Source organism: Chenopodium album, chromosome 1, assembly GCF_948465745.1.
Source record: "Chenopodium album chromosome 1, dcCheAlbu1.1, whole genome shotgun sequence".
NCBI lineage: Eukaryota > Viridiplantae > Streptophyta > Magnoliopsida > Caryophyllales > Amaranthaceae > Chenopodium > Chenopodium album.
The window spans coordinates 70202975-70275063 of NC_137834.1; the positions used below are offsets into that span (position 1 = coordinate 70202975).

Below are 72089 nucleotides of genomic sequence, written 5' to 3' on the forward strand. Positions count from 1 at the left end.
GTTGCAACAACCTAACCCACTTCCACCTCCACCACAATCACATCCGATAGTTGATCCCATCGACCCTGTGAATAGCGATGTGGTCAAACAACTGCAAAAGACTAAGGTGGAGATGAATGTATGGAAGCTTTTGGGCACTTCCCACGAGCATCGAAACGCTGTGATGAATGCTCTGGTGAAAATAGGAGTCGATGATGACATGACTCCTCAAGGATTGGTCAACTTTCTCACTACTGAGTTGCCGAGTACTAGCAATCTGATTTCCTTTTCTGATAAGGATCTACCCCCGGAAGGGGACCAACATAATAAGGCCTTACACCTCACTGTAGTGTGTAGGCAGATGAATGTTCCCATGAGCCTGGTTGATAATGGCTCTGCAATCAATGTGTGCCCACTCCGTACTGCAAAGAAGTTGGGTATAAAGAATGAAGAATTGACTCCCTCCACTCAAGGGATTCGAGCTTACAATAATACTCGCCGTCAAGCCGTGGGTACTATAATATTGAATATAACTACCGGGGCCATTGAACGTCGCACCAAATTTCAGGTGGTGGACATTAAGGCCTCTTTCAATCTGTTGTTAGGACGCCCTTGGCTTCATGAGCTAAAGGCAATTCCGTCATCGCTCCACCAGAAAGTGAAAGCCATAGTTGGAGGGGTTCCGATTACTATCGATGCTTCTCCTATGCGCATTCAAGTTATTGATACTCCTATCATCCATGTGGAACATGACGAAGAAGATGAAGATCTTTGGGGGTTTTCACTAGATGATGTTCTTGTGATCGAAGAAGAGGAAAAGTGCCATCTCGACTTCGATCCCTACTCAAATACCAGTATCAACGCCATTCTGAAGAAGCAAGGTCACTTCCCTGGAATGACCCTTGGGCTCAAGAAGAAAATGGCTAAATCTTGGGGCCATCCTAGTGCTCTCAAGAAGGATACTTTCGGCTTAGGATTCGAGCCAACAAAGGAAGATTTGAAACAAGCTGCATTGAAAATGAAGGCTCGCAACAACGCTCGAATCACGAAGACGGAAATGGCCATGGATCCATATCCGTTCACCCTCAACGACCAATACATCAAAGAAGGGGAAGACTTCCCATGCTATGAATTCCCTGAACCATTTGTCCATAATGGGATCCGTGAACCGGGATTCGAGGTGTTCCTCGATTGTGACTGCATCGATGAAGAGCTCTCCACAGCCGAGAAGTCAGCTAGCCTGAACTCTGATGATCTGGGAATCAACCTTCTTTTTGGAATGGAGAAGAATGAATCCAAGCCGGTCTGCAATGATAACTCCAAGCTCGTTCAAGCCGTCATAGCGAACAAGGATTTCGACCCCTCCGAGTTAATCGTCCAAGCTGACAACATTTCAAGGGGATGGCGCAAGACATTGAGGATCACTACGCCGAGTGCAGAGAAATTGGAAATAACCGCTGGCGAGGGTCCTATGTCTGATTAGTCTGAATCGTCTGGGTCCGAGTCCGAGTCTGAGTCTATGTCTATAGACGAGTCCTTAGAGTCTGAGGCCGACCCTCTTTCTGCTATAGAGTTCAACCCTGAGTCTCTTGTTGAGTCCTCTCTTCCTAGTCCTAATAATTCTGGTGAGGTCACATCCGACCTTGCCTCTCTTGATGTATTAGCCAATGAATTTAATGAAATGAGTACCTTTGCTTATGATGTGTGCCATTCCCCTAGCCCTGATCAATATTGCTTTGCAAATGATAAAAATGACAAAGAAATAATAAAAGCAATGAAAGAACACGAAAATAAAACAGCAGTTATTGAAGATACAGAAACAGTTAACATTTCCAATGATACAGCTGTTAAAGACGTAAAAATTGGATTAACACTAAGTCAAGATGAACGCAAAGAGCTAATTAATTTGCTTAGTGAATTTGTTGATGTATTTGCTTGGTCATACCAAGATATGCCAGGAATTGACAGGGATATAGCTCAGCATACGATACCACTCATTCCAAGTATGAAGCCTGTCAAACAAAAGCTGCGCCGAATGAAACTAGATGTGGCTCTCAAAATCAAGGAAGAAATCAGGAAGCAATTGGCCGCAGGTTTCATCAGAGTATCAAAGTATCCGGAATGGATAGCTAATGTGGTTCCAGTTCCAAAGAAGGATTGAAGGGTCAGAATGTGTGTTGATTACAAGGATCTCAATAAAGCAAGCCCAAAAGATGGGTTCCCTCTACCTCACATTGACATTCTTGTCGATAATACAGCAAACCATGCACTCCTGTCATTCATGGATGGTTACGCCATATATAATCAGGTATTGATGGCCGAAGAAGACATGGAGAAAACCACATTCATCACACAATGGGGTACATACTGCTATACGGTAATGCCATTGGGATTGAAAAACGCGGGTGCCACCTACCAAAGAGCAGCTACAGCATTATTACATGACATGATGCACAAAGAGGTGGAGGTCTATGTCGATGATATGATTGTTAGGTCTAAAGATCGCCCAGGCCATATTGTTGCACTTCGCAAGTTTAAGTGCAACATGAGATTAAATCCAGCAAAATGTGCATTCGGAGTCACGTCAGGCAAATTACTTGGATATGTGATCAGTTCTCGAGGAATTGAAATAGATCCTTCAAAAGTAAAAGCGATCATGGCCATGCCACCACCCAAAAATGAGAAGGAGATTCGAGGCTTCATTGGAAGGTTGCAGTATATAAGTAGGTTCATATCAAAACTCACAGCAATATGTGAACCTATATTCAAGAAGCTTAAGAAGAATGTCCCAGTCACATGGGATGATGATTGCCAAAAGGCTTTCGACAAAATCAAAGAGTATTTGGCAAACCCACCCGTGCTAGCGCCAGCAATACCTGACTTTCCTCTTCGACTCTACCTTACGGTCACAAGAGAAATGATGGGGGCAATGCTAGCACAAGAGATCGAAAGCAAGGAGAATGTAATCTATTACCTGAGCAAGAAACTCCAAGGATATGAGACGCAATACACGCCACTCGAGAAGTTGTGTCTCGCACTTGTATGGGCCGCACAGAAACTAAGACATTACATGCTCACTCATACAATGCATGTCGTGTCTAGGATGGATCCTCTCAAATACTTGTTCGAGAAAGCAACACTCAACGGCAGATTATCAAGGTGGATAGTCAATCTAGCTCAATTTGACTTGAGATTCGTGCCACAAAAAGCCATCAAAGGTTCTGCAGTTTCTGACTTCTTAGCAGACTTTCCGCTAGAAGAAGCCGAAAAAGAAGAAGATGAGTACGATTTCCCTGACGAAGATTTACTCATGACCGAAGACGATAGTTGGACGCTCTATTTTGATGGAGATTCAAACCAAAAAGGACGTGGTGTAGGAGTCTTACTCGTATCACCCAATGAAGAGCACATCCCAATTTCCATGAAGCTCGACTTTGATGTCACCAATAATGCCGCAGAATATGAAGCATGTATTTTGGGGTTAGAAACAGCTGTCGCCTTAGGAATTAAGAAACTCATAATCTATGGTGATTCTTCACTAATTATTAACCAAATCTCCAAGAGATGGAAAGTGAGAATTGAAAGTCTCGCTACGTATCAAGCTCATTTAGAAACTCTCACGGAGCAACTAGATGAAGTGGAATATACATATTTGCCAAGAGAAGAAAACCAGTTCGCCGACGCACTAGCTAAATTAGCATCAATGGTGCGAATTCCAGCCGACACAATCAGAATGCCACTGACCATAGAGAGAAGATATGAACCAGCTTATGTTCATGCACTTGACGATGAACAAGAACCACAGCAAGAAGACGAAGAGCCATGGTATACGGACATCCTTAATTATGTGACAAGAGGAGAATACCCTCCTAATACTGACAAAAGGGCACGCCGTGCTTTGAGGCTCCTGGCCTCACAATATGTGCTCATCAGGGGAGAACTCCACAAGAGAACTGCAATGGGAAGAAATCTCTTATGCATAGCCCAGAAAGAAGCACATAAAACCATGGAAAACCTTCATGCCGGTATATGTGGAACGCACATGAATGCAAAGATGTTAGTCCAAAAGATTCAACGACAAGGTTACTATTGGACTACTATGGAGACAGATTGTCACGAATACGTCAAGAAATGTATGAAGTGTCAAGTCTACGCAAACTTACAGCATGTTCCACCTTCGCTTCTCTACACGTATACCTCTCCATGGCCTTTCTCCACTTGGGGCATTGACATCATTGGAAAAATAACGCCACCAGGACAAGGGGGGCATGAATTCATTCTCGTAGCAATCGACTACTTCACCAAATGGGTCGAGGCTGCCTCATATGCCAAGCTGACGGCAAAACACGTAGCTCAATTCGTTGAGAAAAATATCATATGCCGCTACGGGGTACCACATGAGATGATTAGTGATAATGGAACACATTTCCAAGCCGAGTGCGCGGAATTATTACAGAAATATAACATCAAACATCACCGATCATCACCTTACAGACCACAAACGAACGGAGCAGTCGAATCGGCCAACAAAAATGTGAAAACTATCATCGAAAAGATGACAGAAAATTACAAGGATTAGCCAAGTAAGCTACATTTCGCCCTTTGGGGTTATCGAACCTCTGTTCGTACATCGACAGGGGCTACCCCTTTCTCTTTGGTCTATGGAGTTGAAGGTGTACAACCCATTGAGCTCGAAATACCTTCTCTTTGAATCGCATTGGAAAGCCAATTAGATGAAGTCGACTGGATTAGAGCAAGATACGACGAACTGGTCTTGCTTGATGAAAAACGCTTGGCAGCTTTGCATCATGTCCAAACCTACCAGCAGCGTATGGCACGGCATTTTAATAAAAAAGTCAAGACCAGAAATATCAAAGAGGGTGACCTAGTGCTTAAGGCACTTCGTAAAAATGTGTTAGATCCAAGAGGCAAATTCAGACCGAACTGGTCAGGCCCGTACATTGTTAAAGCCATCCTGTCTGGCGGATCAACTCAAGAAATTCTACGCCTAGTCGCATGGGTTCATGACCCAATAGAGCTACGTCTGGCCTGATTCCTTTTTAGGATACGTAGGCAACCCCTCAAGGGGGCCCGGCCACTTTAAAATAAAAAAAAATCCTCCTTCCGCGCCTCGATTCAGCATTGCGTCACGGTAAAAAAAAAAAAAAAAAAAAAAAAAAAAAAAGAATTGCCGCGACACGGGATACCCTACCGTGTCACGGTACTGTTCACCGTGACACAGTGGGCCTGAACGAAGAAAAAAGGAAAGAGGGACTCCCGTGACACGGGAATTTATCCCGTCTGACGGGAGAAATGTCCCGTGCCACGTCACGTCCTGTAAAAAAAAAAAATTGAATTTGCCGTGACGCGAGAATTTGTACCGTGTCACGGGACACTTTCACCGTGACACGGTGGAATTTCAGTTTTTCCGTTTTATTTTTGGAATATTGGCGCATTCGTTGTGAATTAATTGTTCGAGTTCTTATTTTCGTTCTTCCATTGCGTCCGACTCCTTGACTCGGATAAATAAATAATAAATAAAAGTCATTGTAATTTTATTTTAAGGCTGAAATAAATGTGCTATTATTAAAAATGCGACTACAAGTATTGGCATCATATGCCTTATTTTAAATAAAAATTATAAATAAGCAAAGCACTATTGATCTAATCTCTCTTCTGTTTAGGAACATCCTTCTCTTGCTCAATTAGGTCAGCCTTTACCATTAATGTGTCTTTTGTAGCCCGAACCATCACACCCCTAGCCGAACTTTAACCCCTTTCACCTTTCTTGAACTTTTTCGGTTGTTTCTCCCTATACACCATCTTTTCTTTACCCTTTCCTTTCACATAGGTCTTCTTTCTTGGCATCTTAGGAGTCTTAAACTCAATTCCTTGTGTTCTCGGACCTAGACGATCTTTAAGAGGAGCTTTCTTATCTCCAAGACGACTCTTTACATCATACTTGCGTGATCCGAATCGTTCCCTCCTACTTCTAGGGTTCAACCATGCCTTGTATGCACTAGATAAAGGAGGAGGAGCTTGGTCACTTGCAGAAACGGTCCACAAAGGTCTTCCAATCCAATAAGCCTCGTACTTGTGAACGTTACTTTCATGCAACGATACTTCTCGAGGACTATCGTTATAGCGTGGAATTACTTGTTCAAGTCCATACTGCCGCATCAGTCGAGAGGGACAGTAAAAGGTCAGTTTGGAGATACTAGGAACACGGCAATATGGAGTTTCATTCGTGCCAACCATCCTAGTAAGACTCCACCAAGGCACCACCCAACGAATGGAAAGTTCCCTCTTTGCAAAGAAATTTTTCCAATCTTCATACGACATGTTCGCAGAGTAATTCTTTTTCCTACGGACTAAGTCGTTAGGGCCATATTTTTCAATATCGTCGGGGGCTTCAAATAATTCCAAACGCTCCATCAACCAAATCTGCAAAAAAGAAAAAAAAATAAAAAAAATAAAAAAATATGCAGATTCCCGTGACACGGCAGTTTTAACCGTGTCACGGCAGACACCCACCGTGACACGGTGCCTGTTTTGTGTCACGGGGGCTATTCGGAGCGTGTTTTTACCTGCAGTAGTACCAGCGAGCCCTTCCTGATGGCTTTCCGGTCAGCTTTTGCCTCGTCAAGACCACGAAATGTTTCTCCAAGGCACGTCGGCATAGGAGATCTTCCGGATTCAACATGCTCAAGCACAGACGCTAGACAAGCATGTCCTACCCTACCGTTTGCAAATAGTAGCTTGCTAAACATGAAAAAAATATATGCCCTTCTACGATATACATGATAAGACTCAGAGATAGAGCGATTAAAATATAAGTTAGCAAGTTTTTCTAAGTCTACTTCATTACCACAAACAATTCTATTTAAATCTGGATCTGTTAGATTCAGATGGCATTAAAAATCTTGGTAATAATATTCACGTAGGGTAGGCATGGCAATAAGATTTCTAGCAGGAAATCCAAAGATTGCACCAAATTCCTCCGGCAGAGGACAGATTTCCTCATAATCAAATTTGAAACAGTGTGTTTCTGGACTCCAATAATCTAATGCTGCCCTAAGAAAATCATGTTCAATAGCTACATGTCGCAGGGCTAGTAAACCCGTGACATGAAATAATTCTAACTCTCTTTTTTCAGCATTGGTCAAAGAATAAGACCAGTCGCGCAATGTATTACCAAAATTCTGAGACATGATTATTGAAATATGAAGTTCTAAATTATTTTGTGTTTCGTAATTATGCATATCGTGAATAATCTGGTCTTATTTTATAGCAAAAGCGCTCGAAACTGCCCAGAATTTATCTTGTTATACGCGTAAAACAAACCGCTGACTAATACGCTTCCCGTGACACGGGAAATTCCACCGTGTCACGGGAACCTTTGCCGTGACACGACATGTTTTGCCGTGACACGGTGTACAGTGCCGTGTCACGGCACTTTACGCGTTTTCTTTTTTCATATTTTCCCGTATCTATTCGGATTTTTTTGAATATTTTATCTTCACCGTTTATTTTTCAGTCTTTTCTGAGAGTTTTATTTCTAATAAAATTCTCACCTTTTTTATTTTTTTTGTTTATCACATTATTTATTTTTTGTTTTGTTATTTTATTTTATTTTATTTTATTTTATTTTATTTTGGGGGAGGTAATTTCATTTATTTTATTTCTTTATCATTTTATTTTTGGGGAAGGTAATTTTTATTTATTTTATTTTTCATTTCTTTTCTTTTCTTTTGGGGAAAGTAATTGTATTGTGCTTGTCTTTTTATTTCTTTTTCTTTTGGGGAAGGTCGGTACCCTCCGTTACTCCACTTATGTTTTTTCGTCGCTTCGTTAATAAATACACAATCACACACAAGGAGTCTCAAACACACACTAACACACACAATAATAAATATATAAACCGTAAATAATGTACAAAGAGTCATAATACATAAATATGTCAAGTGTCATTATAGTATGTACAAACAAAAACCCTCGGTCAAAAGTCCCTAGAGCCAGAATCAGTCTCATCTCCACCCTGTGCATGTGGTCCACCCTGTGCATATGGGAACGGCGAACCGAAGAGTCCCTCGACCATCCGAGTACGGGGAGTAGCGTCCCTACTAGTCCCCGTAGGCCCAGCAGTAGCCAAGCTCAAGGCAGGACCCGTCCAGCCAGAAAACGGAGTAGACTGGCCCAAAGATACTGGAATCGTCGGTGAAGGCATCGTCCCATACATCGGAACTGAGAACAAGCCCGACAGCGGTGGAGGAATCCCGGATAATGGAGCTGAAAATGAACCAGGATCCAAAGGAGACCCAAACTCGGGAACTGGAGGCTGTGAAAATGACTGACGCTGCCCCTGACTCTGGCCCGGAAAACGCTGAGAAGACTGACCCTGCTGCCACTGAGCCTCCTGAAATGGCTGAGTAGTCTGAGGCTCTCGCTGATAACGCCGGTGAGCCTCAGGAGATCGTCTACCACGACCAAGCTCCTCCTCGTCCGAGCCTCTAGGCCTCGAGCGCAAGCGGGACCTCCGTCGCTCCTGAAAGATACAAAATCAAAAGGTGTCAACAATGCAAAATAAAACAAATGGCAGAAATAAAAAAAAAAAATAAGTGATACCTCAAGAACGTCGCTAGAGCCCCGACAACTCGCACCACGCCGAAGCTTGATGATGCAATACTTCAGCGCGTCCACCAGCTTCATGATTCCCATCATCTCCGGGCGGTTAGGCTGAGGATAAAACAAAGAAAAATCAGTAATAAGCAGCATTAAAAGGGTGGACAATGCGTCGAAGAAAAGTCACCGGCTCAAAGACCTCGGGCAGAGACTCCTGCGCCTGTCTATAACCCTCCGGTGCGTCAGCAATATGGTCCTCCGTGATACCGATCGGCCCGGGGTAGCGGACAGACTGAGGAGGAATCTGAATCCTCCCCACAGGGTGGATGGTCGTTTGAAAATATGATCGAAAAATCAAGTTATTCGACTATTTAAAACAGAGATTAGCAAAGAATATTCTCAAAAGAAATCATACCTCGGGAAGACGGGGTGGAGGAGCCAGAGAGGGAAGAAAATCCCGCGCATAGTCGCTCTCCATGTGAACAAGCTCCTGCCATGGAAGAGTGTAGCGCTCTCCCCTGTTGATCAACTCTGTGATCAAGCGAGAGTCCAGCATCGACTCTGGCGGGGATGAAGGCACCACAAAGTGATCGCCGCTATGCTGACGGACGACTCGCTCCCCCAAATACAAGACGAAGCGCCCGGTACCAACCAAAATGGTACGGTACACTGAAAGACGTAGGGCCTCGGGTAGATCAGTCATCCCGGCCCAAGGACGGTACTGGACATCGATGGGAACCTGGAAACCATAAAAAGTTAGGGAGTTAGGCGTGAAACAACGGAAATAACATCAGAAGGAAAGAACGCAACAAAACTAATCCTTACACCAACGGAAGAGGTGCCTCGGCGTAGTAGCCCACGAAGTGCCGGAACAGACTCCACCCGCGACTCTCCTCGGTCACGCCAGCTGGCCCCGACGGAGAAGTCATGGACCGCTCCCCGACGCCGGCGAGGAGCCAAGCCTGGGAAGTACTCGTAGAACCATAGATGCAACAAAAATAATATTTAGCACATGAGTCGAACAAGCTAAAATGAAACAAAAAGGGAAAAGTTCATCACCTCTATGACTCTCCACAAGCCATAAACGGTGATAGGGGACTCGTCATCCAGCTGCCGGCATCCATGACGTAGAGACAAAAGAAGATTCGCGTACCCAAGACTGGCCCAGCTATAGGATCCTATCTCGGGGATCCTGGCCAAAGAGGGGAGGTAGCAAAGGAGCACGCGTGAACTCCTGTCGGGAGAGAGGGTCATAGAAATCAGGATCAAGATGAAGATCCACACCCGCTGCTCAGCCGTCGTATCCTCCATCTCGAAGCCGCGAGCTAGAACTGAAGCCAGCTTCGATCGTCTACTCCTAGGACCACCTCGAGATACTGGTCGGGTCCTGATGTGCTGAACAATCGGACCCAACAAATCAGCTACCTCAGCCGATCCCCAAGATAGATCGGACATCTGACCTACAGCCCGGTCGGTGAAGCGCAGCCCGCTGATCATGCTGAAGTCTAGAGGGGTCACCGTCATTTCCCCCCAAGCAAAATGAAAGGTGTTGGTAGTATCCCAAAAATACTCAAACAATGCGCGAACGACTGTCGCGCCGCAACCCCGGGGGCTGCGAAACCCTACAACCGCCGCGTAGAAATCGACCAAGCCAGCAGATTCCCATAAGACGCTCGTATCAGGATCCCTCGTAATGACCTGGTGAAGTCGAGGGATCAAATCGCCGGCTCCGGAACCATGTTGGCGAAGCGTGCCATCAACTATGCCGGAGAGTACGCGATGAGAGACATGGTTTTCACGGCAGAAAACCAACTGGTCTGGAGTCCACGGAGGTAGAACCCACCTACCCCTACTCGTAGAAGTCCGAGGCTCGTACTCTAAGACGTCGTCGTCCATGCCCTCAGGGACAGTGGGAGTGTCCTCCCGAAAAGCCCGACGCCGGCCGCGGGTAGAAAGATCGCAATTTCGTCGTCTAGGCATGTTATTATCAAAATCTAAATGTTAAGCATCATTTCCTAAACATTTAATTCAAGTTGCAAAAATAAAAATACTTAGCATCATTCCCTAAGTTATTTAATTATATGCTAAATTTTTACCTCCAGGCTAAAAATTGGCAAAATTATGGTATTTAGTTTTTCCACGACAAACTAATACTGCAATTCTCCTAGCCGCATGATACTATGTTCTCCATGACAATATAGCACATACGCAAAATATGAATCAACACATCATTTCACAAGATTCACCACCATTTCTAGAACAAAACATGAACATTATTTCACAAAGTAGCACCCAAAAATGGTGATTTGCTCAATTCTCCATCGAATCATGCAATTTTTGCCTCAAATCTCTCACAAACACACATGTATACATATACAAGCAAAATCATGGCAAGAATTTCAATGTAAAACTTCAAAATCAAAAACCCCCAAATTGATTTTTTAGGGTTTGTCATGAAATTATTTATGTGAAGCAAATTCAAATCAAAAATCAAAGGAAACTTACATGGATGCTTGTAGAGGGTCGAAAATGGGGGAAAATAGCAAGAAATTACAGCAAATTGGTGAAAATTCGAACTCCAAAAGCACGAAAAAACTTCCGGCCACCAGCAGGACCGCCGCGATACGGTCAACAAAATCCGTGACACGGCGAGGCTGTCCCGTGTCACGGCGAGCTTCACAAGCGACGGAGCTCTGGCGGTTCAGACGGCAACTCCGGTGACTCTGCAGCGACTTCGAACAACAGCAACAACAGTAGGAAGCTCGAAGCAATAGTAGCCGCAGCCCACAGAAAAATAAAAATAAAAAGAAAGAGAAGAGGAAAACCGCCGTGACACGGTGGTGAGCTCCGGCCGACGGGAAACAAAACCGGTCACCGGTGAATACTCGACGAGGCACGGAAACCCAAGAATTTTTTGAGGTTTTTGGAGTAAAAATCAGATGAGCAATGAAATGAAAATGGTGAAGCAAAATGTGAATTTAAAGAAAAAAATAACCGTTGCAACGGACCCCGTTAACCGTGCCACGGTTACCGTTATTGTGTAACGACACAATTTGACGTGGCGCGTTGACCAATTCAAACAACATAAAAAAAAGGGGGGGGAAAGTTCCCGTGACACGGGATTCTGTCCCGTCTGACGGGAGTTATTCCCATGTCACGTCGACCCTGTGACGTGGCGCAGCAATCTTGCACACTGTCAGTGAATATTCCTTGCGTTTTTGACTAGTTTGACTGATTTTCCGAGCTTATTGGGCGATTATTTTTCGCTAGAATTACGCAGAAAATTCTAACTTATGTTTAAGAGGGACTAAAATTACCATTTTACCCCTGGCAAGCGTCAAAGTCTATTTTTCGGCATTTTAAGCATTTAATATGGTCGGATAATCGGCTTAAAATTGTGAATCGTCTGCGGCCCATGTTCGGGATAACCGAACCATCATACACTTACCAATTTCAGCAATCGTAGGTTTTCCTCAAGCATGGAAAGCGTTATCGGTGGGTTTTTCTTCAAGTATAGAAAACCGCCAAGTCGGCTTTCCTCAGGCATGGAAAGCGTTGTCGGTGGATTTTTCTTCAAGTATAGAAAACCGCCAAGTCGGCTTTCCTCAAGCATGGAAGGCATTATCGGTGGATTTTTCTTCAAGTATAGAAAACCACAAAATTCCTTTGTCGGCTTTCCTCAAGCATGGAAGGCATTATCGGTGGAATTTATCAAGCATAGAATGACACCAAATTCATACGTCGACTTTCCTCAGGCATGGAAGGTATTATCCGGTAGCTTTCTTCAGGCTTAGAAAACTACCAAACTCTTCAGTCGGCTTTCCTCAAGCATGGAAAGCGTTTCAACAAATGTCACTCGGTAGATTCCTTCAAGCTTAGGAAGCTGCCAAATTCGTTTGTCACCGACACACTGGTGCCAGATACGTATTCTATCCCATTACTCTTTTATCTGTGGAATTAGAATTTTTCTGCAGGTATCGGCGTATACAGAATGATTTAGGATCGCAGAACGTCTTAAATCATTCTCCGTCCCTATCGGCTACTTTGACTATCGTTTTTGAAACTGACGTTTCTACAAACTCAGTCAAAGTGGGGGCTTCTGTAAACACCTAAAAATGTCTCCCCAAAACCAAACCCGATGATAAATAACCTTTCACCACCACTATTGGTCGGGTTTAGTATTTAATCCCGAGAGTGCTTAAAAAATCGTATTTTATTAAATTCATACTTTTGAACGGTCCATGGATTAGTCTTGTTGTTTGGTAAAAGCATAGTTTTAATTTCAGCCCAACTTATTTTAAGTCCAAACCTTTTTATTTTATTGTTTTATTATTTATTTTTGGCCCAAACATTTTATTTATTTTATTTAATTATTTTCTTATTTTAGCCCGAATAATAAAAGTCAGAAAAAAGCCTGAAATTATCAATCGGCACTTAAAAAAGCCGAAAGAAATTAGGGTTAAAAATGAATTTAGACGGAAAAATGGACTGGAAGTTCCCGCGCCACGGCAGACAGCCACTGGACGTGAGGTCTGCCGTGACACTGGACGTTCCGTGTCCTTTCCGCGTAAACCCTTAACGCGTTTTTTATTCCGTTTTCTGAAAATTTCCTGCGTCACTCCAAAGCTGTACCGTGTCACGAGGAAGTGTACCGTCTGACAGTACAGTCTGAACGTGTCACGGGATACTTTTTTAGTGTTTTTATCATTTTAGGGTTCCGTGTGCTCCCTCAGCACATTTTCCCTATAAATACCCCCTCATTTCTGATGTACGGGGCAACCAGAATTTTATTATTTTTATTTTCTCTCTTCTATGCTATTAACCTAAACACTAGCCTACCCTTTTCACTTCAAAATTCCTTCTTCAAGCACTCAAAGGAGTCCATATTTTACTCGAGGTTCTGTCCTTAAGCCAAGGCGTGAAAGGTAGAATCGTTTGAGGGTTTGGCCCCAAAATCAACCTGATTTTATTTAATTTAATTTAGTTATTGTTTTATTATTTCCTTGAAGTTACTAACTCGTTTATTATTTTGTAGTTGCAAACGAACAGATTCAAAGTAAGGATCATGCTTTTTTTATTATTATTATTTTTCTAACGATTTTTATGTTGTTGGAATTGTGATTAAATTGGTTTTAATATTAATGTTTATTTTTTTGATCACCATATTGCATGTTAAAGGGAATATGTAATTGAAAATCACGACTAATAAGATAATTTGGATAACCAGTTTAGGATCCTTTTTAATCTTATTATTAATTGAAGTGATCACCAAGTTTTTAGAATTATGTGTGCATTAATATTGAACCAATTTAGTTAAATAATAGTTTGGAGCAAATTGAATTATTGTTTGTATGCCTTTGAGATCACAAGAATGCTTTTCAATATAAGAATCGAGTAGAGGCCAATACGGGCGAATGTGACTCCATGACTCACTTCGTACCATCATCCCCGATCCTCCTTTCGTGGTTCCGAACCATATGAAGTAAGTAATCTCATGGATTATGAATGGGGTGTAACCTTCACGGGTCAATCGTTGTTGCCTTCGTTGTCCCTTTATCGTGGTTGCCTTTATGATCCGTGAACGGTTTACAAGTTCCTTAAAAACTTGTTGGCGGCTCCATACTTTATTTGTCCCTAATCGTTGTCCCTAATCGTAATGTCAATTCCCACTTCCTATGAGTGCCAAGCATATTCACAACATGCTTTTAACGTAGGCGCACTTCGAGCGGCGCCTACAGCTAGCCTTCTGCAACACATTTTTGGGCTCCTTGGTACGCCAGTTAGCCCCTCTAAGCAATCTGACATGATTTAGTAATCCGCTTGATTACATAAAGTGATCGACCTGATAAGAGATCGTCTCACTTAGCTTAAAGCGCCTAAGCATTGGCTCATTAGCAAAAAGCACCGACATATAGGTTCAAGAGCAAAAGAGCACCGACGTACAGGTTCAAAGCAACGGAAGCGCCGACGTACAGGCATAGCGGGAGCAAAGTTCAGGCGAACTTTTAAAGATCGACAGGCGTGGATCTTCGGTAATTTCCTTTGGAAAATTATCGCATCAAATGAAGGTGACTTCAAGAGAAGATATCTTCGACGGCATTCCCTAGCTTACGGAAAGTTGTCACGAACAACTAGAGGTAATTTTGGGCGAAGTTATCTTCGATGGAATTCCCTAGGATGTGGAATATTATCAATGCGGATGGAGATTGTTTCAAGAGAAATAATCTTCGATGGTATTCCCTTGGACGTGGAATATTATCAATGCGGAGGAGGATCGTTTCAGGCGAAGCAATCTTCCAAATTGGAAGCAGTTACAGGCGTAGCAGTTTTCAAGCGGGATGACATTCTCTAGCTTGCAAGAGGTCATCAAAATAAATCGCTTACTTTTAGAGACGTGTGCTCGACGGTGCAAAATACACGTTTCTTAACTCTTTTATCTGTTTAACTAATGCTAGTTTTGCAGGTATCGGCGTTGCAAGATTGATTTAGGATCGCAGAACGTTTTGAATCATTCTCCGTCCCTATCGATACTTTGACTTTTGTTTTCGAAACTTGCGTTTCTCCAAACACAGTCAAAGTGGGGGCTTCTGTAGACACCCATTTGTGTCTCCCCAAAACCAAACCCAGTGATATGTACCTTTCACGTCGAATCATAATTGAATGAAGAGAAAGTGTGGAAAGTCTAGTGTTGCGGAAAGTTTTTATTTCTTTTCTCTTCTCTGTTTTTGAAAACTTATTTTAAGAAAAACAGCCAATCTAGTTTGGTTGGTCCATGATATGGGTCCAATAAGAGTGTAGTTGGATGAGGCTTGCAAAGACCTTTCCAACCATATATTATAAGCCCAATTCCGATGAATATTGAGGAAGTTATGGCCAATTTACCAAACTGGGCCCGGTTTGAGCTTTATGTACGGCCCAATGATCTAGGGGAGGGCCTAATATGATTTATCATTCCTAATGCAATTAGGAATGGTTTTAGTCTTCTAGATTCTTCTAGAAGGTTCTTTTCATTCCTAATTCAATTAGCATTGATAAATTGACTTTTGTTGACTTTTCAGAGTTTTAATCAAAATCAAATAGCATTTTCGAGGAAATTATATTATTTTATCCTCCAGTACGGTAAACTTATCGGATTTTCGAAAACGCTTTGGTATTAGGCTTGGCGCCTAACCCCAGGCCTTGGCGCCTGGAACCAGGCCTGGCGCCTGGCGCTAGCCATTGGCGCCTGGCGCTAGTGTTGGTGTCTGGTGCGAGCTAGCCAGGGTTGGCGCCAGCTCTATTTTCTGAGCGTCACACTCTGTTTCGTTTAATTTATCTTTTTGGCTGATTTTCTCTATAAATATCGTATTAAAAACTCCGTTTTCATTCACCGATCATCTTCATTCATTCATCATCTACATTCATTCATTCACCAATTGTTTTCATTCATTCATTCACCTATTCTCTCTAATCAATCACCAATTCTCACGAATTCTCATCTACAATCGGTTTTCATTCGCAATCTTTAATTCTCTAATTCTCTCTTAATTCATTCATCTTTCTTCTAAACCTTGCTTTTTCATACAAAATTCCGCATTCACAAGATCTAGAAACACCTAGCAATATTCGAAGTTGCCTTATTTAATTGTTTTGATTATTATTTTCCTTGAAGTTACTAACGTGTGTATTTTGTTATTAGAAAGAGGTACGAGGCATCAAAGTAAGTAATTTATTGATTAATTGATGTAGAAATCATGTTTACATTGTTCTTATGATATTCCTAGTATCATGTCTAGGGTATTTTTAATATTAAATATGATTGTTACGATGCCTTCTATTCTCTTCCTAATATTTATGATTGTTTGTATCATGTTAGGGTTAAAGATTTGATTTTTATTGCATAGTGACATGCTAGGATTTGTTATTAATCTTGTTAGTATCATGCCTAGGATCTTGCTATTATTATTATGCTTTAATATTAACATGAACATGATTATGATTATAGTTGTTATGATTTATGATGATTATGAATATTATTATTATTATTTTGATGATGATTTTATTTATGATGATTATTATTATAATTATTATTTTTATGATTATTATTATCTTGATGATGATTATAATTTTATTGTTGTGATGTTGATTATTATTATGTTGCTGGATTATATTTATTTTTATTGCTTGATCACACCTTTTATGCATGTTTAAAGGGAATTTGTACTTGTAATCACGCTTAATAAGATAATTAATAATCTTGTTAGGGTTAATTTGATTATAATTCAAGTGATCGCCAATAATAGATTTATTTGTGCATTATATTCAACCAACATAGATAAACAGGTTTAGGGTTAATCCTATTGATTGCATGTTAATCAGAAAGCGCACATGAATACGATCAGAATAAAGTAGAGGCCTATTATTAGGGCAGGTTCAATCTCTTTTAGATTGGATTTGTACCTTCATCCCCGAACCCTTATTTGGTTCATGACCTTATGGAGTTGACGATCTATTGGATCGTTAAGGGGTGTAACCTTCACCTCGTGAACGGTTTACAAGTTCCTAAAAAACTTGTTGGCGACTCTTTTGCTCTATCTTCTTCCCTTTTGAACGCCACCGTACTTTAGTGTATGATCACAGTGGGGTTCAAGCTAGTGGGATTAAGGCTTGAAATTATTCCCTACATTCCCCTTGTTACCAAAGCCTCTAGGATTCCCATATTGGGAATTGTGTATCGCCATATCTTCAATAACCGGACATGCATCATCAACATTAAGATTCATAAATCTCCCACTTGCTGCAGAATCTAATATTATTCTAGGTGAATTTCCGATGCCATTGTAAAAAGCTTGGATTAACTGCCATTGTGCAAAATTATGGTGGGGGCATTCTCTTTGTAGGTCCTTGAACCTCTCCCAAGCCTCATATAAAGTTACATCGGCTTCTTGGGCAAAGTGTCGAATTGCACTCCGTAGTACAGTTGTTCTCTTTGCAGTATAATATTTGTTATAAAAATTCAAAACAAGAGTTTCCCAGTCAGTTATACCAAGTGCAGTTCTATTTAATCCATTAAACAATAATTTGGCTTTTCTAGTTAAAGAAAAAGGAAAGAGAATCTCCCTGATTTGGTCTTGTGTGACCCCAGCTTGCCTGATGGTATTATAATACTGACAATAGTATGCAATATGAAGATTTGGGACTTCACCCTTAGCTCCACTAAATTTCTTCCTTTCTATCATCGTTATAAATTGGGGTTTAATCTCGAATTGTACCCCATCAAGAGCCGGAGTGGGAGTAAGGTCTGGAAAATCTGTACGCTTTGGTTGTGAGTAATCACTAAGCTTCTTTGGAGCCGTCATCTCTGATTCTTGATCTGATGATACCTCTGAATCGCTAGAACCAGTTTGAGGGTCCCGGTGATTAATATTATCACCAAAATCCGCCAGAATTTGCTTGTAGAAATTCTTCTATCTATGGAAGGATCGTTCAATCTCAGGATCAAATGGGATGTACCCAGATCTGGAATACCTGAGCATAAACAAAAAAAACTAAAAGAAAATATGAGACTTGCTACAAAGAACTAACGTTCTCTGAGACAAAAAGAAATAACCTAGACTACAAAAATAATCAGAAATAAAAATAAAACCGTTTCCCCGGCAACGACGCCAAATTTTGACAAGGTAAAGTCGTATCCCCTAATCAAAAGTAATTTCTAAATCCTCTAACTAATGTAGATAGGGAAGTAGGGTCGAATCCACAGAGAAACGAGTCTTTCTATTCCTAATTAATTAAAATACTTTAGATTATAAAGTAACCAAAATATAATGATCGAAGGAAACTAAACTACGAAGAGTAAAAGTGGGAAAGAAGAAAAGTAGGAGGAAAAACAATGAATAAAAGGCCTAGGGCATAGGAATAAATAATATTCCAGGGTAAAACATAATAATCAATCATCAATGCATACATTAATACGATCATAAAAGGCTTTCGCTACGTATTACAATCACACAATTAATTTACCGGTATTAAATCTCATATCTCGAATCTCAACTTAACCATTTATAAATTAACCTGCCTATTGAAACTAGACCTAAACATCAATTCACATCTGTCGAATCTCGAATCAATATTGCGAAACTCATTTATAAAAGATCGGCGCAAATCTAGTCACAGAGCATTAAATCAATCAATAGGAAATTAATCTAGCATTGACAATTAACAACAATAAATTACCCCTTCATATTATTTATGGATCCTTAAAAACCCTAGAAATAAAACTACTTACACATAATATAAACTAAACTAATCAAAGTAATAAAACAAGACATGATCAAAAAAATAAAATAAATAACTAATATCAAGAGAAGAGAAATCGTTACCAAATCAATCTGGAAGTAAGAATAGAGTTAAGAACATAGTATATGAGAGAGAAACTAATCTAAAAGCTAAGTAGAGAGAGAAAATCTAAGAAAGAAATTAAGAAAGAGTAAAAAAAGGTCCTAAACTCGTTTTACGGAGAAGCATTTATACTCCGTAAGAATCCTAAACTAAAACAAACTTAAACGACTCTAATCGTCTCCTAACAATAACACGCGCCCGATCGGGCGAGGCACCGTCTGATCGGGCGCGCCTTGCTTCCCTCGCCCGGCCGGGCGCGCCTACGGGCGCCAGCCTCTTTGGCCAGGCGGCTCTCTTGGGCCACTATTTGGACTTCGATTGGGATCTAATTCTTCGGGCCAATCTGGATCTCCTCTTCGGGTCATGAATACTCGGTTCAAATGCCCCGGTATCACATATACCGAGCCCTTAATCACCGGTTCGATGGCTCTAACCGGCCCTGGGCTATAAAAACTGGTCGTGCTTCTCCAATGTTTGTAGTTGCTCCATAATATCTCGGGAAAATGCTCCAAAAGTGCAAATCCCTGCAAAAGTCAACCTAATCTACGAAAACACTAGAAAACACCAATTAGTAATAAAAGTGGCTCTAAAGAGCCAAAAACACTACTAATTATGACCATGGAACGGGGGTAAAATACTATATAAAATAGACACATCATGACTCTGTTGAGGGGAGTTTCCTAAAGGTTGTTATGTCTGAGATTGGTTTTCCTAGTCAGTTTATTAACTATGTCATGGCTTGCTTTTCTTTTGTCTCTTTTTCTATTCTGATTAATGGAATCCCTTCTAAGCCTTTCCTTGCAAAGAAGGGTCTTAGTTAGGGAGATCCAATGTCTCCTTTTCTATTTTCCATTTAAATGGAGTATCTATCCAGGTGCCTCTCTGAGTTACAGTTTAATCCTGATTTCAATTATCACCCTAGGTGTGAGAAAATGGGGTTGACACATCTCATGTTTGCTGATGATTTATTGCTCTTCTCTAGAGTTGATACTGGGTTATTTTCCCAGATTTTTGAAGCTTTCTCTATGTTTTCAAAGGCTTTTGGCTTATCAGCTAACTTGGACAAAAGTGAGGTTTATTTTGGTGGTAATTCTTAGTCTAAGCAAGATGAGCTAAGAAATTTGATTGGGGTTGTTTCTTGTACTATCCCTTTTAAATATTTAGGTGTTCGTCTATCCTCTAAAAACTTGACTATTGCTCAATGTAAACCTCTTGTTGATAAAGTGACTATTAGAATTAATGTTTGGACTGGTAGACAATTATCTTATGCTGGTAGGCTGCAGTTGGTGAAAAGTTTATTTTTAGAATCAAAACTTATAGGGCCTAGATCTTCATCCTTCCCAAAAAGATCCTGAAGGAAATTGAGTCTAGATTTAGAGCTTTCTTATGGACTGGAAAAGCTAACCCTTCAAAGAAATCTCTTGTCTCTTGGTCCTAAGTTTTCCTTCCCAAGGTTGGTGGAGGGTGGAACCTTATTTCTCTCCCTGAATGGAATCCAAACTTATAAAGCTCAGATCTTCATCCTTCCATAAAAGATCTTAAAGGAAATTGAGGCTAGATTTAGAGCTTTCCTATGGACTGGAAAAGCTAACCCTTCAAAGAAATCACTTGTCTCTTGGTCCCCAGTTTGCCTTCCCAAGGTTGGTGGAGGGTGGAACCTTATTTCTCTCCCTAAGTGGAATATCGCTGCTATCTCTAAATTGCTTTGGGACCTTGCTCATAAAGCTGATAACATATAAGTGAAATGGGTTCATATACACTATTTCAAAGACAAAACTTGGTGGGAAAATCATGCTCCTAGAAAATGTTCTTGGATTCTGAGTAGGATTTTAAAGTGTAGGACTGTTATTGATGATATTGGTGGATGGGATGCCGTTAAGCAAGGTAATAAAATCAAGATTAAGAAGATCCACCTGAAGATTATTGCTCAAGCTACCAAGGTTCCATGGAGAAGGCTCTTTTGTAACAATCCTGCTACCCCTAAGAGCTTATTCATTCTTTGGCTTGCTGTTAGAAATAGGTTGCTTGCAAAAGATAGATTGTCTATTTGGAATTTGCAATGTGAGCCTATGTGTTTTCTCTGCAATTTGCATATTGAGTCTGTTCAGCATTTGTTTTTTTGAATGCAGGTTTGCTAGAAATATCTAGAAACAGATTTTGGATATGTTTGGTTACAAAAGATTTGTTCTGTCCTTCGATGCTGAAGTAATGTGGGTTTCTAAAGTCTGTAGGAAATTTAGAGCTAAGAACACACTTTTAGGTATGTCTTTTACTGTGGTTGTGTACAAGATATGGCAACAAATGATTGCTCTGATCTTTACAGGAAGCTGCAAATCTGGTGCAGTTGTCCTTAGAGATATCTTGTTTGATGTAGCTTTTACATGTTCTGTTAATGGCAGAAATTTGTTGCTCATGTAATGTTTTGGTTTTTTTGGGTGCTTTGTTTGCTTTTGGTAGCTTTGATCTTATTGTTTTTAGTAGTTGTCTGGTCTTGGTTCCCAGTTTCCTTCCTAGAAGGTGGCTAGGAACTTGAGTCCAATAGCTGTTATTGTCCAACCTGAAACCCTTCCTAGAAGGTGGCTAGGTTTGGTTTAAGAGCTGTTTGTGTGTTTCTATGGCCTTTTGGTCTTTGGTGTTTTGGGTTTTATTGCTTAGCTTTTGTAAGCAATAATTTTTAAATTCGACAACTTCTCACCTTTTCGTAATAAAATTTCCATTTACAAAAAAAAAAAGCTCTTTTACTCAAATGAAAGTTAAACACATTCAAACAGAACTTTTTAACTTAAATGAAAGTCAAACATATTTAACAAAGCTAATTAAATCAAATGAAAGTCAAACACATTCTAACAAAGCTAATTGAATCGTATGAAAGTCAAACACATTCAAACAAAGCTTTTTGATTCAAATGGAAGCAAACAAATTAAAGCAAAGCCTTTTAAATCAAATGAAAGTCAAACACATTCAAACAGAGCTTTTTAAATTAAATGAAAGACAAATGCTTTCAACAAAGCTTATTCAATCAAATAAAAGTTAAACATATTCAAACCGAGCTTTTTAAATTGAACGAAAGACAAATGCATTCAACAAAGCTACTTTATTCAAATGAAAGTCAAATAAATTTAATAAAGCTAATTAAATCAAATGAAAGTTAAACTTATTAAAACAAAGATTTTTGAATCACACGAAAGTTAAATGTATTCAACAAAGCTAATTGAATCAAATGAAAGTCAAACACATTCAAACAAAGCTTTTTAAATCAAAAGAAAGACAAACACATTCAAACAAAGGTTTTTGAATCAAAGAAAAGTCAAACTCATTCAAACAAAACTTTTTAAATCAATCAAAAGTCAATGCATTCAATAAAGCTAATTGAGTCAAATGAAAGTCTAACGCATTTAAACAAAGATTTTTGAATCAAACGAATGTCTAATGTATTCATAAAAGCTAATTGAATGACATGAAAGACAAACACAATTAATCAAAGATTTTTATATTAAATGAAAGGAAAACACATTCAAACAAAGCTTTTTAAATAAAATAAAAATCAAACACATTCAAACAAAACTTTTTAAATCAAACGAAAATAAAATGCATTCAACAAAAGCAAATTGAATCAAAAGAAAGTCCTACACATTCAAAGATAGCTATTTAAATCAAACGAAAGTCAAATATATTTAACAAAGCTAATTGAATCAAATGAAAGTCAAACACATTCAAACAAAGTTTTTTCAATGAAACGAAAGTCAAGTGCATTGAACAAAACTAATTGAATCAAATAAAATTCCAACACATTCAAACAAAGATTTTTGAGCCAAACGAAAGTGAAATGTATTCAACAAAGCTAATTGTATCGAATGAAGGTCTAACACATTCAAACAAAGATTTTTATATCAAATGAAAGACAAACAAATTCAAGCAAAGCTTTTTAAATCAAATGAAAGTCAAACATATTCAAATAGAGCTTTTTAAATTAAATGAAAGTCAAATGTATTTAACATAGCTAATTGAATCAAATAAAATTCAAACACATTAAAAAAAAGCTAATTGAATTAAATGAAAGTAAAACACATTCAAACAAAGTTTTTTGAATGAATTGGAAGTCAAACAAATTCAAACAAATCCTTTTGAATTAAATGAAAGGCAAACACATTAAAACAAAGCTTTTTAAATTAACTGAAAAACAAATGCTTTTAACAAAGCTAACTGAATCAAATGAAAGTCTAACACATTCAAATGGAGATTTTTTTTATAAAAAAAATGAAAGTCAAATGCATTCAAATTAGCTAATTGAATCAAATGAAAGTCAAACACATTCAAACAAAGATTTTTAATTCAAAAATAAAATTCAAATGCATTCAACAAAGCTAAATGAATAAAATGAAAGTCAAACACATTCAAACTAAGCATTTTAAATAAAAGAAAACTCAAACGCAGTCAATTAAAACTTTTTCAATCAAACGAAAGTCAAATACATTCAACAAAGCAAATTCATTTAAATAAAAGTCCAACAAATTAAAACAAAGGTTTTTGAATCAAACGAAAGTCAAATATATTGAACAAATCTAATTGAATCAAATAAAAATCAAACACAGTCAAACAAAGCTTTATAAATCAATTAAAAGGCAAACACATTCAAACAAAGCTAATTGAATCAAATGAAAGTCAAACACATTGGAACAAAACTTTTAAAAATCAAACGAAAATAAAATGCATTCAACAAAGCAAATTAAATCATATGAAGGTCAAACATATTGAAACAAAGCTTTTTAAATCAAACGAAAGTAAAAAATATTCAATAAAACTAATTGAATCAAATGAAAGTCAAACACATCCAAACAAAGCTTTTTCATTCAATCGAAAGTTAAATGCATTCAACAAAGCTAATTAAATCAAATGAAAGTTATACGCATTCAAACAAAGCTTTTAAAATCAAATGAAAGTCAAACACATTCAAACAAAGTTAATTGAATCAAATGAAAGTCAAACACATTCATGGTTTGTACTGGTTTGACTTAAAAGCTTTATTTAAATGTATTTGACTCTCATTTGATTCAATTAGCTTCGTTAAATGCATTTGACTTTCATTCGATTCAAAAAGCTTTGTTTTAATGCGTATGACTTTCATTTTATTCAATTAGCTTTGTTGAATGCATTTAACTTTCGATTGAATAAAAAAGCTTTGTTTGGATGTGTTTGACTTTCATTTGATTCAATTAGTTTTATTAAATATTTTTTACTTTCGTTTGATTTAATAAGCTTTGTTTCAATGCATTTGTTTTATTGAATCAAATGAAAGTCAAACATATTCTAACAAAGCTTTTTGAATCGTATAAAAGCCAAAAACATTCAAACAAAGCTTTTAGAATCGATTGAAAATCAAATGCATTTAACAAAGCAAACCGAGTCAAATGAAAGCCAAACAAATTAAAATAAATCTTTTTAAATCAAATGAAAGTTAAGCACATTCAAACAAAGCTTTTAGAATCAAATAAAAGTCAAACACATTCAAACAAAGCTTTTTAAATTGAGTAAAAGTCAAATGCATTCAACGAAGGTAAATGAATCAAATGAAAGTCATACAAATTCAAGCAAAGATTCTCTCTAACCCTTTAGAGAAGGATTCGTTGGTTGCCTTCATTGGATTCGTTCTTCAAAGGGTTAGATTGGGGAAGCAGGTTTTTTATTCTTCATTTTCTTCAAAATACAAACCCTAAAAGCTTTTGGAACTCTCGGATCCTTTCTTCGACCTTCAAGATTGAAGAAGGGTTCGTTGTTCCAGCGATTGTGTTGGATGAATCGGCTGCTGGTCGGTGTTTTGGGTCTAATCTATTTCCTAGCATTCGGAAATTGCTGAAAATGCTAATTTTTTCATTCGTTGGGCTGATTCCGGGTTTTTGGGGCTTTGATTTTCCAAATCAAACCCTCGATTTTCTAGGTTTTCGTTCAAAGAATGATGTCGGTTTCTGAGCTAGTTCGCCGGTGACTGGGTTTTCGTTTTCGTTTTCTGATCTATTTCGCCGGTGACGGGTCTAGTTCAATGGGTTCAGGGTGCGTTTCAAAGTGGTCGACGAGTCAGTAGATTCGACGCTTGTCTTTCAACCCCTGATTGGTGTTCTATTGTCGGGGCTTTACTCTGTTTTCTGGGTTCGACGTTCTCTGGGGGTTTTCTGGTGCTTGCGGGAATTCTGCTTGGAGGTTGAACTCGTTTTTGGGTTGGTGGCAGCTCCCCTGAATTGTTGATTCGTAGAGGTTGAGGTATTCCCTGATGTTCTTCAATTGTAAAACGAAGGTTGAATAAGTGTTATTTTGCCCCTTTTGTTATCATTGTGTAATATGGGAATTGCTTCTTTGGTTGTAACTACTGTCCAGGCGTCTTGTATTACTTTTTCAAATTAGGCTTCCTAGTGATTAGTGTTGTTGGTTGATGGTTCATGGTAGCGATCCCTTGTCCTGTTTTGTATTGTATGCATGTCATGCTGCTGCCCAAGCAGACTGGTTTCTAGGTTGTTATTAGCTGTGATATTATGATTATGCCTATTGATGGTGGATAGTTTCTAGAGGTTGGTTGTCATAGTTGAGTCTTGGTCTTGTTAAATTGTTTGGTGTGTAGTGGGTTGAGGCCCTATTTTTAGTGTTATCTCCTAGCATGAGGTGCTAGTTGATGGCCTGGATTGTATGGTGGGTGGTATCCCTATTGCTACCTTGTTTCTTAATTCTGCCCAGACTCCTTTTTATGCCTCTTCCATTGTGGTAGTTGTTGATCTATTTTTGTCTCGGCATCTTATGCTTCTCTGCTTTGCTTGAGACTCCTTGTGATTGTGTTGCTGGCTGATGGTTCATGGCTGCGATCCTTTTCCTGGTTTATATTGCATGCATGATGTTATTCTGTCCTGGCAGGCTGTCTTCGGGGTTGTTATCAAGCGGATTTTATGGTGATGCTGGTGGGAGGTGTATTTCTTTGTTTTATTTGGTGGAGGTTGGATGTCATGGTTGAGTCTTTGTCATTTTAGCTTGCCTGGTGTGTAGTGGGTTGAGGCCCCATTTTTAGTGTTGCCTCCTAGCATGAGGTGCTAGTTGATGGCTTGGATTGTATGGTGGGCAGTATCCCTCTTTCTACCTTGTTTCTTGCTTTTGTCCGGGCTCCTTCTTATGCCTCTTCTGTTGTGGTGGTTGTTAGTCTACCTATGTCCTGGCATCTTATGTTATTCTGTTTTACTTGAGCCTCCTTGTGTTTGTGTTGCTGGCTGATGGTTCATGGCTATGATCTTTTGTTCTGGTTTGTACTGCATGTATGCTATAGTTCTGTCCTGGCATGCTGGCTACGGGGTTGTTATCAAGCTGTTTTTATGGTGATGTTGGTGGATGGTGTATGCTTTGTCGTTGTTTTGGCGTGGTGGAGGTTGGTTGTCATGGGTGAGTCTTGGTTATTTTAACTTGCTTGGTGTGTAGTGGGTTGAGGCCCTATTTTTAGTGTTGTCTCCTAGCATGAGGTGTTAGTTGATGGCCTGGATTGTATGGTGGGTGGTATCACTATTGCTACCTTGTTTGTTGCTTCTACCAAGACTCCTTTTTATGCCTCTTCCGTTGTGATAGTTGTTGATCTACCTTTGTCGTGGCATCTTATGGTTCTTTGTCTTGCTTAAGCCTCCTTATGTTTGTGCTGTTGGATGATGGTTCATGGCTGCGATCTTTTGTCCTGGTTTGTACTGCATGCATGATGTTGTTCTAACCTGGCAGGCTGACTGCGGGGTTGTTATCAAGCTGCTTTCTATGATGATGCTGGTGGATGGTGTATGCTTTCAAGCTAAGCTGATGCTTTATTATGCTCACCTTATTTGTTATCTTTGGTGTATAGTTTTTTTTTTTACCCACTTTTGATTGTAGCTTCAGTTTCCTCTCCCTTTGGTAGTTAGAGGTTCCGTAGTTGTTGTCTTTATTTTGCCTTCGGGCTTTGGTTTTGTTGCTTCTGTGGCCCAGAGGGCATGTACCGAACGTTCATTTCTTGCAATTGCTACTTATATGGGTAGTAACTCTTTACTTTTGGTAATTAAATTCTTTATTTACCAAAAAAAAAAGTCAAACACATTCAAACAAAGGTTTTTGAGTCAAATAAAAGTCAAACACATTCAAACAAAGCTTTTTGAATTGAATAAAAGTCAAATGCATTCAACAAAGCTAATTGAATCAATTAAAAATCTAACACATTCAAACAAAGTTTTTTGAATCAAATAAAAGTCAAACACATTCAAACAAAACTTTTTGAATTGAATGAAAGTCAAATACATTCAACAAAGCTAATTGAATCAATTAAAAATCTAACACATTCAAACAAAGTTTTTTGAATCAAATAAAAGTCAAACACATTCAAACAAAACTTTTTGAATCAAATGAAAGTCAAACACGTTCAAATAAACCTTTTTGAATGGAATGAAAGTCAAATGAATTCAAAGAAGATAATTTAATTAAATTAAAGTTTAGCACATTCAAACAAAGCTTTTTAAATCAAATGAATGTCAAACACATTAAAACAAAGCTTTTTGAACCGAATGAAAGTCAAATGCTTTCAACGAATCTAATTGAATCAAATGAAAGTCAAACACATTCAAACAAAGTTTTATGAATCGAATGAAAGTCAAATGCATTGAACCAGCTAATTGAATTAAATGAAAGTCAAACACATTCAAACAAAACTTTTTGAATCAAATAAAAGTCAAACACATACGAATTTTTTTTTTAATCAAATCAAAAACAAACACGTTCAAACAAAGCTTTTTGAATCAAATCAAAGTCAAACACATTCAAATAAAAATTTTTGAATAAAAAAAAGTCAAATGCATTCATCGAAGCTAATTGAATCAAATGAAAGTCTAACACATTCAAACAAAACTTTTTGATTCGAATGAAAGTCAAATGCATTTAACGAATTTAATTGAATCAAATGAAAGTCAAACACATTTAAACAAATCTTTTTGAATCAAAGGATAGTCAAACACCTTCAAACAAAGATTTTTAAATCAAATAAAGGTCAAATACCTTCAAACAAAGTATTTTGAATCAAATGAAAGTGAAACACATTCAAACAAAGCTTTTTGAATCAAATGAAAGTCAAACACATTAAAATAAAGCTTTTTGAATAAAATGAATGTTAAACCCATTTAAACAAAGATTTTTTATTAAAAGGAAAGTCAAACACATTTACAAAAAAAAATTTGAATCGAATGAAAGTCTAATGCATTCAAAGAAACTAATTGAATCAAATGCAAGTCGAATACATTCAAACAAAGCTTTCTGAATCAAATGAAAGTCTAACACATTCAAAAAAAGCTTTTTGAATCAAATAAGACTCAAACACATTCAAATGAAGATTTTTAAATCAAATGAAAGTCAAATGCATTCAACAAAGCTAATTGAATCAAATGAAAGTCAAACACATTCAAACAAAGTTTTTTAAATCAAATGAAAGTCAAACATATTCAACAAAAGATTTTTGAATCAAATGAAATTCAAACACATTTAAACAAAGTTTTAGAATCGAATGAAAGTCAAACACATTCAAACAAAGTTTTTTGCATCAAATGATAGTCAAACGCATTCAAAAAAAGTTTTTGAATCTAATGAAAGTCAAACACATTCAGAAAAATCTTTTTGAATAGAATGAATGGAAAATGTATTTAACAAACCTAATTGAATCAAATGAAAGTCAAACACATTTAAACAGTGCTTTTTGAATCAAATGAAAGTCAAACACATTAAAACAAAGTTTATTGAAAAGAATGAAAGTCAATCCATTAAACAAAGCTAATTAATTCAAATGAATGTCAAAATCATTCAAACAAAGCTTTTTGAATCATATAAAAGAAAAACACATTCAAAAGAAGTTTTTTAAATCAAATGAAATTCAAATGCATTCAACGAAGCTAATTGAATCAAATGAAAGGCAAACACATTCAAACAAAGCTTTTTGAATCAAATGACAGTTAAACACATTTAAACAAAGTTTTTGAATCGAATGAAAGTCAAGCACATTCAATCAAAGATTTTTAAATCAATTGAAATTCAAATGCATTCAACGAAACTAATTGAATCAATTCAAATGCATTTTTTGAGGCTTTTCTGGACTATTATAAAGATCTCCTTGGGAGTAGTGCTGATGCTACTGGTGAGGTGCATGATAGTGTTGTCCAAGAAGGGAAATGTTTGGGTGTTTAACAGTCAGATAGGTTGTGCAGGAGTTTAAGTGAGAAATATGTGAAAGAGGCGCTTTGGAGTATTGATGATGATAAAGCCCTAGGCACTGATGGGTTTTCAAGTAATTTTTCAAGAGTACTTGGGATGTTACTGGTAAAGATGTTACTAGAGTTGTGCTGAATTTTTTTTGCTGAGGGTAAGCTGCTGAAGCAAGTTAATGCCACTACTCTGACCCTGGTGCCTAAAGTTGATAATTCTAATAAAGTGACTCAGTTTAGGCCAATTGCTTATTGTAATGTTGTTTATAAGATCATCTCAAAGCTCATTTGTGCAAGGCTAAAGGAAGTGCTTCCTGACTTAGTTGATCCTTGCCAGGGTGCTTTTGTTGCTGGAAGGTCCATTCTGGACAATATCTTGGTTTGTCAAGATATGCTTAAGAGTTACAGTAATAAGAGAATGCCTCCTAGGTGTACAGTTAAGGTGGATTTGAGGAAAGCTTATGATTCTATAAGTTGGAGCTTTATAAGAAATATGCTTGGGCTTTGGGGTTTCCTATAAAGTTTACTGATTGGATTATGGAATGTGTCAGCACTCCTTCTTTCTCTTTAATGTTAAATGTTGGGTTGCATGGTTTCTTTGCTGGGAAAAAAGGGATAAAACAAGGTGATCCTATGTCTCCCTTATTATTTGTTTTGGTCATGGAGTATTTGACTAGGATGTTAAAGAAAATTTTGAAGAAAAAGGGGTTCAAATACCATCAGAGATGTAAGAACTTAGCCACGAACCACCTTATTTTTGCTGATGATTTGATGTTGTTCTCTTATGGGGATGTGGATTCTGTTAAGCTGCTCCTAAGGGCTCTGAAGTCTTTTGAAAGAAGATCTGGGTTGCAGGTTAACACTGATAAGACTGCTGTGTATTTTGGTAATGTGCAGAATCAGAATAGGGATGCTATTTTGCAGCTGTCTGGTTATGTTATTGGTAGTATGCCTTTTAAGTATCTTGGAATTCCTTTGAATGACAAGTACTTAAGAGTCACTGATTATGATGCTATAGTTGACAAGATGCTGAATAAGATTCAATGTTGGAGTAGCAGGAATTTGTCTTATGTTGCTAGAGCTACCTTGATAAATGCAGTGCTTATGAGCCTTCACACTTATTGGGCTCAGTGCTTGTTAATTCCTAAGACTGTGATGCTTAGGATTGAGCAACTTTGCAGAGCTTTTTTATGGGATGGCAAGGCTGTCTTGAGTAGAGCTCCTCCTTTGGCCTGGGATTGGGTGTGTAGACCTAAAAATGCTGGTGGATTGAGGATCAGAAACTGTTTGCTGTGGAACAGGGCAGCTCTTGGTAGCTATGTGTGGAAGATTGCTAAGAACACTGAGTCTCTGTGGGTAAAATGGGTGCATTTAGTGTATCTAAAAGGGCAATATTGGTGGCAGTATAGTCCCAAGAGAAGTGCTGGTTGGGGGTGGAAATTGATGTGTAAGGTCAAGGAGGAGCTAAAGAAAGGTTTTGCTAGTAATATGTGGCTTAGCAAACAGTATAAAATTGCAGACTATTATAAGTGGTTGCAGGGCAACTTGGATAAGGTTTCTTGGAGTAAGTGGGTTTGGAATAAGTTCAATGTTCCTAAGAACTCGTTCGTAATTTGGTTGGCAATGTTAGGGAGGCTCAAGACTAGGGATAAGCTTTCAAGGTTTGGGGTTTGCTCTGATGATCTGTGTCTATTATAGGGAGAGGAGACTGAAACTATTACTCATTTGTTCTTTGCCTGCAAGTACAGTAAGAGATGTTTGACTAGTGTTTGTAGTTGGCTGGACATTGGTTTACAGCAGGATAATATTGGTGAGGCCTGGAAAAGTTGGAGGAATCTGGGGAAAAACAAGATTCAGAGCAACTTTTATCTTGCTACTTTGAGTGCTGCTATTTACAACATTTGGTTAGCCAGAAATCATGTGTTCTGGCAGCATGCTGTAATACATCCTGAGGTGTTGGTAAAAGCAATCAGAAGAGAAGTTAGTGGAAGAGCTCAACAACTTATTGATGCTAGATGGAAGACAGAAGACTGTAAATGGTTGTTTAAGCTTAGGCATATGCTGTAATTGCTGTTTAGTTTTTTGTTGTTTCTCTGTTGTTTGTTTCTGTTTGGAGTTGCTGTTGTTTTGTTCTTTGAGTTCTGCTCCTCCTGTGCCCTTCCTAGAAGGTAGCAGGTTGTGTGTGGTTCTCAGAAGAGTTGCCTGGTTGTCCTCTTCTCCCTGCCTGTAGGTGGTTGAGGGTTTTCTAGGCTTCTAGGGGTGGTGTGGGCTGTTTGGCTCTTGTGAAGTTTGGGTAGCCTGTCTCAGGCTGTGTATTTGTACAGTTTGTATAGTTTTTATTGTGTTAATATAATTGCTTACTTACCAAAAAAAACAAAAAAAAAAAGAATCAATTGAAAGCCAAACACATTCAAAGAAAGCTTTTAAATCAAACGAAAGTCAATCACATTCAAACAAAGCTTTTTGATTGAATGAAATTTAAATGCATTCAACGAAGCTAATTGAATAAAATAAAATAAATAGTAAATCAAATGAAAGTCTCAAGAGCTAGAGAGAGAAAGTCTCAAGAACTAGAGAGAGAAAGTTGAAAAATCGATTGAAACCCACAAATTTGAGCTTTGATTTTCAACCCAATTTCAATGGCAAAGAGAAAGAAGGGTAAGGGAAGCAAGAGCTCAAGATCCAAATCGAAGAAACAGCAAAAAGCAAGGCAGAATTCTGGACCCAAAACAAGGAACTATACGAAGAAGAAAGAACAGAGCATTGCTTTTGGGACGTTTCAGTTGAGAGCTGGCTTGATGAAGTAATGGAGAATACTAGCCCTATGAAGGAGTTAACTCCAGAAGACTATGCTAAGCATAAGCAGGAGTTTAATAGATGGCTTTAGGTAATTCGTTCTTTCTCATCCGTCATTGATGATGAGCTTCGTACTGCTGCTTGTTGTGATAGTGTCTTAAATTTTAACACCCCAACTCCTACTTTGATGCTTGAGAACTCTAGGAGTAATTTGAATGTGTTTTCCCCAATTTCTGAGAAACCCGATTTGCAATCCCCTGTTTTTCAATCCCCAAGCTCTAATCCTGTTGTTCGATTGAATTGGAGGGAGAAGCTGTTCCAGGGGACTAGGGATGAGGGGGTAGACCTCTCTGAGGGTGTAAATCTTTCTGAGGGGAGGAATGAGCCTAAAAGGGATAGTTGTGATAAGATCCAAATCAGTTTTGAGGATGTGCAACCAGAGATTGATTTCTGGAATTCAGCAATTGTGTGTCATGTGATTGGGATCAAACCACCATTGTTTGTTATCAATGGGTTTGTAAGAAGACTTTGGGGTAAATTTGGTATAGATAAGGTCTCACTAATGGCAAATGGGATATTCGTTGTTCGTTTCAAGAATGTTGATGTAAGGGACCGAGTTCTGGGTTTAGGACCTGTTTGGTTTGATACTACGCCTGTAATAATGAGAAAATGGGTGGTGGGAATGGATCTGTCTGCTGATCCAGTGGATCTAGTACCTATTTGGGTAAGGATGCCTGGCCTAAACCTGAAATACTGGGGACAAAAGGCTCTTATGAAACTGGTTTCACTGATTGGGAAGCCTATTAAGACTTATAAGGCTACTGCTACTAAGGAAAGATTGGAGTATGCCCGGATTATGGTGGAGGTTAAATTCAATGCTGAATTACTAGAGTGCATTGAGTTCCTGGATGAGCTTGGTAACACATTCAAATAGGGGGTGAAGTATGAATGGAAGCCTAGGGAGTGTAGGGTGTGTGGTGGGATTGGACATGATGATGCTCAATGTCCTAACCATAAAGTTCAAGCTAGGAAAATGGAGGGGCTGTAGGCTGGGAAAAATCAACACATCAATAAACAAAAGAAAAAGTCACAAAGAGTTTGGAAGCCAATTACAAAGCCTGATATTCAGAACCAGAATGATGGGAGCAGGACAAACACCTTGAATGGTGGTGTGCAAACTGATGATATTTGTCAAAGACCTCAGCTAGTGCAGTCAGGTGTGTTTTTAGTTAGTAATAGTGGAAACAGATTCAGTGTTCTAAAAGAGGGGGAATGTTCTCACTCTTACCATGGATAAGTTTGGATTCTAGAATATAAGAGGTCTAAATAAAGCCAGTAAGCTTTGTGATGTCTTATGGTTTATTAGACACCATGGAGTGGGATTATTTGGACTTCTTGAAACAAAGGTGAAGGCTGTGAAGTTTGGTGATGTCTTTAATAGGTTTGGAAGTGAATGGTTTGTCTGTGCTAACTATTCCTACCACAACGGGGGTAGAATTTGGGTGGTTTGGTTATCTCAGTTTTTTGATGTGACTGTGGTAAGATGTGAAACTCAGTTGATTCACATATGTGTAGTTCACAAAGCTACTGGTGTGAATTTTGAGTGTACAATGGTCTATGGTCTGAATACTGTTGGTGACAGGGTGCAGCTGTGGGAGCAAATTGTTGAGCTCAGTAATAAAGTTAGTGGCCCTTGGATCTTACAAGGTGATTTCAATAGTGTTCTGAATCTGAATGACAGAATAGGGAGCACTGTGTCCTTAACTGAGGTTGAGCCTTTCAGAACTTGTCTAAGGGGTGCTGGTCTCACTAATTGGGCTACAGTTGGAATGTTCTATACTTGGAATAACAAGCAAGAGGGCAAGGATAGAGTTTGCTCAAATATTGATAGGGTTATTGTTAATAATGAGTGGATGTTGAAATTTGCTGATATGCAAGCTACTTTCTTCCCAGAGGGATTAATGGACCATTGTCCTTGTGTGATTAAGTTGTTTGATTCTGGTAATCAAACTAAAAAACCTTTTAGGTTTGTGAATATTTGGGTGGACTCTCCAGATTTTCTACCTGGGGTGAAGGAAGCCTGGAGTAAGAAGGTTTCTGGTACCCTTATGTATCAATATGTGAGGAAACTGAAGGAGGTAAAACAGGTGTTAAAAGAGCCTAAGATGGGTAGATTTTCTTGTGTGGAGGTTGATGATGCAGTTGCTGAAAAGCACCTTGAAGATATCCAGGTTAAATTGCAAAGTGATCCTGGTAATGAAGATCTTATCAGTCAAGAAAGACTGGCTAGAATCCAGTTTGCCAAAACTCATGCTGATAAATTTAACTTTTTAAAACAAAAGGCAAAGGTTCATTGGCTCAAGGATGGGGATATGAACACTGCATTCTTTCATGCTATGATCAGGAAGAGAAGACTTCAGAACAATATTTATTCTACTGTGAATGATGAGGGGATGGTTATTTCTGATCCTGGGCAAGTATGTGAAGCTTTCCTTCAGTATTATCAAGGTTTACTTGGTACTGAGACTCATATGAGTGGCAATATCCATCAGGGAGTTATTTCTGAAGGTAAAACTCTCTCTGAAGATCAGAGTGTTAGTTTGTGCAGGGAGTTTTGTGAACAAGATGTCAAGAAAGCTTTGTGGAGCATTGAGGATAACAAAGCTCCTGGTCCTGATGGGTTTTCCAGCAAATTTTTCAAGGCTACATGGAGTTTGGTTGGTCCTGATATCACTAAAGCTGTCCTTGATTTCTTTAGTTCAGGCAAGCTCCTGAAGCAGATTAATGCTACCACCCTCACTTTGATCCCTAAGGTTGAGCATGCTAATAGGGTCACTCAATTTAGACCAATTGCTTGTTGCAATGTGGTTTACAAGATCATTTCCAAAATGATTTGTGATAGACTAAAGGAAGTGCTTCCTGATCTAATTGATGGGTGTCAAGGTGCCTTTGTTTCTGGGAGATCTATCTTGGATAACATTTTGATATGCCAAGATATGCTTAAAGCCTATAATAATAAGACGAAGCCTCCTAGATTTACTATTAAGGTTGATCTGAGGAAGGCTTATGATTCTGTTAATTGGAGGTTTATCCAGGAGATGTTGAATGCTCTCAAGTTTCCCACCAAGTTCATTTCCTGGATAATGTAGTGTGTGACCACTCCTGCTTTCTCTGTGCTGCTTAATGGGGGTTCTTATGGTTTTTTCAAAGGGAAAAAGGGGGTGAGGCAGGGTGATCCTATGTCTCCTCTTTTGTTTGTTATTGTGATGGAGTATCTAACCAGACTTCTCAGGAAAGTTGGTAAAAAGAGAGAATTCAAGTTTCATCAAAGGTGTACTTCCTTAGCTCTTAATCACTTGATCTTTGCTGATGACTTGATGCTTTTCTCTTATGGGAACACTGAATCTGTGAATCTCCTCATTAGAGCTTTGAAAACCTTTGAGGCAAGATTAGGGCTTCAAGCTAACCTTGACAAAACTGCAATTTATTTTGGGAATGTTCAGCAGCAGGTGCAGGATAGCATTTTGATGAGTTTTGGTTTTATCATGGGTGATATGCCTTTCAGGTACCTTGGTATCACTCTCAATGCTAAGTATCTGAAAGTGAGTGATTATGATAGTCTGATTGATAAAATGATGATGAGACTTCAATGCTGGAGTAGCAAAAACCTGTCCTATACTGCTAGAGTCACCCTTGTTAATTTTGTTCTTATGAGCTTACATACTTATTGGGCTCAGTGTGTTCTTCTACCTAAGAAAGTGGTGGATAGAATCACTAAATTATGTAGGGCTTTCTTATGGAGTGGAAATGCTGTGCTGGCTAAGTCCCCCCCCAGTTGCCTGGGATTGGATTTGCAGGCCTAAGAGATGTGGTGGGTTAGGTATTAGGCATTACAGAAACTAGAACAGAGCTGCTTTGGGTAGCTATGTGTGGAAAATTGCAAAAAAATCTGACTCCTTATGGGTGAGATGGGTTCACTCTGTTTATATCAAGGATGAAGATTGGTGGGATTGTAAACCTAAGAAAGATGCTGGTTGGGCATGGAAGCTGTTATGTAAGGTCAAAGATGAGCTTAGAGAGGGCTTTGAAACTAGGGTTGGTTAAATAAAAGGTACAGAATCAAAGATGGCTACAAATGGCTCAAGGGTAACATGGATAAAGTTGACTGGTATGATTGGGTTTGGAATCCATTCAACATTCCTAAACATACTTTTATTAATTGGCTTTCTGCTCTAGATAGGCTCAGAACTAGAGATAGGCTTGCTCAGTTTGGGGCTTGTACCTCTATTGACTGTCTTTTGTGTGGTGAGGATACTGAAACCAGCAAGCACCTTTTCTTTGGGTGCAGTTATAGTACAAAGGTTATTGATGATGTTGCTCAATGGCTTGGTTTCCCTAGTGGTCTTTTGCAGTCTCTTAACAGCTGGAAGAGCTGGAAAATGAGAGGTAAAAACTGTTTCCAGAAAACAATGATCATGGCTTGCTTGTCTGCTGCTGTTTATAATATCTGGATGGCTAGAAACCATGCTTTTTGGTCTAAAGCTATACTAAGGCCAAATTTTCTTTCAAAGGGTGTTAAGAGAGAAGTGATGATTAGATGCCAGCAACTGATAAACCATACTTGGAAGATTGAAGACTGTAAGTGGCTGCAGCACCTCAAGTCTTGTATCTAGTTGCTTTTTGTGCCTGTTTGTTGTTTAGTCTTGTTGTATGGGGAGTTGGGTGTAAGTTTTCTTTGTTTGTTTTTGCAGGTCTAGGTTTCCCTGAGCCCTTCCTTGACTTGGTTCTGGTTTTTTGTTCCTGCTTTAGACCCTTCCTAGAAGGTGGTAAAGCTGAACTTCAAACCATGGAGGTTGTTTGCCTTTGTTGCTAAAGGCTTGTGTAGCTTTAGTTTCCTGCTGGCCAGGATTGTACACTATATTTTTGTACAGTTTTTTTTATCAATATACTTTCTTACCTTCCAAAAAAAAAATAAAGAATAAAATAAAATCCAAACACATTCATATTAAACATTTTGAATCAAGTGAAAGTCAAACACATTAAAACAATGTTTTTTTAATCGAATGAAAGTTAAATGCATTCAACGAAGCTAAAAGAATCAAATGAAAGTCAAACACATTCAAATAAAGCTTTTTGAATCACATGAAAGTCTAACACATTAAAGGAAAGCTTTTTGAATCGAATGAAAGTTAAACACATTCATACAAAGCTTGTAAAATCAAATAAAGTCACACACATTCAAACAAAGCTTTTTGAATTGAATGAAAGTCTAATGCATTCAACAAGGCTAAATAAATAAAATAAAAGTTTAACACATTCAAACAAAGCTTTTTAAATCTAATGAAAGTCAAACACAATCGTAAAAAACATTCTGAAGTTGAGACAAAGTTAGAGAGAGAAGCTCTAGTTTTGGGATTCTGCGGTTTTCAAGGTGGTTTGATCTGAAGTTGGTTTTCTCACTCAGCTCTAATTGTCATGGCTAAGAAGAAGAAACAAGCTACTCCACTCCCTCGTTCTCTTGCTTTTGGATCTCTCACCCCTGCTGATCTTAATCGATTGAAGAACTTGAATATGAACACTATCCCGGAGGTTGAAGATGAAACTAATTTGGTTTCTCCGCCAGCTCATCTTGTTCATCCATCAGGAGGTAGGATCACTAGAGCTGAATTGAAGATCCTTGAGGATTCATTTGCTGCTGCTCAATTGCAGAAATCCAGTGAAGTGGTACCTAGGGTTTCCCCGATTATTGTTTCATTGCCTAAATCCACAGCTGTGCAACCAAATGATGCGATTCCGATTGTTTCTAGATCTGCATGTCACCCTAAACACCCTGGTTCATCTAATCAATCCAGGAATTCTGAGAACTGGTCGAATTTGTTTCGTGGTAAACTGACTGCTAAGGGTGCTGCTCTGAGCTTTGTGGCGCCTATTTTGAAGAGTGGAAAGCCTGTGGCCCAAATCTAAGTGGTGCAATGCAGTTATCTTTTATGTTGTCGGATTTTATCCCACAATTGCTGCTGTTCATAAATTCATTGCCCAAAACTGGAGTAATTTTGCTAAACCTGAGATTTTTTTGAATGATGATGGTTATTTTATAATCAATCTGTGTTCAAGTCATGATAAGAATGCTATTCTAAGTGCAGGGCCCCACATGTTTAATAATAAGCCTGCTATTGTTAAGCCATGGTCTGATAAATTTAATTTTCAAGCTGAGATACTTAGAATTGTACCTCTATGGGTTAGGTTTCCAAATTTACCCCTGAATTGCTAGGGTACAGAAAATTTAAGCAGAATTGGTAGTACAATTGGGGTGCCCTTGTTTGCTGATGAGTGTACTACTAGACAACTCAGAGTCTCTTTTGCCAGAGTGCTCATAGAAGTTGATATAACTAGGCCACTGCCTACTAGTGTGACTATTGAAAGCCCTATGGGTGAAATTCTTGAGTTGAAGGTGCTATTTGAATGGTCTCCACCTTTCTGTAATAAGTGGGATAAAGTGGGGCATGATTGAACTGCTCCTAATGTTAAACCTAAACCTAAACAAGCTGTGTCTCAGCCAGTTTAACCCCCACAAGAGAAGGTTTGGGTCCAGAAACAACCTGCTCCAGTCCCTGCATCAGCTGTGGTTACTGAACAGGATTAAGAAAAGGACCAAACTACTAATTTTCAGCCTGTTATTACTCCTGCTCATACCTCTTTTGCTGCTTATTCTGATGCTGATTGGAGGGTGGTAAGCAAAAGAGCTAGATCTCATGTTGCTGATATTCATCAGAATATACCTAGAACTAATAATGCTTACTCTACTCTACTAGAAGATGAAATTGCTGAAATAATTCCTAACGGGGGTGATGGTAATCCCCCTTTAGTACCATGATTATTACAACCTGGAATGTTAGGGGTCTTAATGACCCTAATAAGGTGACTGTTGTTAAGCAGTTGCTCAATGATCACTCTATTGATGTTATGGCTATTCTTGAAACTAAAGTTACACTACATAAGTTTGAAGCTATGAAAAAGAAATTTGGAAGAGCTTGGGAATGGATTTGTAATCATGCCTACTCTCCCAAGGGTAGGATTTGGGTTGGCTGGAAGCTAGATGTTGTGTCCTTCGATGTTATTACAGTTGCTGAACAATTCATTCATACAATTATCACTACTAAGGATTTACAGCATCAGGTTGCTTGCACTTTTGTTTATGAGCTTCATTCTATTCAGCATAGGTCTGCTATGTGGGCTGGAATCAAGGCCTTGGGTGTTATTCAGCTACCCTGGATTTGTATTAGAGACTATAATTCTATCCTCTCTTCTGAAGATAGATTTAATGGGAATCCAGTTACTGATTATGAAGTTAAGGATTTCAAGGATTTTGTGCATGATTTGGAGCTTGTTGAAATCAAGAGTAAAGGCTCCTTCTACTCTTGGAATAATAAGGGTCATGGTATGGATAGGTCTGCTTCTCGAATTGATAAAGGATTGGTTAATGAGGCTTGGATGTTGGCTTATGGTCAAACTGAGGAAATTTACCTTCCCCCTTCTCTCTCGGATCACTGTCCTGTTCTAGTTGATGTTGCTCATTCAGTTGCTGGAAAAGGCAAACCTTTTAGATTTCTAAATTGTCTTACCTCTCATCATGATTTTCTTGAAGTTGTGTCTTCTCACTAGGATGTTTCTGTTTCTGGGAATCCTATGTTGCAGGTTTGGAAGAAACTAAAATCTGTCAAAGCTGGTCTTAAGAGTCTAAACACTAAGCATTTTGCTAAAGTTACTGACAGATTAGAAGAAGCTAGGTTCTCTTTAGCTAAGGTTCAATCTCAGTTAGCAGAAGATGTTACTAATGTTTCTCTCCAAAATCAGGAAGCCAGTAGAATTGAATAAGTGAAGTATTGGATGAATACTTATGAGCAGAAATTATTTGTGTATTGGATCGAGCTTGGGGACTCTAATTCTCATTATTTCTTTTCGGTTCTTAAGCAAAGACAGAATAGGAATAGAATTGACTCCATTTACAATAATGACGATATTCTGATTAAGGATCATGCTATGGTGCAAGCTGAAATTATTGACTTTTACAAGAAGTTGCTAGGTTCTGCTGCTAGCACTTTGCCAACTGTTGATATTGATGTGGTTAGCGCTGGGAAACATCTTTCTTCTGAGGATATTGCTATTCTTTCTGCTCCTATTTCTCACTCTGATATTGATCTTGCTTTGGCTAGTATTGGGGATGATAAAGCTCTTGGTATAGATGGGTTCAATGCTGTGTTTTTCAAGAAAACTTGGAATCATGTGAAAACTGAAGTTTACAAAGCTGTTCTGGATTTCTTTGACACTGGTGTGATAGAGAAGTCTTGGAGCTGTACTACTCTCACCTTGATCCCAAAAGTTCAGAACCCTTCCTATGTAAAAGATTACAGATCTATAGCTTGCTGCACTCTAGTATATAAATTGATTTCTAAGGTCATTACTGCTAGGTTAGCAAAAGTTGTTGGTTCAGTTGTGAATGATGCTCAAGCTGGGTTTATCTCTGGGAAACACATTGGTGACAACATAATGCTTGCAACAGAATTAATTAAGGGTTATTCTCACAAATATGTTACTCCAAGGTGTATGTTGAAAATAGATTTAAGGAAAGCCTATGACTCTGTGGAATGGAGCTTCCTTAACACTATGCTTGGTGAACTTGGGTTCCCTAACAAGGTCATTAACTGGATTATGGGCTGCATCACCTCAGTTTCTTACTCAGTTATGATCAATGGTTACCCTTTTTCTCCTTTTCAAGCAAGAAAAGGATTAAGGCAAGGTGATCCTATGTCTTCTTTTCTTTTTGCTTTATGTATGGAATATCTGTCTAGGTGTCTGCAGGACATGACTAAGGATCCAGATTTTAACTTTCATCCTAGGTGTGAAAAACTTGGGATTACTCATTTAATTTTTGCAGATGATCTTCTCTTGTTTGCTAGAGTTGATTTAGTTTCTGTTAAGTTGCTTTTCAAGGCTTTTCAGAAATTTTCTTTGGCTTCAGGCTTATCTGCTAATCTTGATAAAAGTGATTCCTATTTTGGGGGTATCTTGGATCAAAAGAGGTGTGAGCTTCAGTAGGTTCTTGAGATGGCTAATGGTACTCTTCCCTTTAGGTATCTTGGTGTGCCCCTTTCCTCCAAAAAACTCACTATCTCTGATTGCAGGCCTTTAATTTAAAGGGTTACAGGTAGAATTGACACTTGGGCTACTAAACACCTATCTTATGCTGGTAGATTGCAATTAGTTAAGAGTGTTCTCTTTGGAATTCAAGCGTTTCGGCTCAGATGTTTGTGTTGCCAAAGAAAATTATCAAAGAAATGGAGTCCAGATTCAGATGTTTCTTATGGACTGGGAAGGGTAACCCCACAAAGAAAGCTTTAGTGGCTTGGAGATTTATGTGCTTACCTAAGTCTTATGGTGGATGGAACTTAACTTCTTTAGAAGAATGGAACAAAGCTGATGTCACTAAAGTGCTTTGGGATCTTGCTAGTAAATCTGACAATCTTTGGGTAAAATGGGTTCACATCTACTATTTTGCCGAGAAGAATTTATGGACTGCTCCTATTCCCAAAAAGGCTTCTTGGATTTTGAAAAAGATCCTTGCTTCTAGAGATATTGTGAACAACATAGGTGGATGGTCAAATGTTACTGTGAATGGTAAAATGCAGATTAATAAGCTCTACAGTATCATTAAGCCTCAGGGTCCCAAAGTTCCCTGGAAGAGAATCATTTGCAATAACCAAGCTTCTCCAAAAAGTATTTTTATCACTTGGCTTGCTGTGTTGGGCAGACTTGTTACTAAGGACAGGCTTCTGGTCTGGCAAATTCATTGTGACTCTTGCTGTTTCTTTTGTGCTGATGCAAATGAAACTGTGAACCATTTATTTTTTGACTGCATTTACTCCAAACTAATCTGGGCTTCAATGTTACAGGCCTTTGGTTTCACTAGACCTGTTCTTAGTTTTACTGATGAACTGCAATGGATTGCAAAGTATTGTAGGAAGACTGATGTCAAGAGTAAGCTTATTGTGATGTGTTTCTCTGAGACTGTCTATAATATATGGCTGCAGAGGAATGCTTTGATGTTTACAGGCAACTGCAAACCAACTTCTGAATTGATTAGGGAGATTATTTTTCTTGTTGCTTCCAGATGTTATAGCTCTGATAGATATATGTTGTATTCTATTTAGTTGTGTTGTCCTGGTCCTTAGGCTTAGTACCCTTCCTAGAAGGTCCCTGAGTCTTTGAGTCTAGTTAGTCATTCTGGTTCTTCCTAGAACCCTTACTAGAAGGTGGCTAGGTTTGATCTGGAGTCTGCTTTTGGTGTTTCTTTGCCCTTGTTGGGCTTTGTGGTGTTTTGGGTGTTACAACTAAGCAGTTTTGTAAGTTGTAATCTTTCTCTTTGGTAATAAAATTCCTATTTACCTAAAAAAAATCTAATGAAAGTCAACACATTCAAACAAAGATTTTTGAATCGAACGATATTTAAATCCATTCAACGAAGGTAATTAAATCATATGAAAGTAAAACACTTTCAAACTAAGCTTGTTCAATCAAATGAAAGTCAAACACATTCAAACATTGCTTTTTGAATGAAATTAAAGTCACATTCGTTCAACGAAGCTAATTGAATTAAATGAAAGTCAAACACATTCAAACAAAGCTTTTTGAATCAAATGAAAGTCAAAGACATTCACACAAAAGCTTTTAAAATCAAATGAAAGTCAAACACATTCAAACAAGGCTTTTTGAATCAAATGAAAGTCAAACACATTTAAACAAAGCTTTTTGAATCGAATGAAAGTAAAATGCATTCACAAAGCTAATTGAATCAAAAGAAAGTCAAACAAATTCAAATAAAGCTTTTCTAATCAAATGAAAGTCAAACACATTTAAACAAAGGTTTTTTCAATCAAATTAAAGTTAAACACATTCAAAAAAAGCTTTTTGAATCGAATGAAAGTCAAATGCATTCAACGAACCTAATTGAATAAAATGAAAGACAAAAACATTCAAACAAAGCTTTTTGAATCAAATAAAAGTTAAACACATTATAACAAAACTTTTTGATCAAATGAAAGTCAAATGCATTGAACGAAGCTAATTGAATCAAATAAAAGTTTAACACATTCAAACAATGCTTTTTGAATGAAATAAAAATCAAACACATTCGAACAAAGCTTTTTGAATCAAATGAAAGTCAAACACGTTTAAATAAACCTTTTTGAATTGAATGAAAGTAAAATTCATTCAAAGAAGATAATTGTATTAAATTAAAGTTAAGCACATTCAAACAAAGATTTTTAAATCAAATGAATGTCAAACACATTCAAACATAGCTTTTTAAATTGAATGAAAGTCAAATGCATTCAACGAAGCTAATTAAATCAAATAAAAGTCAAAAACATTCAAACAAAGCTTTTAGAATCGAATGAAAGTCAAATGCATTCAACAAACAAATTGCATTAAATGAAAGTTAAACAAATTCAAACAAAGCTTTTTTAATCTAATGAAAGTCAAACACATTCGAACAAATGTTTTTGAATCAATTGAAAAACAAACACGTTCAAACAAAGCTTTTTGAATCAAATGAAAGTCAAACACATTCAAATATAGGTTTTTGAATAAAAAAAAGTCAAATGGATTCATCGAAGCTAATTGAATAGAATGAAAGTCTAAAACATTCAAACAAATATTTTTGAATCAAATAAAAGTCAAACACATTCAAACAAAACTTTTTGATTCGAATGAAAGTCAAATGCATTTAACGAATTTAATTGAATCAAGTGAAAGTCAAACACATTTAAACAAATCTTTTGAATCAAAGGAAAGTCAAACACATTAAAACAAAGATTTTTGAATCAAATGAAGGTCAAATGCATTCAAACAAAGTTTTTTGAATCAAAAGAAAGTCAAACACATTCAAACAAAGCTTTTTGAATCAAATGAAGGTAAAAAACATCCAAACAAAGCTTTTTGAATAAAATGAATGTAAAACACATTTAAACAAAGCTTTTGGATTAACATGAATGTCAAACACATTTACACAAAGTTTTTAAACCGAATAAAAGTCAAATGCGTTTTAAAGAAGCTAATTGAAATAAATGAAAGTCGAATACAATCAAACAAAGGTTTTGAATCAAATGAACGTCTAACACATTCAAACAAAGTTTTTGAATCAAATGAAAGTTAAACACATTCAAACAAAGCTTTTTTAATTGAATGAAAGTCAAATGTATTCAACGAAGCTAATTGAAGCAAAGAAAAGTCAAACACATTCAAACAAAGCTTTTTGAAAAAAAATAAAATCAAACACATTAAAACAAAGCTTATTGAATAGAATAAAAGTCAAATGCATTTAACGAAGCTAATTGAATCAAACAAATGTCAAACACATTGAAACAAAGCTTTTTGAATTATATAAAAGTCAAACACATTTAAACAAAGTTTTTAAAATCGTATAAAAGTCAAATACATCAAAAGAAGCTAATTGAATCAAGTGAAAGTCAAATACATTCAAACAAAGATTTTTTTTTAATTAAAAAAAGTCAAACACATTCAAATAAATCTTTTTGAATCGAATGAAAGTCAAACACAATTAAACAAAGCCTTTTGAAACGAATGAAAGTGAAATGCATTCAATGTATATAATTGAATCAAATGCGAGTCAAACACATGCAAAGAAAGCTTTTTTATTTTAATGAAAGTCAAACACATTAAAACAAAGCTAATTGAATCAAATGAAAGTCTAAAACATTCAAACAAAGCTTTATGAATCAAATGGAAGTCAAACACATTCAAACAAAGGTTTTTAAATCGAATAAAAGTCAAATGCATTCAACGAACTAATTTAATCAAATGAAAGTCAAAAAATTCAAACAAAGCTTTTTGAATCAAATAAAAGTCAAACACAGTCAAACAAATATTTTTAAATCAAATGAAAGTCAAACACGTTCAAACAAAGCTTTTTAAATCAAATGAAAGTCAAACATATTCAAACAAAGGTTTTTGAGTCAAATAAAAGAAAAAAACATTCAAGCAAAGCTTTTTGAATTGAATGAAAGGCAAACACGTTCAAATAAACCTTTTTGAATGGAATGAAAGACAAATGAATTCAAAGAAGATAATTGAATTAAATTAAAGTTAAGCATATTCAAACAAAGCTTTTTAAATCAAATGAATGTCAAACACATTAAAACAAAGCTTTTTAAACCGAATGAAAGTCAAACACATTCAAACAAACCTAATTGAATCAAATGAAAGTCAAACACATTCAAACAAAGTTTTTTGAATCGAATGAAAGTCAAATGCATTAAACCAGCTAATTGAATTAAATGATAGTCAAACACATTTAACATAACTTTTTGAATCAAATAAAAGACAAACACATACGAATATTTTTTTTTGAATCAAATAAAAAACAAACACAATCAAACAAAGATTTTTAAATCAAATGAAAGTCAAACACATTCAAATAAAGGTTTTTGAATAAAAAAAAGTCAAATGCATTCATCGAAGCTAATTGAATCAAATGAAACTCTAACACATTCAAACAAAGCATTTAAAATCAAATAAAAGTCTAACACATTCAAACAAAGCTTATAAAATCAAATAAAAGTCAAACACATTCAAACAAAACTTTTTGATTCGAATGAAAATCAAATGCATTTAACGAATTTAATTGAATCAAATGAAAGTCAAACACATTTAAACAAATCTTTTTGAATCAAAGGAAAGTCAAACACATTCAAACAAAGCTTTTTAAATCAAATGAAGGTCAAATACCTTCAAACAAAGTATTTTGAATCAAATGAAAGTCAAACACATTCAAACAAAGCTTTTTGAATCAAATGAAAGTCAAACACACTAAAATAAAGCTTTTTGACTAAAATGAATGTTAAACCCATTTAAACAAAGATTTTTGATTAAAATGAAAGTCAAACACATTTACAAAAAAAATTTTGAATCGAATGAAACTCTAATGCATTCAAAGAAACTAATTGAATCAAATGAAAGTCGAATACATTCAAACAAAGCTTTCTAAATCAAATGAAAGTCTAACACATTCAAACAAAGCTTTTAGAATCAAATAAGACTCAAACACATTCAAATAAGGTTTTTGAATCGAATGAAAGTCAAATGCATTCAACGAACTAATTGAGTCAAATTAAAGTCAAACACATTTAAACAAAGCTTTTTGAATCAAATGAAAGTAAAACACATTCTAAAAACCTTTTTGAGTCAAATGAATGTCAAACACAATCAAACAAAGCTTTTTAAATCAAATGAAAGTCAAAACATTCAAACAAATCTTTTTGAATCGAATAAAAGTACTATACATTCAAAGAAACCTTATTGAATATAATGAAAGTCAAAAAATTCAACCAAAGCTTTTTGAATCAAATGAAAGTCAAACACATTCACACAAAGCTTTGTAATTTAAATGAAAGTTTATCCAATTCAAACAAAGCTTTTTAAATAAAATGAAAGTCAAACACAATAAAAAAAAAGCTTTTTGAATCAAATGAAAGTCAAATGCATTCAAAGAAGATAATTGAATCAAATGAAAGTCAAACAAATTCAAACAAAGCTTTGTGAATAAAATAAAGTCAAACACATTAAAAAAAAAAGCTTTTTGAATCAAATGACAGTCAAATGCATTCAAAGAAGATAATTGAATAAAATGAAAGTCAAACAAATTCAAACAAAGCTTTGTGAATGAAATGAAATTCAAACACATTAAAAAATACCTTTTTGAATCAAATGAAAGTCAAACACATTCAAACAAAGCTTTCTGAATCAAATGAATGTTAAACACATTCAAACAAAGCCTTTTGAATTAAACGAAAGCCAAATGCATTTAATGAAGCTAATTGAACCAAATAAAAGTCAAACACATTCAAATAAAGCTTTTTGAATCAAATGAAAGTCAAACATATTAAAACAAAGCTTATTGAATCGAATAAAAGTCAAATGAATTTAACGAAGCTAATTGAATCAAATGAATGTAAAACACATTGAAACAAAGCTTTTTGAATCATATGAAAGTCAAACAAATTTAAATGAAGCTTTTTGAATTATATAAAAGTCAAATGCATTTAACGAAGCTAATTAAATCAAATGAAAGTCAAACACATTCAAACAAAGATTTTTTAATAAAAAAAGTAAAACACATTCAAACAAATCTTTTTAAATCGAATGAACGTCAAACACAATTAAACACAACCATTTGAAACGAATGAAAGTCAAATGCATTGAATGTATATAATTGAATCAAATGCAAGTCAAACACATGCAAAGAAAGCCTTTTGATTTAAATGAAAGTTAAACACATTCAAACAAAGCTAATTGAATCAAATTAAAGTCAATCACATTCAAACAAAGCTTTATGAAACAAATGAAAGTCAAACACGTTCAAATAATGCCTTTTGAATCGAATGAAAGTCATATGAATTCAACTAAGCTATTTGAATCAAATAAAAGTCAAACAAATTTAAACAAAGCTTTTTGAATCAAATGAAAGTCAAATGCATTAAAAAAAATTTAATCAATTGATAGTTAAACACATTTAAACTAAGCTTTTTAAAACAAATGAAAGTGAAACAAATTCAAACAAAGGTTTTTTAATCGAATGAAAGTCAAATTCATTCAACGAACTAATTGAATCAAATGAAAGTCAAACACATTCAAACAAAGCTTTTTGAATCAAATGAGATTCAAACACAGTCAAACAAATATTTTTAAATCAAATAAAAGTCAAATTCATTCAAACAAAACTTTTTAAATCAAATGAAAGTCAAAAACATTCAAACAAAGGTTTTTAAGTCAAATGAAAGTCAAACACATTCAAACAAAGCTTTTTGAATTGAATGAAAGTAAAATGCATTGAACAAAGCTAATTGAACAAAATGAAAATCTATCATATTCAAAGAAAGCTTTTTAAATCAAATAAAAGTCAAACACATTCAAACAAATCTTTTTGAATTGAATGAAAGTCAAATGTATTCGATGAAGCTAATTGAATCAAATTAAAGTCAAACACTTTCAAACACCGATTTTTCAATCAAATGAAAGTCAAACACATTCAAACTATGCTTTTTTAATCGAATGAAAGCCATATGAATTCGACGAAGCTAATTGAATCAAATTAAAGTCAAACACATTCAAACAAAAGTTTTTAATCAAATGAAAGTAAAACACATTCAAACAAAGCTTTTTGAATCGAATGAAAGTTAAATGCATTCATCAAAACTAATTAAATCAAATAAAAGTCTAACACATTTAAACAAAGCCTTTTGAATCAAATGAAAGTCAAACACATTCAATCAAATCTTTTTGAATCGAATTCAAGTCAAATGCATTCAACGAATCTAATCGAATCAAATGAAATTTTAACACATTCAAACAAACTTTTTAATCAATTGATAGTCAAACACTTTTCAACAAAGATTTTTGAATCAAATAAAAGTCATACACATGCAAACACTGCTAATTGAATTAAATGAAAGTCAAACACATTCAGAAAAAGGTTTATGAATTAAATGAAAGTCAAACAGCTTAAAACAAAGCTTTGGAATTAAATGAAAGCCATATGAATTTGATGAAGCTAATTGAATCGAATGAAAGTCAAACAAATTCAAACACAGCTTTTTAAATCAAATGAAAGTCCAACACATTCAAAAAAAGGTTTTTGAATCAAATGAAAGTCAAATGCATTAAAAGAAGATAATTGAAGCAAATGAAAGTCTAACACATTCAAACAAAGCTTTGGGAATGAAATGAATGTAAAACACATTTTAAAAAAGCTTTTTGAATCAAATAAAATTCAAACACATTCAAATTTAGCTTATTGAATCAAATGAATGTTAAACACATTTAAACAAAGTTTTTGAATCGAATGAAAGTCAAATGCATTCAAAGAAGCTAATTGAATTAAAAGAAAGTCGAATACATTCAAACAAAGCTTTTTGAATCAATTAAAAGTCAAACACATTCAAATAAAGCTTTTTAAATCAAAAGGTTTTTGAATCAAATGAAAGTGAAACCCATTCAAACAAAGCTTTTTGAATTAAATGAAAGACAAATGCATTCAACGAAGTTAATTGAATCAAATGAAAGTCTAACACATTCAAACAAAGCATTTTGAATCAAATGAAAGTCAAAAGCATTCAAACAAAGTTTTTTTAATCGAATGAAAATCAAAAGCATTCAAAAAATTTAATTGAATCAAAGGAAAATCAACCACACTAAAAAAAAGCTTTTTGAATCAAATGAAAGTTAAACACATTCAAACTAATTTATTTGAATTAAATGAAAGTTAAACACATTTAAATAATGCTTTTTGAATAAATAAAAGTCATACACATTCAAACAAAGCTTTTTGAATCAAATGAAAGTCAAATGGACTCGAGGAAGCTAATTGAATGAAATAAAAGTCAAACACATTCAAACAAAGCTTTATGAATCAATTGAAAGTGAAACACGTTTAAACAAAGCCTTTTGAATCGAAATGAAAGTCATATGAATTCAATGAAACTAATTATATCAAATGAAAGTCAAGTAAATTAAAACAAAGCTTTTTGAATCAATTGAAAGTGTAGCACAGTAAAAAAAAAAAAACCTTTATAATCAATTGGCAGTGAAACAAATTCAAACAAAGATTTTTTAACCAAATGAAAGTCAAACACGTTTAACAAAAGCTTTTTGAATCAAATGAAAGTAAAAGGCATTCAACGACACTAATGGAATCAAATGAATTCAAACATATTCAAACAAAGCTTTTTGAATAATATGAAAGTCAAATACATTTAAACAATGTTTTTGAATCGAATGAAAGTCAAATACATTCAAATAAGGTAATTGAATGAAATGAAGGTCGAATACATTCAAACAAAGCTTTTTGAATCAAATGAAAGTAAGACACATTCAAACAAAGCTTTTTTAATCATATGAAAGTCAAACACATTCAAACAAAGCTTTTTGAATTGAATGAAAGTCAAATGCATTCAGCAAAGCTAATTGAATCAAATGAAAGCCCAACACATTCAAACAAAGCTTTTTCAATCAACTGAAAGTGAAACACATTCAAACAAATTTTTTTGAATCAAATGAAAGTCAAACACATTCAAACAAAGCTTTTTAAATTAAATGAAAGTCAAACACATTTAAACAAAGGTTTTTGAATAAAATGAAAGTCAAACACATTCAAACAAATCTTTTTGAATCAAATGAAAGTCAATGCATTAAACAAAGCTAATTGAATCAAATAAAAGTCAAACAAATTCAAACAAAGCTTTTGAAACAAATGAAAATCAAACACATTCAAACAAATCTATTTGAATCAAATGATAGTCAAACACATTCAAACAATGCTTTCTTAATAAATAAAAGTCATACACATTCAAACAAAGCTTTTTGAATAAAATGAAAGTCATATGCATTCGATGAAGCTAATTAAATCAAATTAAAGTCAAACACATTTTAAAAAAGCTTTTTGAATCATATGAAATTCAAACACATTTAAACAAAGTTTTTGAATTGAATGAAAGTCAAATGCATTCAAAGAAGATAATTATATTAAATGAAAGTCGAATACATTCAAACAAAGCTTTTTGAATCAAATGAAAGTTAAACACATCAAACAAAGTTTTTTGAATCAACTGAAAGTCAAATGCATTCAACGAACTAATTGAATCAAATGAAAGTCAAACACATTCAAACAAAGCCTTTTGATTCAAATGAAAGTTAAACACATTCAAACAATTTTTTTTGAATCAAATGAAAGTCAAACACATTCAAACAACGCTTTTTTGAATTGAATGAAAGTCAAATGCATTCAACAAGGCTAATTGAATCAAATGAAAGTCTAACACATTCAAGCAAACTTTTTGTATCAAATGAAAGTCAAACACATTTAAATAAATCTTTTTGAATCAAATAAAAGTCAAACACATTCAAACAATGCATTTTAAATAAATAAAAGTCATACACATTCAAACAAAGCTTTTTGAATCAAATGAAAGTTAAATGTATTCGACGAAGCTAATTGAATCAAATTAAAGTCTAATACGTTCAAACAAAGATTTATTAATCAAAATAAAAGTCAAACACATTTAGACAAAGCTTTTTGAATCGAATGAAAGTGAAATTCATTCAAAGAAGCTAATTGAATTAAATGAAAGTTAAACACAGTTAAACAAAGCTTTTTGAATTAAATGAAATTCAAACACATTCAAACATTTCTTTTTGAATCGAATTCAAGTCAAATGCATTCAACGAATCTAATCGAATCAAATGAACTTTTAAACCATTCATTTAAGCATAGTGGCGTCCAAAGGGAAGGAAGCTAAAGTAAAAGAGTCGCTAACAAGTTTTAAGAACTTGTAAACATTTCACGGGGTGAATGTTACACCCTTAACGATCCATGAGATCGTTAACTCCAATAGGTCTAGAACCATGACGGGATGTTCGGGGATGAAGGTACAAATCCAACCTAAAAGAGACTAAACATGCCTTAAAAACAGACATCTACTTTATTCTTCTCGTATTCATGTGTGGTTTCTGACTAACATGCAATCAATAGGATTACCATAAACATGTTTATATATGTTGGTTGAATTTAATGCACAAATACAGTTATTATCAGCGATCACTTAAATTATAATTAAATTAGCTTAAATAAAATTATTAATTATCTTATTAAGCATGATTTCAAGTACAAATTTCCTTTAAACGTTCATAAAAGGTGTGATAAAGCAATAACAATAAATATATGTCAAGCAACATGATATTAACAAATTATATATAGGTTATTCGTAAATTAACAAATAACATGAAATAATTCGTAAATTAACAAATTATGGAAAACAATTCATAAATTTATAAATTACGTTAAATTATTCGTAAATTAACAAATTTCGGAAAATAATTCGTTAGTTAACAAATTACGTGAAACATAAAATTCGACACAACAATAATCATCAACATAATCATAATTTAATAGAGCATAATATTAATAGGTAGATCTAAGCATGATAATAACATGATTAATAACAAACTCTATCATGTTACTAAATAATAAAAATTAAATTTTTAGCCCTAACATGATATTAGGAAAGAAATAGGAAGCATCAAAATAATCATACCTGATATTAGAAATTTTAGTTAACTCTAAGCATGATACTAGGAAACAATAAAACATCCTAACATGATACTAGGAATCAACAAAATAATCTAAGCATGATTCTTATATCTAAAGATCAATAAAATATTAAATTACTTAATTTGATGCCTTGTACATCTTTTTAATAACAAAATACACGTGTTAGTAATTTCAAGGAAAATAATAAAACAAACAATAAAATTATATAATTGAAATAGAGATTTGGGACCAAACTCTCAGAAATATCAAACTTTCACGTCTAGGGCGAAGGAAACTTCGAACTTGGTTAGGTGTGTCAAGAACTAATGTATGAGGAATTTTCTAAAAGGGAAGGTTTAGAAAAAGAATAGAGAGAGAGAAAGAATAAGCTTTTAGCTTTTAGAGAGATAAAGAAAGAGAATTCTAGGTGTTGATGATTTGAAGAACAGGGAGATACGACCCCTATTTATAGGAAAATTAGCACGGGATCGAAGAAAATTATATTAGGAATAAAATACCTCCTGTCGTTTGTCTCGCGCTCATCCAAAAGTCAACGCACTTTTCCATGCGTAATTACCATTAATACTGGTTATAGGTAATTAAGCTTCTAAGAAGTTTTTGAAATCAGATTTAATATATTTTATTCTAAATAAAACATCTTTAAAATATAAATATCGATCCTAAACTTTAGGAATAATTATTAATAGGCCCTCCTCTAAATCATTGGGCCACCTTGAAAATCATTGGGCCTAATCTAAGTTAATCCATAACTTCGTCATAATTCATCGGAATTGGGCTTATAATATATCATTGGAAAGCTCTTTTTGAGCCCAATCAAATTACACTATTGTTGGACCCTTATCATGGACCAAGCTAAATTAGACTGGCTATTTTTCATAAATAAGGTAAGAAAAGAAATATTTTTGAAAACAGAAAGAGAAATATTTTAATAAAAACATCTTCATCACTAGACTTTCCACACTTTCACTTTGATCGACAATCAAATGACATGAAGCCCCCACCTTGGTTGAGTTTGGAGAAACGCAGGTTTTGAAAACAAAAGTCAAAGTAACGATAGGGACTGAGAATGATTTAGAACGTTATGCGAACCCAAATCATTCTTGTAACGCCGATACCTGCAAACTAGCATTAGTTAAACAAATAAAAGAGTTAAGAAACGTGTATCTTGCACTGTCAAGCACACGTCACTGGAGTAACCAATTTTGTTTGACGATCTTCCTCAAGCTAGGGGATACCGCCTGAAGACTACCACGCTTGCAGCTGCCTCCAATTTCTGCTGTGATAATCTTTCGCAAGCTAGGGAACACTATCGAAGATTGCTCCGCTTGTAACGACCTTCTACCGTTTTGTGACCATCTTCCGCAAGCTAGGGAACACGATCAAAGATAACTTCGCTTGAAATCACCTTCCGCTTTTGAAAACCTTCCACATCCTAGGGAACGTTATCGAAGATCACTTCTCTTGAAGCCATCCTCAGTTTTTTGACAGCTTTCCACATCCTAGGGAACGCTGTCGAAGATAACTTTGCTTGAAGTCATCCTCATTTGTTTGTGACAACTCTCCACAAGCTAGGGAACGCCGTCGATTAATGCTGATACATCTCGAGCTTTTTTCTTGAATCATGGTGACAACTTTCCCAATCATAGAGAATGTTGTCCAAGACCGTCTCATCACGAACCGTTCTTCTGAAATCTAAGTGACAACCTCCACAATCTTAGCGAACGTCGTCGAAGACTGCCCATCTCGTGCTATCTTCTCAAATCTAGGTGAGAACCTCCTCAACTTAGCAAACGTCGTCGAAGACTGCCCATCTCGTGCTATCTTCTCCAATCCAGGTGATAACCTCCTCAATCTTAGCAAACATCGTCGACGATAACTTCGCTTGAACCATCCTCAGTTTTTCGTGACAACCCTCCGCAAGCTAGAGAATGTCGTTGAAGATAAACTTGCTTGAAGTCATCCTCGGCTTCTTGACAACTTTCCTCATCCCAGGGAACGCTGTCGAAGATAACTTCGCTTAAAGTGATCCTCAGTCGGTGCGATAATATTCCGAAGAAAATTACCAAAGACCAACGCTTGTTGATCCTTAAAGCTCACTTAAACTTTGCTGCCATGATATTTAATGAAAATTCCGCGGTGCCAGTATGTCGGCGCATTTTGCTGCTTGTGAACCATTACGTCGGTGCCTCTGCTACTTATGAACCATTGTGTCGGTGCCTTCGGCTGATTATGAACCATTATGTCGGTGCCTTTGCGATGAGCCAATGATTAGGTAATTTAAGCTAAGTGAGACGATATTTTATCAAGTCGATCACCTATTGTGATTGTAACCGAGTCGATTACTTAATCATGTCAAATTTCTTATTGGGGCTAACTGGCGCACCAAGGAACCCGAAATTGCTGTATAAGGTCAACATAATTTAATATTGGGGCCACACATCTTGACAACGTACCAGCGCACGCCGGAGCACGCTGTTGACAGGATTTTAAGCTGTCGCGAAGTTACTAAGACCAGCGCCAGACGACAATCTTTTCGTTTGGCGACAGAGTCAAGTTTTTGAACTAAAAACTCTTTCCTTTATTTCCACTGTTGCTATTACTCGTTGCTCGATTTCGCTCTGAACCTTCAACTTGGTCGTTTCTTTTCAACCAAATCTGCTCAAATCTTTTGCAAATTAAAGCTCTTCATCTCTAATTTATTGATCCATGTACGTTTTGCTCAAACTCCTCTTATCTTGGAAGAATTTCTTAAGTTTATACTCACGGTTTTTCAAAAAATCCGGGAACATTCTTGCTCGCTTTCTCTTTGGAAGTGATAGCTTCCTATGCCTTGAAACTCTGTTGAAAACTTTATTCTTTAGGATTTTACCGAATTTGAGGTGCTTGATCAAAATCTGGATGTGCTCGATCAATTAGGCCAACTCTAGGTTATTTGCTAAGCCATTTGCGTCCTTTTGCTTCAAATCTTTTGTACCTATATTTATATTTTGGACTATAGGACTTTGCTCAACTTTTCTTTAGGGGTTGACCTAAGGCTGAGTGTTGCTTGACTCATTGCATAATACTTAATGTGCTTTTAACACATATGACTTGTCATGACTCCACTCAAAGCATTTTGACACACATGGCTTGACATGACTCAAGGTATAAACTTAACTTAATATGATTGATCTACTCGAGGTCGACTCAACTCGATTGTAACTTGTGTGTGCGAAGTATTGACTCATGAGACTCTATATGTATATGACTTATGTGTGGTTCGACAAATACTTTCCGTCATTTTTAAGGAGGGTACCGACTTTCTCCCGAAAAAGAAAGACGTAAAAAGACAAGAAGTAAAGTTTTTGAAGTTGCATGTTGAATAAGCTTTAACAAATGTATGGATCGACGTCGTATCTTACGGCACGAAGATTGTAACATCCTAGGGCATTTCCATTGTTAATTTTGGATGAAATTAATTAGGTAACTTAGGCATGGAGGCTAAGCAATTCATACTTTGCGACATGATGATGACAAGGTATGCTTCCACGTTATGTCAAGATTTCGTGACAAAAGGTTCCTAAGGGAAGTATCATTTAGTAATGTATCCATGTAGTGTGTGTGAGTGACATTAAAATCTAGGCTGCAAAGGCTAAGTGTATGGGAAATAGTAGACACCCAAATGTGTCTCCCCAAAACCAAACCCAGTGATGGATACCTTTCATGTCATTTGATTATCGAACAAATCGAAAGTGTGAAATGTCTAGTGATGAGGATTTTTTATTAAAATATCTTTTCTTTCTGTTTTTGAAAATATTTCTTATCTTACCTTATTTATGAAAAACGTGCATTCCAGTTTAGTTTGGTCCATGATAAGGGTCCAATAATAGTGTAGTTTGATGGGGCTTGAAAAGAACTTTCCAACATTATATTATCAGCCCAATTCCGATGAATAATAAGGAAGTTATGGCCAAAATACTAAACTAGGCCTGATTTTGTTTTTATATGCGGCCTAATGATCTAGATGAGGGCCTATTATTAATTATCATTCCTAAATCTATAAGGATTGATTATAGTCTTCTAAAATAATCTAGAAGGTTCTTTTAAATCCTAATGGAGTTAGGATTGATAATTATGTTTCAAAGAGTTTGAAATTGAATAAAACTACTCCTTTTTAGAATTCTTGTTTTGTACAAAGTGGAATATATTCAGATTTTATTTTCGTGCCTCATAATCTTTATCCAAATTTTATATGGTTGGATAGATCTTGAAAATATATTTCTAATGATATATTATAATATTAAATCCGAGTTATAACGAATAAGATATGAATGAGATATGAAACTCTATCCAAAACTGCCACCCTTCCACTATTTCAGCCATATCATTTTATCTACAACATATTTTAATCTGATTCTAATTTGGTTGGAAAGTAGACTTCAAGAGATTTCCAGCGACATATTATATGCCTTATTTAGACTTGCAGATCAAAAGATATGATAAAAATAAAATCGCGTGAAACTGATTATTAGCGTTTGACAACAAACATTAGCGCCTGGCGATAAGGCTTGGCGCCTAGCGCTAACTTTCAGCGCCTGGTGCTAATGACCAGCATTTGGCGCTAATTGAGATTTATTCTCTTCGAAACTCTGATTCGTCTTTTTATCCATCCGATAGATTTTCTCTATAAATAGCCTCTTAAAATTATGTTTTCAATCATCAATTCTCAACAATAATCAATTTTCACCAATTCTCATCAACAATCTCTTGATTACTCTCTTTCTCTCTCTCTTTTCTAAACTATTCTTTTGCATACAAAATTCCTCATACATTCGCACTAAACACACCTAGCCAAGTTTGAAGTTGCCTTTGCCATAGACGTGAAAGGTTTTATATTTCTAAGGGTTTGGTCCCAAATCTAGTCTAAACTTTCTTAATTCTTTATTTCAATTATTTAATTTAATTGTTTAATTATTATTTTTTTTTGAAGTTACTAACGCGTGTATTTTATTAATAGAAAGAGATACGAGGCATCAAAGTAAGTGCTTTAATTGATTTTATTGATATTATGATATAGAAATCATGTCTAGTTGTTATTATGATTCCTAATATCATATTAGGATGTTTGATGTTTTGAATGACAACAATGATTCCTAGTATCATGTTTAGGGTAATAACTATAATTTCGAATATCAAATATGCTTATTGTGTTTCCTGTGATGCTTCTTATTTTCATTCATAATATTCATGTTAGTATCATGTTAGGGCTATATATTTGATCTTTATTACTTAGTGACATGCTAGGGTTTGTTATTAATCTTGTTAATATCATGTCTAGGATCTTGTTATTATTTTACTTTAGCATGATTATTATTATTATTATTATTATTATTATTATTATTATTATTATTATTATTATTATTATTATTATTATTATTATTATTATTATTATTATTATTATTATTATTATTATTATTATTATTATTATTATTATTATTATTATTATTATTATTATTATTATTATTATTATTATTATTATTATTATTATTATTATTATTATTATTATTATTATTATTTTAATAATTATTATAATAATTGTTATTTATGATTATTATGTTGCTTGATATTTATTTTTATTGCTTGATCACATCTTTATGCATGTTTAAAGGGAATTTGGTACTTGTAATCACGCTTAATAAGATAATTAATAATCTTGTTTAGGGTTAATTTGATTATAATTCAAGTGATCGCCAATAATAGTTTTATTTGTGCATTAATATTCAACCAACATAGATAAACAGGTTTAGGGTAAACCTAATGATTGCATGTTAGTCAGAAAGCGCACATGAATACGATCAGAATAAAGTAGAGGCCTATTATTAGGGCAGGTTTAATCTCTTTTAGGTTGGATTTGTACCTTCATCCTCGAACTACCAGTCTTGGTTCCAGACCTAGTGGAGTTGACGATCTCCTGGATCGTTTAGGGGTGTAACCTTCACCTCGTGAACGGTTTACAAGTTCCTAAAACTTGTTGGCGACTCTTTTGCTCTATCTTCTTTCCCTTTGGACGCCACCGTACTTTAGTGTATAATCAAAGAGGGGTTCAAGTTTGGGATAATGCTTGAAATATTCCCAACAGTTTTTTACGACTCCACTGGGGAGGATTTCTATTTTAATTCCTGAAATTTATTTCGGCAATGATTTTGAATGAGTGGATGAGACTCGAAAAGTTCTAAATATTTCATGTGCGTAATTTTGATTAACATTATTGCCATATGAATAAAAAAGATATCATTGGAAAGACCATCCGTAATAAGGTAAAACATAGGATTTTTACGCGTAGGAAATTTGGGGAATATCTTTCACAACTAGGATTGAAATAATGTTGCGCGAAGCTGGAAAATTTTATCGGGCACGGAAAGTTGTTAAGGCATGTAGGAACTAGCGTCAGGAAAAAAAGTCAAGCGCCACTTATTTGACTTTTGCGCAAGGCGACAGCTTCTGTCGCTAGGCGCTAAAGCCAAATTGTGGCGCCGGCCTCTGTTTGCTGGCGCCAAGTTCTTCCAATACCGAGCCAGAAATATGCGTTCTAATTTTGACCAGTTTTTAGCACTGTTTGCTCGATCCTACTTCCTGATTGAGTTTTTCTCACTTTTCTGAAACCCATATGTGTTCTACATATGGACATAACCCTCTGGGAATTCATGATCCATCTACCTGATTAAACGCTCTGTGCAACAAAGGGTACATCCGAGAATGTTGAATTCACCAAACCATGGAAGTGAGTTTTTCTTAACTTGCGGTGTCCCATCCACTCGCACCAACCCTTCACGGTTAGGCTTCCCCGCGGTGCATTCTGACAATTAACCATAGACCCTCTTTGACTAACCCATATCCCGAACTTTAGAGAACTAGAGCCATGGTTAGGTTGCAAACTCATTACATCATGTTGTGACTACTTGTGCATACTTATTATGTGACTAAACTAACTGTTTGGTTTGACTTGTGATTAAGCCTAAATAAACTAATTAATGACTAAAGGACTTTTCTTAATTAATTGATTATTTAATTTGAGCTAATAAATATGTCTAAAATCGAGTCATAGTTTCTTTAAGTCAACCCGGATTTTTATTCTCGTATACTGCACAAGCGTCAACTTGTTTTGGTCATAGACGAAGTTCTAGGAATAACTACGAGTGGTACAACCTATGGATCTATAGCCCCGAGTTTTATCTTTAATTTGGCGTTGGTTTCATAACAACCAGAGTCTTAGATAAAAGGTTATTACTAAAATACCACAGCCTGTCCAGCTTATTGCATATACGCGAGGTCTTATCTTAGTCTTTGCTTGAGTCTAGCCACATGGTCATGACACAAGTCTTAACATATCACCTACATTCACTAGCCTTAGCACACACTTTGTGTATATGTCACCATGACCATGTCTTAGGTTCATGCATGAGTCGGTTTTTTCCGTCATTTGAGTTGGGGGTACATTCTATTCCTAATTTCTTCATATCCCTCCATCTACATTATCTTTCCATTATCTACATCATCTTTCTCCATATCACAACCTTCATTCTTCATACCTTCTTCCATCTATGCATGTTGAATCGATTTTAAGTCATGTGATTGACAAACAAAAAAAATGAGGGTAATGATGAAACAAATGCACAAGGCAAGCTTCTCACCAAGATTTCATGCTTTCTTCTTCTTTTTTTAAACCCTTTTCCAAATAATTCTAGCATAGGAACCCTTCATCCTCCTTGAATTTATTTCTTAGACTTTGATTTTTTCCCCTTTTTAAATAAAATGAGCATTTATTTCCTTACATATGATCATTGCATTGCGAAAAAAAAAAAATCATGTCAAACTAAGCAGAAGATATACCAATGATTTAAGGCACTCCTTGTAGCCACATCATATTACCTTTCACCCTTTCAAAAATACAATCCCTTTTGATAAACCACTTTGAGCCTCGTCTAACGATAGACCTTTCTTTTTTCAACCCACAACTACCTAACCTTGGGATGGGATGGTGTGCAACTTATGCAATTTTCAATTTCATAAAAAGCTTGAGTGATTTAAAAAGATCAAAATAAACTAAAATAACAATAAATTAAAATAATAAATTAAAGTGTACAAAAGGGAAAGTGTTCCAATGTCTTTGACATGAACATGTCTTTGATTTGAACACGTCTCAAATTGCGTCTCTTATCGAGTGCTCGGTACCGTGCCCGAGAAACATGAATGCCAAGTGAGTGATAAACCGCATGATCGGGATTGCCCACACTTATCAAAATAAACTAAATGCTAAAGCAAAAAAAAAAAAAAAAAAAAAAAAAGATTCAAAAGCAAAGTTCCACACCTTGGGGGCTTATATAGGGTCTTGAGTCTTTGACCCTTTCTTCTTAAACCTTTAGCCTAACCACGTTACAACCCTTAAAAAGACCTTTTTGAGGTATACACACTTGTGCGAGGTTCGGCTAGAGCTACGTTCGGCCTAATTCCTAGCAGATATGTAGGCAACCTCACATCGAGGTGCGGCCGTAATAAAAACGGATTCATATTCACGTTCACACACTCACACCATGATCGTATCAAGGGATCTCCAATGCTCATCCCTATTCACTTAGAGCTAGACTTATGGGCTTGAATCCTATATCATTAGCTTACCTAGCCAAAGAGTCACCACCATTTGACTCTTCTAAAAATAATATATCTTTTCACACACTTAGCCTTTGCGGCCTAACTTTAGTGTCACCATCATACACTGCACATATACATGACCAAATATACTTCCCTTAAGAACCCTTTGTCATGAAATCTTAACACAACATTGAAGCATACTTCGTCATAACAAAATCACTCATCAATCATAATCATCATTGCATCAAAGTATGAAGTGCTTAGCCTTCGTGCCTAAGTTACCTAAATACTTTCATTATCGAGTCATCTAGGATAGTTTAAGATGTTACAATCCTTGTACTGTGAGAGACAACGTTAACGGATTAAGCTCATTCAACATGTATCTTAAAAAAAACATCACTTCGATTCTTTTTCGTGTCTTTCTTTTTCGGGAGAAAGTCGGTACCCTCCACAAAAATGATGAAAAATTTTTCTTTTTTGCATTTTCGAGTCCCACGATCACAATACAATGCAACACGAATCATGTACACGTTGAGTCATGTCATGATATCACCTTGATTTGAGTCTAACACATGTGTCAAACACTTTAAGTCGAGTCAACCTCGAGTGAATCACAGTGAGTCAAGTTCATACCTTGAGTCACGACAAGTCAATGAGTCAAGCAACACTAAATCTTAGGTCAACTCTAAAGAAAGATTACCAAAGCCCTATAGTCAAAAATATAAATGCAGGTACATCCCAGCAAGCAAGGACACTCCCGGATCTTTTTTTTTTGAAAAAACCACGAATATGACACGGGATATTCCTCCAAGATAAGAGGAGTTACATGGATCAGTAAATTAGAGTTGAAGAGCTTTAATTTAAAAAATATTTGAGCGGATTTGGTTGAAAGGAAACGACGAAGCTCAAAGTTCATAGCAAAACCAAGCAACAGCGGCAGCAAGAGCAGAGTAGGGAAGACCCGACTCCATTACCAGACGACAAGGCTGTCGTCTAACAACAACATCTGGCGTTTGGCAATAGAGTTCAACGCCTAGCAATAGATCCCAGCGTCTGGCAACAGAGCCAATTCTTGGAGCCAGCGATATTTCAACAGCGACAGAGCTTAAAGCCTCTCAGAAAGGTTATTTCGACCTAATACAGCGATTTCGGGTTCCTTGGTACGCCAGTTAACCCCTATAAGCAAATTGACATGATTAGTAGTCAGCTCGATTACAATCGTAGTAAGTGATTGACCTGACAAAAAAACCGTCTCACTTAGCTTAAGCGCCTAAAACACTAGCTCATTACAAGCAACAACGTATCGGTTTAAAAGCAAGCACTTAAACGACAATATTTCCAAATATGGATTGTCGCGCATTCTTCTTAAACAACAATTTTTCCAAAAATTGGATTGTCATACCCAACTGACAATATTTCCAAAATATGGATTGTCGCGCATCTTCTTTAAACGACAATATTTCCATGGTTGGATTTTCATCTCTAGCAAAGTTTCTAAGCGTGGATTGTCGTGCTCCTTCTCTGTTTGGCAATTTTTTCAAGTTTGGATTGTCATCTCTTGCAAGTTTTCCGAGATTGGATTGTCATACACCCAGTTCCCTATGGCAAAATTTCCTAAAGGATTGTTGTAGGACTCTATTCATCATAAATTTCCGCAAAGGTTCCTCAACATGGATTGTCATTCATTTCTATAAGTGGCAAATTTTCTTGAAGTGGATTGTCGGTCGACTGTTTTTTGCAAATGTTCCAAGACGCGGCTTGTCAATTGTGGTAATATTTTCCTAAAAAGATTGTCGCATAGCGTTGGCAAATTTCCAAAGTGGATTTCTTTCAAGAGTTATATTCCAAGATGTGGATTGTCGATCGTAGCAAAATTCTTATGACAGATTGTTACGAAGCATTGGCAACTTTTCCCCAAAATTGGATTTTGGCAAATTTTACGAGATACGGATTGTCGCTTCATCGTAGCAACATTTTTAACGACGGATTGTTATGAAGCATTGACAACTTTACCTAAATCAGATTGTAAAACATCATACAAGAGTGGTGTTGGCAACTATTCCCAAAGAAAAGAGGATTGTCATCACAGCAAAATCATCGACATACTGGTTCACAAGCAGCAAAGCGCCGACGTACTAGCATAGCAGAATTAAGGATCAACAAGCAGTGATCTTTTTGAAGACTATCACAGCGGAAATTGGAGGCAGTTACAGGCGTAGCAGTCTTCAGACAGTATTCTCTACCTTGCGGAAGATCGTCACAACAAATCGTTTACCTCTAGAGACGTGTGCTTGACGGTGTAAGATACGCGTTTCTTAATTCTTTTATCTGTTTAACTAATGCTAGTTTGCAGGTATCGGCGTTATAGGAATGATTTAAGATCGCAAAACGTTCTGAATCATTATCCGTCCCTATCGCTACTGTGACTTTTGTTTTCGAAACTTGCGTTTCTCCAAACTCAGTCAAAGTGGGGGCTTTTGTGATTAATACCTTTCATGTGTCTCCCCAAAACCAAACCCAGTGATGAATACCTTTCATGTCATTTGATTATCAAACAAAAAGAAAGTGTGAAAAGTCTAGTGATGAGGATGTTTTTATTTAAATATATTTTCTTTCTGTTTTTGAAAATATTTCTTCTTACCTTATTTATGAAAAACATGCATTCCAGTTTAGTTTGATCCATGATAAGGGTCCAATAATAGTGTAGTTGGATGGGGCTCGAAAAGACCTTTCCAACGATATATTATAAACCCAATTCCGATGAATAATGAGGAAGTTATGGCCAAAATACTAAACTAGGCCGGATTTGGTTTTTATATGCGGCCCAATGATCTAGAGGAGGGCCTATTATTAATTATCATTCCTAAAGCTATTAGGATTGATTATAGACTTCTAGAATACTCTACAAGGTTCTTTTAAATCCTAATGGAGTTAGGATTGATAATTATGTTTCAAAGAGTTTGAAATTGAATAAAACTACTCCTTTTTAGAATCCTTGTTTTGTACGAAGTGGAATATATTCAGATTTTTTTTCGTGCCTCATAATATTTATCCAAATTTTATATGGTTTGATACATCTTGAAATTATCTTTCCAATGATATATTATAATATTAAATCCGAGTTGTAACGAAAAAGATATGAATGAGATATGAAACTCTATCCAAAAGTGACACCCTTCCACTATTTCGGCCATATGTTTTTATCTACAAAAGATTTTTATTTGATTTCAATTGGGTTTGAAAGTAGAATTACAGAGCTTTCCAACGACATAATAATTCCTTATTTAGACTTCCAGATCAAAAGATATGATAAAAACAAAAACGCGTGAAATTGATTATTAGCGTCCGACGACAAACATTAGCGTCTGGCGCTAAGGCTTGGCGCCTGGCGTTAACCTTCAGCGCCTGGCGCTAATGACTAGCGTCTGGAGCTAATCGAGTTTATTCTCGTCGAAACTCTGATTTGTCTTTTTATCCATCCGACTGATTTTCTCTATAAAAAGCCTCTTAAAATTCTATTTTCAATCATCAATTCTCAACAATAATCAAATTTCACCAATTCTCATCAAGAATCTCTTGATTACTCTCTCTCTCTCTCTCTCTCTCTCTCTCTCTCTCTCTCTCTCTCTCTCTCTCTCTTCTGAACTAGTCTTTTGCATACAAAATTCGTTATACATTCGCACTAGACCCACCTACCCAAGTTCGAAGTTGCCTTCGCCCTAGATGTGAAAGGTTTTATATTTCTGAGGGTTTGGTCCCAAATCTAGTCTAAACTTTCTTAATTCTTTATTTCAATTATTTAATTTAATTGTTTGATTATTATTTTCCTTGAAGTTACTAACGCGTGTATTTTGTTATTAGAAAGAGATACAAGGCATCCAAGTAAGTGCTTTAATTGATTTTATTGATATTATGATATAGAAATCATGTCTACGTTGTTATTATGATTCATAGTATCATGTTAGGATGCTTGATGTTTTGAATGACAACAATGATTCCTAGTATCATGTTTAGGGTAATAACTATAATTTCTAATATCATATATGCTTATTGTGATTCCTGTGATGCTTCCTATTTTCTTTCATTATATTCATTTTAGTAACATTTTAGGGCTATATATTTGATCTTTATTACTTAGTGACATGTTAGATTTGTTATTAATATTGTTAGTATCATGTCTAGGATCTTGTTATTATTGTACTTTAGCATGATTATTATTATTATTATTATTATTATTATTATTATTATTATTATTATTATTATTATTATTATTATTATTATTATTATTATTATTATTATTATTATTATTATTATTATTATTATTATTATTATTATTATAATTGTTATAATAACTGTTATTTATGATTATTATGTTGCTTGATATTTATTTTTAGGAAAAATTGCTCCCATTAATCTGAACTTTGCCTCGTCCGCCGAAAATAATCCCAACTTTCGTTTATTTTCTATTGCACCGAACTTTAGGGGGTATTAATTTCTATTGCACCCAAATGACCTACAACCGGTAAATCAAGTAAACATTTCTGATTTTTTTTTGCACACGTGTCAACATGTAATTGGTTGAAAAAAATAGGAAAAAAAATTAAAAACATAATTAAAAAAAAACCCCAACAGCCACCCTTAGCTTCTCCACCAGCCACTAGCACCACCATCACCAGCCTTCCTCTCTCCTTATCCCACGGTGCCGGCCGCACCCATCCCCCGATGCCGACGCCGACCCCATCTCCCGCGTATCGTCCCCTCCCTCGCTCTTCCTAATACTTGCTTGAACCAACAACCACCCTCCCCGAAACCCTATCTCTCCCGCAAAAACCACCTAAAACCCATCCCCCACCCTCGAAAACCCTAATCGAACCTCCCTAGCCATTGCTAGGGGTTCATTCAGGGTTTTTCGAGGGTGGGGGATAGATTTTCGGTGGTTTTGCGGTGGAAGGAGGTTTTTTGGGGGTGGGTGAAGGGAAGGGGTTTTCGTGGGTGGGGGAGGGGATTTCGGGGGTAGGGGAGGGGTTTTTAGGGGTGGGGGAAGGGAAGGGGTGGGTTTCGAGGGAAGGGGAAAGCTGGGCGGTGGTTTCCGGCAGCAGGGGAGGGGGTTTTTGTGGGTGGAGGAGGGGATTTCGGGGGTGGGGGAGGGGTTTTCGGGGGTGGGGGAAGGAAAGGGGTGGGTTTCGAGGGAGGGGGAAAGCTGGGCGGTGGTTTCCGACAACAGGGGAGGGGTTTTTCGGGGGTGGGGGTTATTTCCCGGCGGGGTGGGGGTTGGGGTGTTGTGGCAGCCGCTTGGTATGGGTGGTTTGTGGGGTTTTTGTTATTTTTTTTTTTTTTGTTTTTTGATATTAAAAAAAAAAAATTTAAGCAAATCATACGCTGACACATGGCTAGGTAACCTGCTACATCAGGTTAGATAACCTGTTGGGTGCAATGAAAATTAATACCCCCCAAAGTTCAGTGCAATAGATAATAAACGAAAGTTGGGATTATTTTCGGCGGACGAGGCAAAGTTCTGATTAATGGGAGCAATTTTTCCTTATTTTTATTGCTTGATCACAACTTTATGCATATTTAAAGGGAATTTGGTACTTGTAGTCACGCTTAATCAGATAATTAATAATCTTGTTTAGGGTTAATTTGATTACAATTCAAGTGATCGCTAATAATAGTTTTATTTGTGCATTAATATTCAACCAACATAGATAAAAAGGTTTAGGGTAAACCTAATGATTGCATGTTAGTCAGAAAGCGTACATGAATACGATCAGAATAAAGTAGAGGCCTATTATTAGGGCAGGTTCAATCTCTTTTAGGTTGGATTTGTACCTTCATCCGCGAACTACCAGTCTTGGTTCCAGACCTATTGGAGTTGACGATCTCTTGGATCGTTAAGGGGTATAACCTTCACCTCGTGAACGGTTTACAAGTTCCTAAAACTTGTTGGTGACTCTTTTGCTCTATCTTCTTTCCCTTTGGACGCCACCGTACTTTAGTGTATGATCACAGTAGGGTTCAAGTTTGGGATAATGCTTGAAATATTCCCTACAGAAAGTATTATGAGAAGAGCTAAATAATGGTTATTCTTTACGCTAGGTAAGTTAATGATATAGGGATCAAGTCCCCAAGTCTAGCTCTAAATGGATAAGGATGATCATAGGAGATCCCCTGGATATGATCAATTATGAACGTAAATATGAATGCATTTTTATTGCGCCCGCACATCGATGTGAGGTTGCCTACGTATCCGTTAGGAATCAGGCCGAACGTAGCTCTAGCCGAACCTCGCACAAGTATGTGTATACCTCAAAGAGGTCTTTTAAGGGTTGTAATGTGGTTAGGCTAAAGGTTGAAGAAGAAAGAGATAAAGGCTCAAGACCCTAGATAAGCCCCTAAGGTGTGCAACCTAGCTTTTGAATCTTTGTATTATTATGCTTGAGGTTTCTCACTTTTGAGCTCTTTCTTTTTTATTTTTTCTCTTTTTTTTTTTTTGCTTTTGCATTTTTTTTTATTTTGAACCTTTTTTATAAGTGTGGCCAATCCCTATCATGCGGTCTATCAATCACTTGGCATTCATGTTTCTTAGGCACGGTATCGAGCACTCGATAAGAGACGCAATCTGAGATGTGTTCATATCAAAGACATGTTTATGTCAAAGATATTGGAACGCTTGCTCTTTTACACACTTTTATTGATATTTTATTCTTTTGAAATTTTTATAAAATCACTCAAGCTTTTATTCTTTGAAATTTTCATAAATTGCACACTATCCTATCTTAAGGTTTAGTAGATGTGGGTTTAAAAAAGAAAGGCCTATCGTTAGGTGAGGCTCAAAGTGGTTTATCCACAAAAGATTGTATATTTGAAAGGGTGAAGATGATATGATAGGATACAAAGGGTGCTTCAAATCATTGGTATACCTTGTGCTTAGTTCGACATGGATTTTTTTTTTTTTAATTTTTTTTTTTTTTTTTTTTTTGCAATGTAATGAAGTAATCATATTCAAGAAAAGAAATGCTTATTTTTATTAAAAGGTAAAAAGGAAAAAACCTACAAAATAAGATATAAGGAAAATAAAAGGTGCCTATGCTAGACTTATTGAGGAAAGGCTGAAGAAAAGAAATAGAAAAAAAGGTAACAAAATCTTGTCGTTGAAGGTCGCCTCTTGTATTATGCCTTATTATCACTTGGTCTTCTTACTAGCTGGAGGTATGGGAAGCTTGTTATTATCGATCAAGTATTGGATGGCCTCTTTTAGCTTCCATCGGCTCTCAGTAGTACGACTCCTACCTTGATGGTACTTGCAATGTGCATCTGACTTCCAACTAGGAAATCTCTTCTCAGGTGCGGGATCTTGAATAGTTCCAATGGGAGTAATGAGTCCCTTGGCATGGAATCGATCGAATGCAGTATCATAGCTCATCCCAGTAGGAGTTAAATCTTTCCTTAGTTGTTTTTTAGACCCTTGACTATCCATGGCCAAGACTTCATTGAGATCAAAGGTACTAACATTGTTAATAGAGTGGGCATTTTCGGAAGGAGGAGGATTGTCGTTCTTCTTTCCTTGCTAGCTATTGTTGTTGCTATTGTTAGTAGCTTTTTTTTTCCCAAGGTCATCTTCTATTTCAATTCCTATGTCATAGACGGTTTTGAAAGCATTCAAGTTGTGTTGATATTTCAAATGCTTCGAATACTTGTCTTGAAGGTTCTTGATGAACATCCTTATAGACTCCTTTTCAGTAGGGACCTCGACCATGTTGGCGGATGTTTCCCTCCACTTGTTAAGTAAAGTCGTAAAGCCTTTTTATCTCTTTTTGTCTTAGCGTCTCAAGTTGTCTATAGTCGGTTATGACTTGAATATTGCATTTATATCTATCAATGAAAGTGTTTACAATAGCATCCCAAGTAGAGGTTTTCTCTTTATCAAGAGAAAAGAACCATTGTTGACAAACGGTTTCAAGTGATAAAGAAATCAATGTATGAAAAATTTTCTTATCTATCCCCTTAATATTCATTATTGTCTCGAACACTCTTAAGTGGAAGTAGGGATTATCTGTTGCTTTGAACATAGGGATGTTAGTGGCATTGAACTTCTACGGAAGAGTTCCTTGTCCACCGAGAGACCTTGCAAGCTAATTCCCTGGAATCTGTTGGATAATTTTCTCAAGCTCTCTTGCATGAGCTCCATTTGTTGTTGCCTAAAAGGGTCATTGACTTGAAGGGCTACACTCTTCATTAATTCAGTTAGGTTGGCCACAACCTTCTTAATTCCTGAGACGCCATTATCTTCTTAGCCTTTCTTTTCCGACTAATTGGTTTGTCAAAGAGTAGTACTTGAACAAAGGTGTTGTCTAGCCTTTCTTTTCTGACTAATTGGTTTGTCAAAGAGTAGTACTTGAACAAAGGTGTTGTCCTTCATTAATCGCCTTTCCCTCCTTGACCAAGTGCTATGGAAATGGAAAGTAGGGGTAAGTTTTTCATTTTTGACTCAAGCTCTATTCAACATGCAATAGATGGGAAGAGATCATGAAAGAAAGGGGAGAATGATAGGTATGGAAAAAGTATGTAGAGAATTAAAAAATGATATAGATGGGAATATATAGAAGAATTTAGGAATAAAGTGGACCCCAACTCAAATGACTGAAAGAGCGACTCATGCATGAAACTGGGACATGGTCATGGTGTGAAAAGAGTATGTACAAAATGTGTGTGAATATTTGTGAGTGTAAGTGATATGTTCAAGACTCGTGTCATGACCATGCGACTAGACTATGTGACTAGATTCTAACAAAGACTAAGTTAAGACCTCATATATGTGCACTAAACTAGACATGTTGTAGTATTTTAGTCATAACATTTTATCTCTGACTTCAAATTGAACAAAACCGCCGCCAAATGAAAGATAAAACTCGGGGCTACAGATCCATATGATCAAAATAAGTTGACGTTTGTGCAGTATACGGGAATAAAAAATCAGGTTGACTCAAAGGAACTATGACCCGATTTTAGACATATTTATTAGCTCAAATTAATTAATAAATTAATTAAGAGAAATCCTTTAGTCCTAGGTTAGTTTATTTAAGCATATTTATAATTATAAGTCAAACCAAACGATTAGTTTAATCAAATGTAAGTTATGCACAAGCAAATAATGCAAAAGTAGTCAAGTAGTCACAACATGATGCAATGAGTTATCTAAACTTTAGGATATGGGTTAGTCAAAAAGGGACATGATTATGAGTCCGGATGCACCACGCGGAAGCCTTACCTTTGGAAGGGTTGGCGCGTGTGGGTGGGACCGCGCGAGTTAAACTCGCTTCCATGGTTTGTTGAATTCAACAAACGGATGTACCCTTCGTTGCCTGGAGAGTTCGATTGGGTAGATGGATCCTGAATTCCCAGAGGGTTATGGCCATATGTAGAACACATATAGGTTTCAAAAAAAAGGGAAAAACTCAATCAGGAAGTAAAACCGAGCAAAAAATACTAGAAAACTAGTCGAAACAAGAAGGTAGATTTTTGGCTCGGTATTGGAAGAATTCGGCGAGAGAAAATAGCGTCTTTGCAAGACGCTTGCACTATCGCCAGGCGACAACGCCATCATTTAGCGCTGCCGCTGTTTTCCCAGCGTTAATTCCTACATGCCTCGGTAGCTTTCTATTCTTGATTTTTCTAGTTTTTTTCGTAACATTATTTTGACTTTAGTTGTGAAAAATATTTCCCTAAATTCCTACGTGTAAAAATCATATTTTTTTGACTAATTACGGATAGTCTTTCCAATGATAACCTTTTTATGCTTATGCTAATAATGTCAATCAAAATAATGCACATGAAATACTTTGAACTTTTTTAGTCTCATCCACTCATTCTATATCACTGCAAAAATAAATTTTAGGAATTAAAATAGAAATTCTGCCCAGTGGAGTCGCCAAAAAACCGTAGGGAATATTTTAAGACATCCAACACTTGATCCCCTCTGTGATCATACACATAAGCATGGTGACGTCCTAAGGGAAGGAAGCTAGAGTAAAAGAGTCGGCAACAAGTTTTAGAAACTTGTAAACCGTTCACAAGGTGAAGGTTACACCCTTAACGATCCATGAGATCGTTAAATCTAATAGGTCTAGAACCACGACTGAAAGTTTGGGAATGAAATTACAAATCCAACCTAAAAGAGATTGAACATGCGCTAAAAATAGGCCTCTACTTTATTCTTATCGTATTCATGTGCGCTTTCTGACTAACATGCAATCAATAGAATTACCCTAAACGTGTTTATCTATGTTTGTTGAATTTAATTTACAAATACAACTATTATTAGTGATCACTTGAATTATAATCAAATTTCCCAAATTAAGATTATTAATTTTCCTATTAAGTGTGATTACAATAACAAATTCCATTTAAACATTCATAACAGGTGTGATCAAGCAAAAACAATAAATATATGTCACGGTTTTTTCATCATATACCCCTGAGTTTTTTGTTAATTCACCATATACCCATGAGAATTTTAAAATTCGCCATATATCCCTAACTTATTACAAAAATTCACTATATACCCCTAATGAAAATAAAATGAGTGGAATTTGGTTAATTATACCTCGAAACCACCTTAGATCTCTCCCCCTCACCCCCAAAATCACTCCTCTTCTTTTTCCAACCCCCTAAACCACTCCAAATCTCCATAATCATATTTGTATGATTGATTTTGAGGATGAGAAAAGTAAATTTAGGGTGGTTTGGGGGTGGGAAAAAGGAATGTGGGTAGTTTTGGAGGTAAGGGAATGTATTTAGGATGGTTTCGGTTCATAATTAGCTTTAATGATTGACAAAATTAAAAATCATTAGTCATCAAGGGTATATGGTGTATCTTTGTAAAAACTCGGGGGTATATGATGAATTTACAAAAGTTCAGGGGTATATGGTGAATAAACAAAAAACTCAGGGGCATATGGTGAAAAACCCAACATAATATTAACAACTTATATATAAGTTATTCGTTAATTAACCATTAACATGAAATAATTCGTAAATTAATAAATTACGGAAAATAATCCGCAAGTTAATAAATAAAGTTAAATAATTCGTAAATTAACAAATTACGGAAAATAATTTGTTAATTAACAAATTACTCGAAATACATAATTCGATACTACAATGATCATCATCATAATCATAATTTCAATAGATTATAATATTAATAGTTAGATCTAGGTATGATACTAACATGATTATTAACAAACCTAGCATGTTACTAAACAATAAAGATCAAAGTTTTA

At 36.0% G+C, this 72089-nt stretch overlaps 4 protein-coding genes and 1 non-coding gene across 5 annotated transcripts; all 5 read left to right on the forward strand.

Annotated features, from left to right (window-relative positions):
- The first annotated feature begins 17451 nt into the window (after positions 1–17451).
- On the forward strand, positions 17452–17558 carry LOC145566247 (small nucleolar RNA R71). The gene has a single exon (XR_014095387.1). It is a non-coding gene; the product is annotated as a small nucleolar RNA R71 (small nucleolar RNA).
- Positions 17559–19835: 2277 nt separating this feature from the next.
- On the forward strand, positions 19836–21187 carry LOC145635186 (uncharacterized). Its single transcript, XM_081686476.1, has 4 exons — positions 19836–20046; positions 20143–20260; positions 20804–21039; positions 21108–21187. Exons 1-4 carry the CDS (start codon positions 19836–19838, stop codon positions 21185–21187), a joined length of 645 nt encoding a protein of 214 aa, XP_081542602.1.
- A 14964-nt stretch (positions 21188–36151) lies between these two features.
- LOC145635198 (uncharacterized) lies at positions 36152–36873 on the forward strand. The gene is made up of 2 exons (XM_081686485.1): positions 36152–36638; positions 36752–36873. Exons 1-2 carry the CDS (start codon positions 36152–36154, stop codon positions 36871–36873), a joined length of 609 nt encoding a protein of 202 aa, XP_081542611.1.
- A 1997-nt stretch (positions 36874–38870) lies between these two features.
- LOC145635205 (uncharacterized) lies at positions 38871–39875 on the forward strand. Its single transcript, XM_081686496.1, has 2 exons — positions 38871–39578; positions 39696–39875. Exons 1-2 carry the CDS (start codon positions 38871–38873, stop codon positions 39873–39875), a joined length of 888 nt encoding a protein of 295 aa, XP_081542622.1.
- Positions 39876–41335: 1460 nt separating this feature from the next.
- LOC145635224 (uncharacterized) lies at positions 41336–42208 on the forward strand. Its single transcript, XM_081686517.1, has one exon. The coding sequence runs from the start codon at positions 41336–41338 to the stop codon at positions 42206–42208; it is 873 nt and encodes a 290-aa protein (XP_081542643.1).
- The last annotated feature ends 29881 nt before the right edge of the window (positions 42209–72089 follow it).

What these genes read in the sequence shown, in the direction of transcription:
- LOC145635186 (XM_081686476.1), top strand. Translation starts at nt 19,836, where the DNA reads ATGGAGTATCTATCCAGGTGCCTCTCTGAGTTACAGTTTAATCCTGAT. An exon ending in ATCAGCTAACTTGGACAAAA is followed by an intron (nt 20,047 to 20,142) that starts GTGAGGTTTATT and finishes TTAAATATTTAG; the next exon opens with GTGTTCGTCTATCCTCTAAA. An exon ending in TCTTATGCTGGTAGGCTGCA is followed by an intron (nt 20,261 to 20,803) that starts GTTGGTGAAAAG and finishes GATTCTGAGTAG; the next exon opens with GATTTTAAAGTGTAGGACTG.
- LOC145635198 (XM_081686485.1), top strand. Translation starts at nt 36,152, where the DNA reads ATGGATAAAGTTGACTGGTATGATTGGGTTTGGAATCCATTCAACATT. An exon ending in TACTTGGAAGATTGAAGACT is followed by an intron (nt 36,639 to 36,751) that starts GTAAGTGGCTGC and finishes TTGTTTTTGCAG; the next exon opens with GTCTAGGTTTCCCTGAGCCC.
- LOC145635205 (XM_081686496.1), top strand. Translation starts at nt 38,871, where the DNA reads ATGATTATTACAACCTGGAATGTTAGGGGTCTTAATGACCCTAATAAG. An exon ending in TAGTTGATGTTGCTCATTCA is followed by an intron (nt 39,579 to 39,695) that starts GTTGCTGGAAAA and finishes CCTATGTTGCAG; the next exon opens with GTTTGGAAGAAACTAAAATC.
- LOC145635224 (XM_081686517.1), top strand. Translation starts at nt 41,336, where the DNA reads ATGGAGTCCAGATTCAGATGTTTCTTATGGACTGGGAAGGGTAACCCC.